Source organism: Nicotiana tabacum, chromosome 20 (assembly GCF_000715075.1).
Source record: "Nicotiana tabacum cultivar K326 chromosome 20, ASM71507v2, whole genome shotgun sequence".
NCBI classification, from domain to species: Eukaryota; Viridiplantae; Streptophyta; class Magnoliopsida; order Solanales; family Solanaceae; genus Nicotiana; species Nicotiana tabacum.
The window spans coordinates 143,725,075-143,786,022 of NC_134099.1; the positions used below are offsets into that span (position 1 = coordinate 143,725,075).

At 37.1% G+C, this 60,948-nt stretch overlaps 4 protein-coding genes, 1 non-coding gene and 1 pseudogene across 5 annotated transcripts; 5 read left to right on the top strand and 1 right to left on the bottom strand.

Annotated features, from left to right (window-relative positions):
- The first annotated feature begins 7,551 nt into the window (after window positions 1–7,551).
- On the top strand, window positions 7,552–8,387 carry LOC107783676 (uncharacterized). Its single transcript, XM_075240391.1, has 2 exons — window positions 7,552–7,649; window positions 7,733–8,387. The coding sequence occupies exons 1-2, from the start codon at window positions 7,552–7,554 to the stop codon at window positions 8,385–8,387; spliced, it is 753 nt and encodes a 250-aa protein (XP_075096492.1).
- A 6,918-nt stretch (window positions 8,388–15,305) lies between these two features.
- LOC142174572 (protein FAR1-RELATED SEQUENCE 5-like) lies at window positions 15,306–16,240 on the top strand. The gene is made up of 3 exons (XM_075240392.1): window positions 15,306–15,435; window positions 15,535–15,699; window positions 15,762–16,240. Exons 1-3 carry the CDS (start codon window positions 15,306–15,308, stop codon window positions 16,238–16,240), a joined length of 774 nt encoding a protein of 257 aa, XP_075096493.1.
- Window positions 16,241–16,438: 198 nt separating this feature from the next.
- Window positions 16,439–17,599, top strand: LOC142174573 (protein FAR1-RELATED SEQUENCE 5-like). The gene is made up of 2 exons (XM_075240393.1): window positions 16,439–16,517; window positions 16,776–17,599. The coding sequence occupies exons 1-2, from the start codon at window positions 16,439–16,441 to the stop codon at window positions 17,597–17,599; spliced, it is 903 nt and encodes a 300-aa protein (XP_075096494.1).
- A 730-nt stretch (window positions 17,600–18,329) lies between these two features.
- LOC142175027 (U6 spliceosomal RNA) lies at window positions 18,330–18,433 on the top strand. The gene has a single exon (XR_012704218.1). It is a non-coding gene; the product is annotated as a U6 spliceosomal RNA (small nuclear RNA).
- A 6,787-nt stretch (window positions 18,434–25,220) lies between these two features.
- On the top strand, window positions 25,221–26,988 carry LOC107768078 (glyoxylase I 4-like; annotated as a pseudogene).
- Window positions 26,989–37,128: 10,140 nt separating this feature from the next.
- LOC107768077 (MACPF domain-containing protein At4g24290) lies at window positions 37,129–47,062 on the bottom strand. The gene is made up of 8 exons (XM_016587188.2): window positions 46,783–47,062; window positions 45,870–46,324; window positions 45,116–45,354; window positions 43,877–44,054; window positions 42,410–42,478; window positions 40,255–40,441; window positions 39,573–39,739; window positions 37,129–38,005 (listed from the first exon to the last, which is right to left on the bottom strand). The coding sequence occupies exons 2-8, from the start codon at window positions 46,128–46,130 to the stop codon at window positions 37,322–37,324; spliced, it is 1,785 nt and encodes a 594-aa protein (XP_016442674.1). The 5' UTR covers window positions 46,131–46,324; window positions 46,783–47,062; the 3' UTR covers window positions 37,129–37,321.
- Between the last annotated feature and the right edge of the window lie 13,886 nt (window positions 47,063–60,948).

A 60,948-nucleotide genomic window follows, 5' to 3' on the forward strand; every position in this document is an offset into this window, starting at 1 on the left:
TCATCGATCCATCCTTCTTATTTATAAACAACACGGGCGCACCCCAAGGTGAGACACTAGGTCTAATAAAGCCCTTATCGAGCAAATCTTGCAGCTGCTCCTTCAAATCTTTCAACTCTAGCGGGGCCATGTGGTATGGCGGAATAAAAATGGGCTGAGTGCCCGAAACCAAATCAATACATAAGTGAATATCCCTATCGGGTGGCATTCCCAGCAGGTTTGCAGGAAATACCTCTGGAAACTCTCGAACAACTGGTACGGAATCCATGGAAGGAACCTCCGCACTAGAATCGCGAACATAAGCCAAATAAGCAAGACAACACTTCTCGATCATACGCCGAGCCTTCATATAAGAAATAACCCTGCTGGTAGAATGACCAGGAGTCCCTTTCTACTCTAATCGAGGCAACCCTAGCAAGGCTAAGGTCACCATCTTGGTGTGAAAGTCCAACATAGCATGATAAGGTGACAACCAATCCATCCACAAAATGACATCAAAATCAATCTTATCGAGAAGTAGGAAATCTACTCAAATCTTAAAACCCCCAATAATAATCACACATGAATGATAGACACAATCTACAACAATAGAATCCCCCACATGTGTGGAAACATACACGAGAGCACTCAAAGAATCACGAGGCACAACTAAATATGAAGCAAAATAGGATGACGCATACGAATAAGTAGAACCCGAATAAAATAATACTGAGGCATCCCTACTACAAAATAAAACCGTACCTGTGATAACCGCGTCAGATGACTCAACCTTAGGCCTGGCTGGAAAAGCATAACATTGACGCTGGGCCCCACCATTCTGAACTACATCTTGAGGACGGGCCCTGGCTGGCTGGCCTCCACCTCTAATGCCTCGACCTCCACCTCTAGTTGTCTGACCCCTACTTTTACCTAAGTAAGCGGGCGGTGAAACAGCCGGTGCCTGAACCATGGCACAAGAACCCTAATGTTGAGAACTTCTCGATGCTCGAGGGCAAAACCTAGCAATGTGCCTCGGATCGCCGCAAGTATAAGAAGATCTCGGCTGTTGTGGCTGATGACCCTAAAACTAACCTTGGCGGCCTGAGTAACCTCCCTGAAAAGTTTGGAGCGGAGGTGCACTGATAGAAGCTGGTGGTGCACTGTAGGCTAGCTTATCGGAATACTGCATATGAGGGCCACGACACCTGAAGCACCGTGAGAAGCTTGGAGTGCTGAATGAAATGGCCTAGGAGGTTGGACTCTACCAAAAGTACCCCTACCTCTAGACGAGGCACCACTGAATCCTCCAGAATGACGAGGTCTCTTATCAGATCCCTGACCACTCCCCTGAGCTAGAACCATCTCGACTCGCCTGGCAATATTGGTTGCCGCCTGAAAAGAAATCTCACTCCCAGTCTCCTCTACAATCTGATCGGCTGAGCAAGTCCCTCAATAAACCTCCTCACCCTCTCTCTCTTGGTAGGAAGCAGAAGAATAGCATGACGGGCTAGATCCACAAATCGAGTTTCGTACTGAGTGATATTCATAGAACCCTACTGCAGACACTCGAACTACCTCCGGTAGTCCTCTCTCTGAGTGATAGGAAGATATTTCTCAAGAAATAGCTGAGAGAATTGGTCCCAAGTAAGAGCTGGCGACCCAGCTGGCCTGGCCAACATATAATCCCTCCACCATTTCTTGGCTAAACCAGATAGATGAAATGCAACAAAGTTGACCCTATTGGTCTCCACTATCCCATTATTTCGTAATACCTCATGACAATTGTTCAAATAGTCCTGGGGATCCTCTGAAGATGTACCGCCATAGTGAACTGGGAAAATCTTGGTAAACCTATACAATCCCCACAAAGCCTCAGAAGACATAGCTGATCCGTCACCGGACTATGCTGCAACACCCAGCGAAACTACCCCAACTGGATGAGCTGCTGGAGTCTGAAACTAGGAGCCATTTGCTACGAAGTGTGGGTAGAGGGAGTCTGGACTCCTCCCTCAGCCTGAGAGACGGCTGGTGCCATAGGAAATGTGCCGGTCTGAGCAACACTCTCCATAAGGCCCACTAGACGAACTAAAGCATCCTAAAGCACTAGGATGGCTATGAACCCCTCCGGGACCTGAGCTGGTCTAACAGGATCAGTCTAGGCTGGAACCTCATCATCAAACTGCACCTAAGGCTCTGATATGAGTGCTGATGCTTAAGCTCTAGGCTGATCCCTGCCTCGGCCTACAGCACGACCTCGGCCTCAACCTCGGCCCCTCATAGGAGCTTCTACTAGGGGATCTGGCTGCTACTCAGCTGAAGATGCGGTGCACGTTCTTGCCATCTCCGAGAGAACAGAATAGAAAAGTTCAATTAGCAATGATAGAATAAAATTGCACGATAGAGAAGAATAGAAGTGAAACTGTTCCTAACTCCATAACCTTTGGAAGATAAGTACAAACATCTCCATACCTATCCTCCAAACTCTACTAAGTTTGCTCGTGAATTGTGAGACCTAGGCAATCTATTGCTCTGATACCAACTTGTCACGATCCGAAATTCCGACCTTCTGGATCGTGATGGCGCCTAACATTTTACTTGCTAGACAAGCCAACGTTAGAGAATTCACAAAATCAACTTCAGCCAATTTAACAACAGAACTTAATTAAGCTAAACAGAGTTTCTGGATTATTATAAAACCCAAGATAACTGAAATATTTAGGATCTGGAGTCACAACTCACGAGCTACTACGATTTACTACAAACAGAGTCTGAAAGATAATACATTGTGCTGAAAGGAAAGAAATAGTAAAATAACAAGTCTAGGAAAAGACTCCAAGGTTTGCGGACTCCAGCAAATCTACCTTGGTCTCCTGTCGATCAAGTCCAGCTGCTAAACTCGAGGTCAACTCAGGCTAGTACCAAAATCTGCATAGAAATGCAATGTAATATCAGTACAACCGACCCCATGTACTGATAAGTGACGAGCCTAACCTCAGCGAAGTAAAGACGAGGCTAGGACAAGACACATACATAATAACCCTGTGCAATAATTTAACAGAAAATGTAAAAGATAACTGCAAATAAGAGGTAGACAGGTAATATCGGGAGGGGACATGCTGAGGGGATTACAAGATAAAGAATCACAGCAGTAAAGAAACTTGAGCAGCTAATACACCTTGAACCAGTAAAAACAAGTAAGCACAGTAATGAAAAACGCACGGCATCACCCTTCGTGCTTTTACTCTCAACCTCACCATATAAATCAAGTAAGAATTGGAACAATATCACCATTCGTGCATTAACTCTCTTAAAACATGGCACAACATCACCCTTCGTGCATTAACTCTCTCAAAATATGGCACGGTATCACCCTTCGTGTATTAACACTCTCCCTCGCCAAAACAAGGAATAATGATAATAGGGAGATAGAAATGACAACAATTAGTCTTAGTTCAACATTTGGTTCTACAATATCCACCTCGACTTTGAGTTAGTACTCAATCAATACCAAAATTCGTACATATGATAAGAATGATCAACATAACAATAAACTAGTCTAAGCATGAAAAATATGATCACGGAAAGCTACAATTTTATGAATAAGACTCACTAGCATGCTATGACCCAACAACAACCCATAGGTACTCATCACCTCACCTATACGTTGTACTCAGCATTCAAACACGTAGCAAATAGGCAAACAATACCTGATTCCTCAAGCCAAGGTTAATAACGACGACTTACCTCGCCTCCGCGGGCCACTCAATGCTCAATTATCGTTTTTCCTCTAGTATCTACCTCTGAACCACTCGTATTAAGCCACAATTAACTCAATAACATCAATTATTGCTAAAGGAATCAACTATAATGCATAAATTTAGATTTCCCAAACTTTCTCCTAAAAAGTCAAAAATCGATCCCGGGCCCGCTTGGTCAAAACCGAGGTCCGGACCAAAATCCAGTTACCCATACACTGTCGAGACCGTATATATAATTAGTTTTGGAATCCGACCTCAAATCGAGGTCTAAATCCCCAATTTGCAAAAATTCCCAATTCTTCCTAAATCCCTACGTTTCTACCATGAAAGAACAAAGATTAGGGCTAGGAATTCAATGGGTGATGTTAGAAATGGAAGAAAATGAGTTAAAGAGTAAAAACCTATGATTTAGTGTTGAATATTCCCTTCAAAAATCGCTCCTAGGTCGAGTTCTAATGAAAAAGTTGTGAAAGTTTGAGAAAATCCCATCATTGTTCTATTTTAAATCACAGGCGTTAGATCTTCTTCGCGTTCACGAAGGGTCTGCCGCGATCACGAAAGGCAGGGGCCCAAAAGTCCTACGCGTTCGCGAGTCCTACCACGCGTTTGCAAAGGCTGCTCCTCATGGCCTTTGTGTTCGCGAGCTAATGCTCGCATTTGCGTAGAAGAACGGTTTTCCCCTCCCCCAGGTCCCTTACACTACGCGTTCGCGAGAGCCTGGTCGCGTTCGCGAAGGGTAATGCCCCAGCGCTCCGCGTTCGCAACCAAGCCTTCGCGTTTGCGAAGAGGAAAATACCCTGCCCTTTATTTCACCTTTCGCGTTTGTGAGAGTACCTCCGCGAACGCGATAAAGGACAACCAGATATCAGCTGAAGCCAAAAAAACTAGATTTTCTAAGTTCTAAACATCTTGTAGCCTATTCGAACCCGAACCCTTGGGGCTCCAAACCAAAAATGCACACAAGTCCTAAAATATTATACGAACTTGCTCGCGTGATCAAATCGCCAAAATAATACCTATAACTACGAATTTAGCACCAAATTGAATGAAATTTTCAAGAAAGTTTTAAAACCTCTATTTTCACAACTGGACATCCGAATCACGTCAAACCAACTTTGTTTCTCACCAAATTTCACAGACAAGTCTTAAATATCATAATGAATCTGTACCGGGCTCTGGAATCAAAATACGGACCCGATACCAACAAGATCAAACATTAACCAAATTCTTAGAACCATTAGATTTTAACTCTTTTAATTTTCAACAAAAATTCATATCTCGAGCTAGGGACCTAGGAATTCGATTTTGGGCATACGCCTAGGTCCCATATTTCGATACGAACTCACCAGGACTGTCAAAATATGAGTCTGACTCCGTTTACCAAAAAAATTGACCGAAGTCAACTCAAATGAGGTTTTAAAGAAAAATTCCTTATTTCAACTTTCAACATAAAAGCTTTCTGGAAACACGCCCGGACTATGCACGCAAATCGAGGAAGAATAAATGAGGTTTTAAAGGTCTCGAAATACCAAATCGAGTTCTAAAACATAAGATGACCTTCTGGGTCATCACACTAAAAGTGTGCACATGTAAAACTGAAGAAAACACTCATTTTTTTCTTTCTATAAGTATAGTTAACATGGAGTAGAAATTGCTTAATTGGTAGTAATAGTCTTATGCTTACAGGGATTTGACTATTGCAACTTGAGTATCGACTCTCATAGCATGTTTGGCCAGGCTTTTTTGGATCAAAAGTGCTTTTTTTATCAAAAGTGATTTGGTGAAAAATTGAGGTGTTTGGTCAAGCTTTTAGAAGGGAAAAAAAATACTTTTGAGGAGAAGCAGAAGCATTTTTTGAGAAGCGAAAAAAAATAGCTTCTCTCCAAAAGTACTCACTTTTCTCACAAACACTTTTTGAGAAAAATACACTTAGAAGTAGTTTTTAAAAGTTTGGCCAAACACTAATTACTGATCAAAAGTATTTTTCAAATTAATTAGCCAAACACAAACTATTTCTCATCAAAATCACTTTTTTGAAAAAGTACTTTTGCAAAAAGCATTTCTCAAAATAAATTGATTTTAGAATCTTGGTCAAACAGGCTATTAGACATTAATAGGGAATAGAAAATGCTTAGGTGACACAAAGAATATAGTACATGCATGAATAGAAGCTTTCTAATTAATTTAAAATTTCGGATCAACCTACCACCGCAATAACTATACGTACGCTTCATGCTCAGATATATGAATTTTCACTATACATATCAGACCATTTAAACATGTGTCAGTCCAAATTTTGGATCTACGGCCCAAAGTATAAAATTCTCATTAAGAGTAAAAAAAAAAGTGGAAAACAGGAAGAGTATTCCCAGTAATTCTGGGGATCTTCTGAGTTCCATCTGACTGCTAACAAGCATTACTAGTCTACGCTCAAAGTCGCATTGAAAAGCAAATAAATTGTACTTCTAGTTCTAGAAGCAAAACTATTAAAGTAATCCACAAAGATAATGCATATATGGATTAATCAATCTAACTTATCAGCATAATATAATAATGGAGGTTTTCTTTAAGTATACTTAACGTGTATAGATTAGAATTTCGTCATAGTTCATATGGAGCTGACAAATTCATAGCTAGAAAATGTTTGTTTCTGAAGCAAATATTAATAGATGTCTGCTGGACAGCTATCTAATAGATCTAGATCGATGACACCGTATTTTAAACCGCTCTTATTTCGAAAGAATTATTCTCTTTTTAAAAGAAAATAAATTCAATTCAATGAAAATGATCTAATGAGGTTTAATTCATGTTTCCCTCTTAAAGAACCTCTACGTTCCAAATTCTATCACTTTCAACATTTTCTTACTGAATGATATCAGATTTAACGTAGTGCAAAGTTGACAAATGTACAAACATATGATAGTTTTTATATTTTTTTGTTGTTGTTGAAAACATATTATAGTTAGCTAAATGTAAAACAAGACATAGTGAGTAGACAAAAATCTGACATCACGAGTGGTCAAATCTTTAGAGGAAAAACATTAATTGTGCCATATAACTGTCAATCTTGTCTTCTTTCTATAACGATTTTTCTACTCTTTGTTAATTTCAAATTTAATCATCTCTTAATCATATCTCATGCAAATTTATAACATCTGTACGAAAGCGTTTGTCGTGAAGCAGGACATACTGTGTTTCCCGACATATTATTTTTGTAATCGATCACTGGTAATATAATGGATTATCGAAGTAAATTGCAAGTTTAATTAATTTGTGACTTGCTCAGATGTTCAGTAGTGTAGGGTAGTTTAGTTTACGGTTTAATTATGAGGCGATATAATATAAAGATTATATTTTATATAGTGAATAATAATGTAAAAACTGTCATGAGATTAATAATATATGTGTGATTAGTTTTGTTAATTAGCATGGTTAACCATAGTTCATTTATAAAGTGTAATGCTAAACTATAGTTAGTGAGTTAGTTAATAGTTAGTTAAGAAAGTTAGTTTGAGTTTGTTATAAGTAGTGGTCGTTTGTACAGTTAGCCTTAAGCTTCTTTTTCAGAAACGAAGATAGCCTTTCTCTGATTTCCTCTCTTCTAGATTCTTCTTCTTCCTAGCTCAGATCTCTCTCCCATGGCAGCTAACATGGTATCAGAGCTACCGATTGAGACCTAAGCGAATTGCAAGCAAAATCAAGTCTTCTTCGTTACTTCAATTCTGCAATTGAGAGCTGAATTGAGCTAGAGTAATGTTTGGTTGAATCTAGGGTTTGCGAATTGCTTACTTCGAAGCTAATTTTTCTGTCAACAATGGCGACTGAAGATGAGCAAATTGGTGCAACGACTACTACTGACAATTTCACGGCTGGAACTGCCACTTTTCCTACTATCGATCACAATCACCCATTGTACCTGCAACCAACAAACACACCAGGTAGCTCTCTGATCTCTCTTCAACTAACTGGATAGACAATTATGCCTTATGGAGTAGTGCAATGAGAATAGGTCTGCTAGGTAAAAGTAAAGTAGGTTTTGTCGATGGGAGATTTCCTAAATCTAAATTTGAACCCGAGCGTCATAATCTGTGGGAAAAGGTCAATGCTATAGTTCTCTCGTGGATAATGAATGTTGTTAGACCAGGATTGTTGAGTAGTGAGTTGTATCCATCTAGTGATCATACAGTTTGGGAAGATTTGAAGGAGAGGTTTGATAAAGTAGATGGCTCGAGAATACTCTATTTGCATAGAGAAGTTCATACCCTGACTCAAGGAACTATGATTGTGACTGGCTATTTTTCAAGGCTTAGAGAGCTATGGGATGAGTTTGATACTCTCATGCCCTGTCCTGGTTGTCCTTGCTCTGAATCTAAACAGTATACCCAACATTTTGAGTATCAAAGACTTCTTCAATTCCTCATTGGGTTGAATGAATCCTATTCTCAGTCTAGGAGCCAAATTATGATGATGTCTCCCCTACGAAGTATAAACAAGTCCTACTCTTTGTTAGTAAATCAGAAAAGTCGAAGGAACCTCACAAGCATAACACAAGTTGCTCAGGTCACTGAAGCCTTGGAGAATGCTGTCATGTATAGCAGTAGGAATGTGAACAATGCTGGAAACTATAGGCCCAAAAGGAATCAAGTTTAGTGTGAAATTGATTGTGCCAAACAAAGGACAATTGTTACAAATTGATTGGGTATCCCACTGATTTCAAAGCCAAATGAAAAGGAGGTAGTACAGTACAACATGCCAATTGTGTAGGAAATGCAGAAACTTCAGGTGCGGAGAGATGTAATATGGCTACTAGCATGACTCCTTCGGCCACTGGATCATCTAGTTCAGGTGCTACACAGCAAATGAATCAACCTGTTACTTTTCAGCAGATGTCACATCCAGATCCTATTTTCACTTCTGAGCAATACCAACAAATTGTTCAGCTGTTTTCTAGAGGAAGTTCAGAAGGATCATACTTATCCAACAAAGTTGTTGCAGCATGTATTCTCAATCATGTGAATGCTTTTATGTCTCAACGTGTCAATAGTAAATGAATAGTTGACATTGGGGCTTCAAATCACATGACTTCAAGTTTAGAGATGATGCATACTCATAAACCTCTTCCAAATACAGAAGCAAACAAAGTACATTTGCCTATTGAAAATGTTGTATCAATGTCTCACACAGGTTGCACATCTATATTAAGTAATCAAGAGATTTCTAATATTCTGTACATTCCTGACTTTAAGTTCAACTTATTGTTAGTCTCAAAGCTCACAAGGAACTAAAGTGTATGGTTGGATTCTTTCCTGATTTTTGCATTTTTCAGGACCTCTTTAGTTGTCAGGTGAAGGGGATTGCTAGAGAAGAACATGGTCTATACATTTTACATGGAGGTATTCCAAAATAAGATCTATATTAGGCAACAAATAAGTGTACTAATATAATAAACTTTATGTCAGTTTCTTCTTGTACTTCTGTTTCTAGTATTTTGTGGCATAGAAGGTTAGGACATGCCCATTTAGATATAATAAAGAAAGTAGAAGAGTTCAGCAAACTCACAACAGTTGATCCTCATCACTGCATTGTGTGTCCAGTAGCAAAGCAAACCAAGCTGCACTTTCAGCTAAGTAGTACAACTACAAAACAGCATTTGAGCTAATTCATTGTGATCTATGGGGGTCATACAGAGTACCTATACATGATACTAAGAGATATTTTGTTACCCTAGTTGATGATTACACAAGGTATACTTGGATTTTTCTGTTACAATCTAAGTCATAAGCTATTTTAGTTCGAAGAAGCTTTCTTAGTCAAGTAAAAAATGTGTTCCTAGCTACTGTAAAGTTTCTAAGAACTGATAATGGAAGTGAGTTTTTTAGCACTGAATTTAAGACTCTACTGTCTAATCTTGGTATTTTCCATCAAAGTACATGTGTCTATACACCCCAACAAAATGGGATAGCAGAAAAAAGCACATAACCATCTTGGAAGTAGCTAGACCCCTCAGATTTCAGGTTGTTGTACCTTTTAGATTTTGGGGAGAATATGTTACTACTGCAGTATATTTACTCAGTAGACTTCCTTCTAAAGTTTTTGGATACAGATCATCATTTGAGATGTTATATTTGCACCCTCCTTTATTGTCTCATCTCAAAGTCTTTGGTTGTTTGTTCTATAAAACTTGTCCCGAAGTGCAGGATAAGTTCTCACCCGGAGCAGTACCTGTTGTATTTCTAGGATACTCTTCCACTTAGAAGGGTTATTTGCTATATACTCTGCACTCAAAAACAATCATTGTCAATAGGAATGTTGTGTTTCAAGAGGATATCTTTCCTTTTAAGCATGCCACAACTACTAGAATTCCTATATTTCCTATCCTAGACTTTCTCTCTCCTGCTTTGAGAAATATTCCTTCCTCTTATTCTGCACCATCAGCAACAGAGCTTTCTATTGGCTCTAGTTTAGATCAGATGCCTACAGATCTCTTTCAGAGAGTCCTTCATTCCACAACCAACTTAGAAGAAGCTAATTCTATGATTCCTTCTATTGTGGATCACTTGCCTAATGTCACTCAAACTGTACATGTACCTTCTCCACAAGTTGTTGAGCCTCCTACTGAACAAATAAGGTCCTCTAGACCAAGCAAGCCACCTTTTTGGCTGCAAGACTATGTCACTACTTCTAAAGGCTCTAACAGTGCTTACCCTATATCCTCCCATGCGGATTACTCTTCTATTGCTCCATCATACAAATAGGTCCTTGCAGCTTATTCAGCTCTCTCAGAACTAACTTCCTTCAAAGAAGCTGCATATGATCCCACTACAAAAAAAACTGAAATTAGCCACAAATATTGTCGCTAATCTGTCGCTAAAATGCTCGTAGCTAGCAGAATTTCTTGATAATCCGTTGCTAATTCGTCGCTAAATAAGATTAACTACAAATTTTTCTACTTAGCTACATAATTTGTCCATCAGTAAAAGCTGATTTTTTAGTAGTGTCCTTAGTGGATATCAGCAATGAAGTTGGAGATTGTAGCACTTGAAGACAACCACACTTGGAGTGTTGTTGATTTGCCACCAGGGAAGACTCTCATTAGGTACAAGTGGGTTTAAAGAATCAAATACAAAGCCTCTAGTGAAGTGGAAAGGTTAAAATCTAGGCTTGTGGCCAAAGGCTACAACCAGAAGGAAGGATTGGACTATGGAGAAACTTTCTCTCCTGTGGCCAAAATTGTAAACGTTAGATCTTTTATTGCTTTAGCTACTTCAAAACAGTGGGTGATCTTTCAAATGGATGTCCATAATGCCTTTCTAAATGGAGATCTCACTGAGGAAGTCTACATGGAATTGCCTGAGGGGTTTGCCAGACAGGGGGAGTCTAAGAAGAAGGTTTGCAAACTACATAAGTCTCTCTATGGACTTAACCAAGCACCTAGGCAGTGAAATATGAAGTTGACAGAAGCTCTACTCAACATGGGCTTTCAACAAAGTCATTATAATCATTCTTTGTTCACAAAGAAATATGGAGATGATATAGTTGTTATATTGGTCTATGTTGATGATCTCCTCATTATTGTGAACAATCAAAAAATATTATGCAGTACCAGATCAGATCTTATGAAGAAATTCAAAATGAAGGATCTAGGTGAGCTTAAATTCTTCTTAGGAATTGAGTTTGCAAGGTCCAAAAGAGGGATTTTTATGTGCCAAAGAAAATATGCATTAGAGTTAATTTCTGAGTTTGGTTTGAGTGGTGCAAAGCAAGCTGGAACACCACTAGAAGTGAATCAGAAGCTAGCCTCAGTAGAGTATGATAATAACTTCAAAAGTGACAGTGTCCAAATAGATGAAAATCTTGACAATCCTGGTGCTTATCAAAGACTCATTGGAAGGTTGTTTGTATCTTACCATGACAAGACCTGATATTGCTTTTGTGGTTCAAGTTCTCAGTCAGTATATGCATTGTCCTAAGAGGTCTCACATGGAAGCAGCACTGAGACTTGTAAGGTATATAAAAGAAGCTCCTGGCTTGGGCCTTTTCTTGCATGCAGACTCTTCAGATCAACTAAGTGCCTTTTGTGATTCAGACTGGGGGACATGTATACAAACTAGAAGGTCAGTTATAGGGTACTTGGTAAAGTTTGGAAGTGCACTGATATCTTGAAAATCTAAAAAGCAGAGCGCTATGTCTAGGAGCTCTACTGAAGCTGAATTTAGAAGCGTGGCTTCATGTGCAGCAAAAGTTACCTGGCTGGGAGGACTATTCAGTGAACTTGGTGTCAAGATGGAGCTTCCTATAACTTTGGCGTGTGACAGTAAAGCTGCAATCCAAATTGCAGCAAATCCAATCTTCCTTGAAAGGACAAAACATATTGATATTGCCACTTTGTTAGGGAAAAGCTAAGTCAAGGTTTGCTGAAGACTGAGTATGTTAACACTGAGTATCAACTAGCAAATATACTTACAAAAGGCTTGGGAAGAGCTCAACATGTGCATTTGCTAAACAAGCTGGGGTTGAAGAATTTGTATCAACCATCAGCTTGAGGGGTTAATCAGCATGGTTAACTATAGTTTATTTATAAAGTGTAATGCTAAACTATAGTTAGTGAGTTAGTTAATAGTTAGTTAAAAAAGTTAGTTTGAGTATGTTATAAGTAGTGGTCGTTTGTACAGTTAGCCTTAAGCTTCTTTTTCAGAAATGAAAATAGCCTCTTTCTCTGATTTCCTCTCTTCTAGATTCTTCTTCCTAGCTCGGATCTCTCTCCCATGGCAGCTAACAATTTTCCTTTGCTTCTTTTGCGATATCGAAATATAAATGTAAAAATTGAATCACGCCCTACTTAAGCTTCAGATTTAATTCATTTAACTTTCAGAGATGTCATCCAATACTAATTTTCTGAACAAAAAACAGCTAAAAGACAAAAGGGTTCTGTACCATTTTTGGTGCTGAAAACGAGAGAAGGAAAAAGACAACACAAAGTGTAAAGAATACATTGTATACTGTACGCGTGTAACAAAGGTGGCAAAGAGGTTCTGGAATCTTCAGCTGCTTTTGGCAACAGCAACAGCAGCGGCAGCATAGGACAAAGTTTTAAGGAAAAATTAGGCAGTGACAGGATAGCCCATTTGGGGCATATGACTATTTTTTCTTAACGTAAATAGCACGAGTTAGTTAGTTTTCAGATTGATAATTAAAAAGTAGTCTGAATTTATAAAATTATTAAAAAATAGTTATATTTTGCTGAAATACATAAAATTCCAGTATAATATGCAAGCGAGATTATGGAGTCTCTGCGTATAAACTTCCAGCATATTATGTTGAAACTCCATTGTATTATGAAATTTCAACACATTATGGTGGAAACTCATATGCAAAAAATTCGAACTCTAACATATTATGCTGGAATATTTTCGAATTTTTAAGGATATTTTGTTTAAATTTAATCTTTACATAAAAAATGACGAAATTTCAATTACTTTCGTGGTTATATTCAATTACTAGTTGAAAATCTGCATAGTTTTTATTTTTTCCCTTTTTTTCCCCACAACTACAACTCTATGTGAATCTTAGTTTGACACTACGTGCATGTGCAGTGACCGGTCCGAGTATATTTGTTCAAACATGATCAACAAGCGGATATGCATATATTCACTTCATGTTATTTGTCCGAAAAACTCTTTCCTTCTATTTATATGGTATTTCATTACTCTATAACATCATCTCTACATAATAATAATTTATTATAAAATCAAGTTCTTTATAAAATCGATCTTTTATATTATATTTTAATATATGTCCTCTATAACAGTATTTTATTATAACATCTAAAAAATATCGAAACAAACACGGTTATTATAGAAAGGTTTAGCTGTATTTGGACACAATTAAAAAAAATTAAAACTTATTAGGTGACATATTATACTCATTTTTTCCTAATTATGTGGACACTTTTCTTTTTAATCTGTCCTTAAAAATATTAGTATATTTTTATATTTAAAAATAATTTAATTATTAGAATTCTAAATTTGCCCTTAATGACATAATTTATAATCGCACATTTGTCTAAGGGTTATTTTAGACCATAAATTTCAAAAGTCATTATTTTTAGAAAATAATCATACCAAGCCAAATAATGTTACATAAATTAAGACGGATACAATAATGTTTACGTGACTATGAGAATATGTCATTAAGAATAAAACAAAAAAGAAAAATATTGCTCGTTCAGTATACTTCAAAAACTCCTTGGTAATGAGTGAATAATGGATTCTAAGTAATACGTGGCCAATCATATTTAATTTGAAAAACCTTTTTATAATTATTTAAGTATAACTTAAATAATATGATGTGTTATAATAAATAATTTTGTATAATATAATAATAATAACAGTATTAAAAATAAAATTATTATTATTTTCTTCAGATAAAGTTATGTCAATTTTTGTTAGGATATTTTTTTTATTTGCATTTTATACAAGATAATTATTGCATTTTCAATATTTTCTAAACTTTAATTTACTTTGTATTAAATAAGAATTAAAAATTCGTAGAGGCACTGTGATGGATACCTCTTGAAACTGCGGGGAATGAATATTTGTAATAGTACGAAACCTACTCTAATTCAAAACAGAAAAATCTATTTCTATATGAATTTAATGTAAATCCTATTTAGACATAAATTAATTAAATTATCAAATATCAAATTCTAATTAATTTATATTTTCTACTACAACTTTGAATTAGTATCTAACATTCTTCCATAATTTAAAGTTGTATATATCTGACTTTTATTGTTCTGGAGCACATTTCTCCAATTTTTCAATTGTTTTTATTGTTATGTTGAAGCACTCTCTCCAAAATCCTAGTTGTTGATACACTTCCTTTAATTGTTGGAACACTTTGTTTCTAATCTTCGAATTTGTTTTTTTTTTCCTCTTTAACTTTCAAAGAAATTTTTCTTTTTCTTGTGCCATACCTATTTGCTTGGTCACTTTAAATTTGTAGTCCTTTTGCTTAATCTCTCTAGATGCTTGTCATTATTATAAATTAGACTTCTCTTTTTTCTCCCGTTAATTATGCAAGGAAAAACAAGAACATAAAATATAGTCAAATCTCTTTATAACAACATTATTATATAACGATCATTCAATATAAAAGTCAAATTTTACCCGAAATCGATTTTCATGTATGTTATAATATATGTTTTTTATAATAATATATCAACCAAAAAATATCGAAACAAATAAGGTTATTATAAAGAGGTTTGATTGTATATATTTTAGTGGAATGTTACGGAATAATTTTCCACTAGTCTATTGACAGATCCGTATGAAGGAGAAATTTTATTTTGTGTCTCACATTCCACGTCATACTTATGTGAGGCCCTTAATTACTTGACAAGTGGATTCATGGGTCCCATTTACTTACTTTGAAGATAAAACTAAAAAAGACAACTTAAAAATCATTTAATATGTCTAATTAAAGATAAAAGTAAATAATAACTCAAAATGGTAAGAAAATATATGCATTTAAAAAGCTAATAATCTTTACTTCCGTTCAGCAGCACACATGACGGATGTACATGCTGTATTGAAGAAGAAAAGCAAAATAATTGATATGGAGGATGTACATGCTGCCGACAAAATTAACTTTACGCAATTAAGACTGACTTTCGTATCTCGAAATTCTATTCGATTATGTAATTTTTTTTAGTCTGCTCATCATGTTAGAGAATGATAAAATTGAATCTTATATATTTATTGTTACTTATATATTAATATTTCACTTTATTGTTTAGATCATAATGATGTTAATATTCAAGGTGGTTCTACATTGGTGCATAATGTGATTAACATCAACGACGACTTTGCTTTTAAGATTGGAAGAAAATTTTGTTCTGAAAATGAATCATATGAAGCTTACAATTCCTATGCTGTGGCAAAAGGTTTTGGTGTTCGAAAAGGTGCAAAAACTTATAATAGAAACAAAGAATTAACTAGATGTTTATTTCTTTGTTCTGCGAAGGGCAATCCCCGTTATGTTCCGATTATCAAGAAAAGAAACGTCAAAGGTTAGAATATAGATGTGGTTGCATGGCTCGCATAAAATTTAAGATTTCAAATGGGGTATGGGAAGTATTTGAATTTTTTGATGAGCATAACCACCTGATGGTAAAGGAAAATTTGAGGCATTTCATATCGTCTGGCCGACGGCTTACAGATGCTACTAAGGACATTCTCAGTTCTATGGTAGATGCTAGTATTCGCACTAAAAAAGCTGTCAGATACCTTCAAAATGAAGCAGGTGGTATTGAAAATGCTGGATTTATTGAACAAGATGCTCACAATTTTATACAAGCACGTAAGAGAAGTATGATTAATTGTGGAGATGCTCAAACTCTTTTGAATCATTTTATGCATTTGCAATCAGAGGATTCAAACTTTTTTTACTCTTTTCAAGTAGATGAAGATGGAAGCATGTGCAATTTTTTTCTAGAGAGATAGTATATCTAAGTTGCACTATGAGTGTTTTGGTGATGTGATGATTTTTGACACTACGTATCGTATAAATAGATATGGCATGATTTGTTCTCCATTTGTGGGTGTGAATAATCACTGGAATTTTTTTTTTTTTGATGTGCATTCTTAAGTGATGAAACAACTAGTTCTTTTATTTGGCTATTTCACACATTTTTTAAGGCAATGGGAGGAAAGGCATCCAAAACTATTTATACTGATCAAGCTCCTGCAATAGCGTCTGCCATTAAGGAAGTTTTTCCAAGTACTTGTCATCGTCTATGTGAATGGCATATTGACAGAAATGCTCAAAAAAATATACCTCGCCTTTATTGGAAACCAGGATTTAGAGAAAAATATTTTGATAAGCTCTTATAGAGGTGCAAATCAGAGTCGGAGTTTGAGTCAGTATGGAAAGAAATGACTGAAGAATGGGAATGTGGAAGCAATAGTTGACTTCAAAGATTATATGATTTGAGGGAAAAGTGGTGCCCCGCATTTAGTCGTTATATTTTCTCTGCAGATATTAAGTCAACTCAGAGGAGTGAGAGCACTAATAAGGTCTTTACTGAAATGGCTTGCAAGACGATGACTTTAACTGAATTTGTTAATCATTATGAGCAACGGGCAGCTGAAATGCGTGATATTGAGGCGACAGAGGATTTTAAATGTCGAGGAACACCTAAACTTGCTATAGAAGATTGTGGGATATTAAAGCATGCTGCGAGTATCTACACAAGAACCATATTTACAAGATTTCAACATGAATTCTTGCAAGAAACATCTAAGAAAGTGATTAAACTTGAAAGTAATGGCACTTGTCACACATATACAGTTCTTAAAGGGGAAGGAGGACAAACTGACACCGTCCAATTCAATTCATTTGACAATTTCATAAGTTGTAGTTGTCTTATGTTTGAATCCTTGGGTTGGTTGTGTTGTCATGCATTAAAAGTGTTATTCTTTGACTTAGATTTTTCTTATATCCATGTACAATATATTCTGAAAAGATGGACAAAGAATACTAAACAAGGGAATGGATTTGATGAGTACAACAATAAGAAGAAATTACCAACTTTATCTATGGCCATTCGCTTAAATGGTTTGATGAAAGAATCATTTGCTGTTATGACTTTAGCTGCAAACGATGCCGAGTCCGAAGAAATTGCTAGAAAGTTTTTGTATCAAGCAAGGGTTGAGATTACTAAATTCCAAAATGAGTTATATGCAGAAGGTACTCGTAAGAACTATTACAAATTTAGTACAACTACTAGTTTTTCAGGAACAAATGATCGTGTTTTCGATCCAATTAAGAAGAAGGGTAAGGAAATGGATATGGAAGATTGAAACCAAAACTTGAGCAAAAAAGAAGAGGGCACCTCAAAAGACTTCAAAAACTCGAGCAATGCAACAACATGACCAACCATCCTTGAACTCAAATCTTGAGGTTCAATCTTTAAACAATCAAATTTTCGTTTTCTTAGTTTGCTGGTAGTCTTTATATTTTAATTTATTTATTCGTATTGATTTTCTTTCTTTTCCTTTAAATTCATTGATGCAGTTATATGAAGGCTCAAATACTAGCTTTACACAACTGTTGACTTAGGCTTCTGCTAACCAGTTCGGAGGTTGCATTGAGAACCAAAGTTCATACATCACCGGAATAAATATTTATTTCAAAAGTTCAGAGAATTAGTTGCTTTGCTTTGAGCAATCTGAACACTCATAATACTTATCGAGACGGAATCATCTATGTACATTTTTTACCTTATGCAATACTTTGGATAGCGATTTTTTGGATTTGATAGCATGGTTTTGCATTGTTTTATGAACAGATCTTCCTTACTGAAGTTTTCAACACTTTGGTACAAGTTGTTCATACAACCAACAACTTTAGCCTTAATTTTAATGAGTCGTATTATTGTTCCCAGTGGTAAAGTGAGAAGCCTAACGAGTAAACAAATAATAATAACTTTTCCTACTTTTTTGACATATTACTTATAATTAAGCACAACAAGATAATTATTTTTTCAAGCTCTTTGTCAACTGATTTAGAGATTATTGTTAAACAAAGTTTGTTGCTTCAGAGACATCCGATAAAATTGGAACGATACAAAAAAAAATTAGCAAAGTCCTTGTGAAAGAATGACAAGCACAAATCGAGAAATGGTCAAAAAGTATTTTCAAAAAAAATTATTCAACGGAGTTCTGCTTTCATATCCAAAAAATATTATAAGTTAGCATATTTTTCCAACTCAAATATATGTTTTAGCTGACTCAAATATAAGTTAGTGTTATGAAATAAAAGCAATTTAGTAAAACATGAACAAGAAATAGAGATAGAGAGAATGAAGAGATTTTCTTCTTCAATTGTGTGTTTTCCTATCTATTACAAGGCCTTTATATAGGCATAAAAAGTGAAGAAAATATGTCATGGAATATGTCATTGAACATACAAATTATGTCATTGAATATGTCATTAAGCATTTTAGATGAAGATTATGGAAGAAGAGTAGACATCCACCATAATGTGATATTAATCATAACACTCCCCCTTGGATGTCCATAGATAATGTGCCTTGTTAAAACTCTCTAAAAAATATTGGGATGTACATAGTTATTTATGATATGCATTGCTTGCTGCCTCATTAAAAACCTTACCAGGAAAACCCAGTGGGACAAAACCTTGGTTAAGGAAAAGAGTGCAGCGTATAGTTACTCCCCCTGATGAAAAATCACTTAATGTCTCGAAGACGACGCATTCCAATCTTATATATCAGCTTTTCAAATATTGAGGTTGGTAATGCCTTAGTGAACAGATCAGCCAAATTATTACTTGAACGAACTTGTTGTACATCTATTTCACCATTCTTCTGAAGATCATGAGTGAAAAAGAATTTTGGTGAAATGTGTTTTATTCTATCTCCTTTGATATATACTCCTTTCAATTGAGCTATGCATGCAGCATTGTCTTCATACAATATTGTTGGAATATTCTCTTTCGAAGAAAAACCACATGTTTGCTGAATGTGTTGAGTTATAGATCTTAACCAAACGCATTCTCGACTTGCTTCGTGAATGGCTATTATCTCTGCATGATTTGAAGAAGTAGCAACCATAGTTTGTTTTGTCGAACGCCATGATATAGTTGTACCTCCACTTGTAAATAAATAGCCTGTCTGAGATCGACCTTTGTGTGGATCAGACAAATATCCTGCATCTGCATAACCAATCAATGATGGCTTGGATTCATTTGAATAAAATAAACCCATATCAATGGTCCCTTGGAGGTATCTGAATATATGTTTAATACCATTCCAGTGTCTTTGTGTTGGCGAAGTACTAAATCTTGCCAATAAGCTTACTGAGAAAGCTATATCTGGTCGGGAATTATTGGCAAGATACATTAATGCCCCAATTGCACTAAGATATGGTACTTCGGCACCAAGAAGCTCTTCATCATTTTCATGAGGTCGGAATGGATCTTTCTTTATATCAAGTGATCTCACAACCATCGGGGTACTCAATGGATGTGCTTTATCCATATAGAATCGCTTTAAAATCTTTTCGGTGTATGTTGATTGATGGACAAATATTCCATCTTTCATATACTCAATTTGTAGACCAAGACAAAATTTTGTCTTTCCAAGATCTTTCATTTCAAATTCTTTCTTCAAACAGTCTACTGTTTTTGGAAGCTCCCCAGGAGTTCCAATGATATTTAAATCATCAACATACACAGCGATTATAACAAATTCAGATCCAGACCTTTTTTATAAAGACACAAGGACAAATTGGATCATTCTTGTACCCTTCTTTCAACAGGTATTCACTCAGGCGATTGTACCACATACGACCTGATTGTTTCAATCCGTATAAAGATTTCTGAAGCTTTATTGAACAAGTTTCTCGAAAACTTTTATATGCTTCTGGCACTTTAAATCCCTCAGGTACTTTCATAAAAATTTCGTTGTCTAATGATCCATACAAATAGGCTGTAACAATATCCATTAGATGCATATCAAGTTGTTCTTGCACTGCCATATTTATGAGATATCTGAAGGTGATAGCATCCACTACATGAGAATATGTCTCCATATAATCAATTCCAGGCCTTTGGGAAAACCCTTGTGCCACAAGTCGTGCTTTATATCTAACGACTTCATTTTTATCATTTCGTTTCTGCACAAAAACCCATTTATACCCTACTGGCTTTATGCCTTCAGGTGTTCGAACTATGGGACCGAAGACTTCACGTTTTCCAAGTGAAGTTAACTCTGCCTGGATAGAGTCTTTCCATTTTGGCCAATCATTTCTCTGTCTACATTCATTGACAGATTTTGGTTCAAGATCCTCATCTTGTTGCATTATTTCAACAGCAACATTATAAGCAAAAATGTTATCGATAACAACATTATTTCAGTTCCATCTTTTCCCGGTTGAGACGTAACTTATTGATATCTCTTCATTTTCATTATTTTCAGGTACCTGGACCTCCCCTAAGGTCTTATCATTTGTTACGTCTTGGGGCTCTTCTTGAGCCACTACCTCCGTGTTATGTTCACTTTGATCATTTGCTCCTTTTCTTCTTCGAGGATTTTTATCTTTAGAACCGATTGGTCTACCACGTTTCAAGCATGGCTTAGACTCATTTGCTTTAATTAATTGTCCTGTCGGGATATCAACTCGAATTGGTGCATTAGCAGCTGGAATATGTGACTTGGTCACCCTTGGTAGGTCAGTGAATGCATCTGGCAATTGATTTGCAATATTTTGCAAATGAATAATCTTTTGAACCTCTTGTTCACATTGATTTGTTCGAGGATCTAAATGAGACAGTGATAATGCATTCCAATCTATATTCTTTTTCAGCTGCTTATTTTCTCCCCCTAATGTTGGATATACTGATTCATCAAAATGGCAATCAGAAAATCTTGTCGTAAATAAATCTCCAGTCATCGGCTCTAGATATTTTATAATTGAAGGAGATTCATATCCAACATATATCCCCAACCTTCTTTGAGGACCCATCTTTGTGCGTTGTGGTGGAGCAATTGGAACATATATCGCACAACCAAAGATCCTAAGATGGGAAATATTTGGCTCCTGACCAAAAGCCAATTGCAATGGGGAGACTTTATGATAACTTGTGGGCCTTATCCGCACAAGTGATGCTGCGTGCAAAATAGCATGACCCCATACTGAAATGGGAAGTTTTGTTCTCATAAGCATTGGTCTAGCAATTAATTGGAGGCGTTTGATCAATGATTCTGCTAGACCATTTTTTGTATGAACATGAGCAACTGGATGCTCAATTGTTATCCCAGTTGAAATACAATAATCATTAAAGGCTTGGGATGTAAACTCACCAGCATTATCAAGACGGATTGTCTTAATTGCATAATCTGGAAATTGTGCTCTTAGCTTTATTATTTGAGCCAATAATCTCGCAAATGCCATATTGCGAGTTGATAGTAAGCACACATGTAACCATCTTGTAGATGCATCTATCAAAACCATATAATATTTGAATGGTCCACATGGAGGGTGAATGGGCCCACATATATCACCTTGTATACGTTCCAGAAATGCAGGGGATTCCATCCTAACTTTAATAGTTGATGGTCTAATAATTAATTTTCCTTGAGAACATGCAGCACAAGAGAATTCCTTAAATTGAAGAATTTTCTGATTCTTCATTGCATGTCCATGTGAATTCTCAATTATTTTACGCATCATATTAGAACCAGGATGGCCCAACCGGTCATGCCAAATAATAAAATTATCTTGATTAGTAAACTTCTTGTTTACTACGGCATGTGTTTCAATCCTGCTAATACTTGTGTAGTATAAGCCGGAGGAAAAAGCGGGTAACATTTCAAGCACATATTTCTTACCGGACGTTATTGTAGTAATATAAAGATATTCAATCTTTTCATCATTTGTAGTCTCAATATGATAGCCATTTTGGCGAATATCTTTGAAACTTAATAAGTTTCTTTGAGATTTACTACAATATAGTGCTTCATCAATAGTCAAATTTGTTCCTCCTGGTAGTAATAAATTGGCTCTTCCAGAACCTTCAATTAATCTTGTACTACCGGATATTGTATTAACATTCGCTTCTTTCATTACCAAATAAGAGAAATATCTCTTATCTTTTAAAATAGTGTGTGTTGTAGCACTATCCAGAAGACATATATCATCTTTATTAATCTTGAGTCCAACTGAAGACTGTGGAATTTTCATATTCTTCATAAAAAAAAAAGATAAATAATACATCATAAGAAATATGAAAGACAAGCAAAAAAAATATTAAGAAATACATTAGAAATATAGAAACTAGCAACACATGATGCATTATGAAAATACACTCAAGAAAAAATGAACTAGTTGCAAACATAAACATAACAACTTTTATAACTCCATTCCCCAGTAAGATGATTCATTCTTCAGTCAATATCCTCAAAGAAGTCTCCAACTTCTAAATGAGTAATATTTGTTAGGCCTTCAAAATCATCATCTTTATATGCAGGATGTGCCTTAGAATCATATTTATTTGAGGGACCTGCTTCATCATTATTATTTTGAAAGGTCAAGTGTGCCTCCACATTATTTTCTTTTTTCTTGAGTGAGGCTTGATAAAGTTTGACAAAATGTTCTGGCGTACGACAAATGCGTGCCCAATGACCTCTCATACCACATCGGTGACACATACTAGCTTTACCTTTTGAATGATTAATTTGAGAACCCTTATTGTTCTCCAATTTATTTCCACCATAATGACGATAATTGTTTCGCCCCTGCCACGTCCACGTTTACGACCATGTCCACGACCACGGTAATTATTTTGTTTTCTTTCAAACTTATCATATGTTGCTACAGCATTCACTTCCGGAAATGGAGCTGACCCAGTGGGACGGGCTTCATGATTTTTCATTAATAGAGTATTATTCTGCTCAGCCACAAGTAGGCATGTGATTAACTCAGAATATTTCTTAAAACCTTTTTCACGGTATTGTTGTTGTAGCACCACATTTGAAGCGTGAAAAGTAGAAAATGTTTTTTCCAATAAGTCCTCATCTGTGATAGTGTCTCCACATAATTTTAATAGAGAACTTACTTTAAAGATAGCAGAATTATACTCACTTACAGTTTTAAAGTCTTGCAACCTTAAATGTATCCACTCATACCGAGCTTTCGGTAATACCGTAAGTTTTAGGTGGTCATATCGATCCTTCAAATTAATCCATAATTCAAGTGGATCTTTTACTGTTAAATATTCAGTTTTTAACCCTTCATGTAAATGATGGCGAAGGAAAATTATGGCTTTCGCTTTATCCTGATTTGATGCTTCATTTCCTTGTATAATCGTATTTCCAAGACCTTTAGCGTCAAGGTGAATTTCAGCATCAAGGACCCATGATAAATAGTTCTTCCCGGTGATGTCAAGTGCCACAAATTCAAGTTTTGATAAATTTGACATAGTGAAAACTATCATAAAAGATGAATAAGTTAGAGAAATAATTATAATAATAAACAATTAATGAAACAAATCGATTAAGGTAAAAGAAATGAAAATAAAGCTATATCATGTTAGCAATCTACTATTTCATTTTATTCATGCCATAAAATAGAAACTATATATTGTTTCATTTCACTTTATATTATTGATATATATATATATATATATGTTAATAGAATTTAACGTTTTATTAGTTGCAGTGACTAGATAATGTATACACTACATACATATGCATACATTTTTTTTAATGGTATTGTGTCAGGTGTGAAAAACAACATGATAAACAAAAATATGAAAAAGGGAACAACATGAATGATGTAAATTATCAAAAATTGCAAAGAAAAATTTAGGTTGTAAGAATTAAGCATATGATATATGTATTGTCTGCCATAAATAAAATGATTATAATGATACATACCTCAATAAAATATGGCTCAACTTAGTTGGAGTTAAGAATAAAATTAGAGCTTCGCGCTGATAACGTGTTATGAAATAAAAGCAATTTAGTAAAACATGAACAAGAAATAGAGATAGAGAGAATGAAGAGATTTTCTTCTTCAATTGTGTGTTTTCCTATCTATTACAAGGCCTTTATATAGGCATAAAAAGTGAAGAAAATATGTCATGGAATATGTCATTGAACATACAAATTATGTCATTGAATATGTCATTAAGCATTTTAGATGAAGATCATGAAAGAAGAGTAGACATCCACCATAATGTGATATTCATCATAACAGTTAGCATGTTTTTCCAAGTTTTGTCTCAACTTGGTGTTCCATCTCGAATTGGCGTTCATATTTGTCCAACTCAAATATATCTTTTAGCTTAGGAAGGAAAAGCAGCAAAAGGTTATTTTGCTTTTCTTCTTTAACACAAGTAAAGGAAAATTCATGTGTGCTGCCAAACCGAAGTAAAGGTTATTAGCTTTTTAAATTCACATATTTTCTTACCATTTTGAGTTATTACTTACTTTTATCTTTAGTTAGACATATTAAATGATTTTTAAATTGTTTTTTTTAGTTTTATCTTCAAAGTAAACAAATGGGACCCATGAATCTACTTGTCAAGTAATTAATGGTCTCACATAAATATGATATGGAATGTAAGACACAAAATAAAATTTCTCCGTACGAAAGGGGAAAGTATGACGGAGAAGAATTCAACAACATATATATAGCTTAGACAAAGCTTATTTTTGAGATCCAACAGTTAATATCTTACAGCAGTGGTCCAACTCAGCAACCACCGTGCGATCTACGTGTCATTTATTATTTTATCCGACACGTGGCTAAGAAATTCCAAGTTGGCAAACATGAACATATACCTACTCATCGCCTCTATATATTTGCTACTAAACCTCTCTTACTTTTGGCTGGCTTCTAAATTTTAGTGAATTCTCTCGTTCTCGTTCTCTCTTATTTTCACAGAACATTCAAATACATCCATACCCCTCAATTTCTCAATATCTCTCCCTCTCTTTCCTTATATCTTTTCCCTCTTAAAATTGTTCTAAATTTGTTCCTTTTAAATCCAATTCTTTAATTTTAGTCTCTTCAATATCCTATATTTATTGGGAAAAAAGAAAAAGATGAAGGGGAATACTGGAAATCCACTAGCTTTGACATCCTTGAATCACATATCCCTTGTTTGCAGATCAGTTGAAGAATCCATTGATTTTTACAGAAATTTTCTTGGTTTTGTCCCCGTTAGAAGGCCTGGATCATTCAATTTTAATGGTGCTTGGTAAATATACGCCACATTCCTTTTTTTTAAATATATATATTAACATTAATTAATTTAGGGACTGGAAGCTTGAAACAAGTAAAAATGTAGATTGATATGATATAATATGATATGACATGACCCATTTCAATTATAAATAATAAATTAACCACAGAATTTTTGTCAAAATTTTGATAGGTTGTTTGGTCATGGGATAGGAATTCATCTCCTTCAGTCGGAAGATCCAGAAAAATTGCCTAAGAAAACTTAAATTAATCCCAAGGACAATCATATATCTTTCCAGGTTTTTTCTTTTTCTTTTCTTCTTTTAATATTTCTTCTATATATATCTAATAGCTTGATAATGTTGATGCATGATCATGTTATTTGTATAATGTTTAAGTTTCAACCACTCTGTCGATAATGACATGTGCTGTTACAAGACTTTTGATTTTTTCTAACACAAATTGTACATCTACTTGTTGTACACGCCTCTGACTCTCTTAATTGGAAAAAGAAAATTATAGATTGAATTCTCATCTCCATTCATAATAAAATTGAAATGATAAAGAGGATAGAACAGAGAAAAGAGAAAATGTATGATGAATACGTATTGGATTTAGATATTATAGTACTGTTATCTCGCTAGGGATGTCAGATGGGTCGGGTAAGACTTGAAGTTGAATTGATTAATATTAGCTGAATCAATAAATGACCAAGTCATTAATCCGCCAAAAGACTACTTGGACTAAGACAGATTGGGTTAATATGAGCTAAATAACGGATCATAGCTAACTAGACATACAATAACAAAAAGTAGCTTCTTATAGCAAGTTTGATAAATAGATGTCCACTTTTACTTGTCCAGTTTAGAAAAGCAATAGATAATTTACTTTTTTTAAAAAGTACTTACTTAATTCTAATTAATTTTTCAACATATATATATATATATATATATATATATATATATATATATATATATATATATATAACTCAAACTCATGTTTTAATTAAAGTTTGGTTGATTGATGAGCGCGCAGTGTGAGAGCATAGATGCAGTGGAGAAGAAGCTAACAGAAATGGGGATAGAGTACGTTAGACAGCTAGTGGAAGAAGGTGGAATATACGTAGATCAGCTATTTTTCCACGACCCAGATGGTTTTATGGTTGAAATTTGCAACTGTGACAAATTGCCTGTGATTCCATTGGTTGGGGAAATGGCTAGATCTTGCTCCAGAGTTAATCTTCATCAACCTTAGCCAACACAGCAACAACCCATAGTACATGTCCAAGTCCAACCTTTAATTAAACTAGATTAATGTTCCTAGCTTAAGGATTAGTTGGTTACTTAGAATGTTTGTTACAACAGCTTTTTCTTTTACAGAATGTTGTTGCTTTCTTTGTTTAGCGTCATTAATTGGTATTTGTAATAAAGTCTACTTGGCAATTGTACCCAAATGATAATGTATGATAGCTTTGGTAGCCCTATTGATTTGAAATGTGTGTTCTGGATTTAGGTACAAGTGTACAACCTTTCGATTAATTAGACATATACCTGAACTAACTTTGTCAATCACACGAAAACTACAAAACCTAGATGAAAACAGAAATGAGAAAGAAAAAAAGCATGTAAAAAGATTAAGTTAACAAGGAAAAAAGGGAAAAACAGAGATACATGAGTCACTTCAATACGTTTCAAGCTTTTCGGAGAGAAAAGAAAATAACAAAATATAAAATTGGCTCGCGGCCGAATTAATAACATTTGCTAGCCAAAAAATATACGTATAAAATAATGATACGTTTATGTGTGTGTGTATATATATATATATATATATATATATATATATATATATATATATAAGAAAAAGTGTAAATTGTTTTTTTTCCATCTTCTATAGTGTTTGACCAAAAAATATAGATCTTGGTTTAACTAATTAAATTTATATAAATGAGGGTTAATCTTAGTTAACAATAATATCTCAAAGATGAAGTTCTCAGAAGTGCAATAAATACTACGTAGATATATTTCAATAGCTACGGCAGCAACCAATATTAAAGAAGTCAAAAGAAATATTGTAGCAGTAAATATTGTTGAATAGTAATAAATGACATTTAAGTAAATAGAATGAATGAGTCACCCAAGAAAGGATGGAATCACTGAATGTTCTTTCTGACAATGATGAGTGATGGACAATCCTTTAAATATCTGAGTTATTCTCGGATTTAGTAGAAAAGTGTAGACATGAATCTTGGCCAAAAGGTTATGTTTTTCTCCTTGCAATAATTTGATTCTCCTCTTTAAAGTCAAAGCGTATTTTACAAATAAATATCACATGTCCCATATCATTGTGTCTCTTTCTTTTTTATAAGGAACATATTCCTAGAAACCTAATAATACAAGTGCAGAGAATATCTACTACAATATTCTCCTTTAGGTCCTATCTTAAAGCTAGTCGTTATAACTTTGTCAGACGCCCACGACCTCGGCAACGGTTATTGACGACTCCTCGACTTAGATCTTTGCTGACTCTTCGACCACAACCTTCATTGTTTATTAGATCACTTCGACCCATGGCAACATGAAGATGCTTTACCAATATCATTTTGACTTATATTCTAGAGATAGATTTCGACCAATATAGTTAGTCCATCCGCTTATTGAGGCCGATTTTGCGGGCAGGTTCGCTGAGCGGATCATGTTATCGGTGGTCGAGCGTACCGCACGAGTCATGGTTATTATGACGAACAGGTGGCATGGCCCTCTGTGAGACACACATTTCAAAATGCTTCGCATTTCTTGGGCTATTCGTTGGAGTTATATCGTCCACATGCCAAGATGATGCATTGTTTTGTTTTTCGTGTGACTTTTGATTAGACCTTCCCATTCGGTTCCGATGCTAATGATGAACAATTTTCGATTTCGGTGCCATGACCTTTATAAATAGAGATCTTTGAATCCGATTTTGGAGTTTAAACTTTCTAGCATTTTTAAGACACCTTATTTCTTTCCTGCTTTCTTCTTCTCTAAATTTCTTCTGTTTCCAGTGACCTATATTCTTCTTCATTCCTTCTTGTTTGTTACTTCACTGCATCGAATCATGTCTGAAGTGCCTTCTAACGCTAGTGAGGGGAGTTGTGTTATTCCCCTGGCAGTGGTATTCCCTTCTCGTGAGGAGAGCCGTTGAGGATGAAACTTTCTCATCGGTGGAGGAAATAGTCTCACGCAACCCTGATTCCAGATCCGATTTACCAAAGCTCCTGAGGCAGTACCTGGAGATTTTCTATCAGTAATGACGGTAAAGGAGTTAGCGGAGTTCAAGGCCAAATCTTTCGTTCCTGATCATATCGAGTTGATCCCTGCTAAAGGGGATGCGGTATAGGTCCACTATCCCGGGTATTGTGCCCTCCATGCTTATCTTTCCAAGTTGGCTATTCTTTTTCTCTCCTTTCGCTGGTCGAGAAGTTCTGTCATTACTACGGCGTTTTCCCAGCTCAACTTGCACCGTACGTCAATAAAATTATAAAGATGCTTACCAAGTTTGTCGAGCAAGCCGGGGTCGAATTGACACTTCGGCACTTAATACACCTATTTGCCCCTAGCTTTTATAATGAAATGATGTTGAATCTTCACCGGCAAGGGGGAAAATGCTTGGTGGTGAAGACGGATGACAAGGACAACCGTTAATTCTGGTTCAAATTCTTTTTTGTCAGAACCGAGGATGTGGTGGCCAATGTCGATGGTTTTCCTGAGGCTTAGAACTATACTTGTAAGTGCCTGGTTTTTGGAGTTTGCAGCCGATATAGGTCTTTTTGCTATGGTCGTTGAGGTCCAATTGAATGAGGTCGAGGTCTTCTATGGTCGAATCTGCAGCCTCGACCATTTCGGGATCCATGATGACGTCCACTCTCTTTCCTTGCGTCGACCTCGACACTGTTGATTGCTATGCCACTTTTTCCTTGTCTATTCTTTGTTGAGTTGTCGTGTTGCCTAAGGCAATACGGTAGCATTCTCATGACATGCACTGTTCCCTGCGTATGCTGAATATTCTCCATGGTGTTGGCAATTTAATTATTTGATATAAGCTGGAGGGGATGGCTCTCATGGGATGTATCCATGATTGTCCTACTATGATGTTGTATGCGGTGGCCTGATCCATGATGTGGAATATCGTCTCCAGTGTTACGCTGCCAGCCAAGACATGGAGTGTAATTTCCCGTGACGTCTGCTCAACTACATTATTAAAATCGGTTAGCGTGATGTAGCACGGCACTATCTTATCCTCGAGTCTCATTTGCATAAGGAATCGGGGATGGATAATGCATTTGCCACTTCCATCGTCCACCATGATACATTTAACATCGGTATCTAAAATGTATAAAGTAATAACGAGGGCATCATTATGAGGAAAAGTCAAACTGTCAGCATCCGACTCCTCGATAGATTATACTTTCTTCGAGTCCGTCGTACCATTCGTGGGGTGATAGACAGCTTGATCTTGTAAGTGGTGGTGAACTTCACGTCGTTGATAGAGGCATTATCGCCACTGCCAATGATCATGTTGATAGTACAAGCTGGTGATGGAGGCTTCGGCGGGCCTTGGTGTTCGCGTCCTCTTGCGAAATTGCTTCTACCCTTGTCGCTTAGCAGCTTCGTAAGGTGTCCCTATCGCAACATGTTTACGACTTCTTGTCTGAGGGCAATGCAATCTTCTGTTTTGTGCCCACATTCCTGGTGGAACTCATAAAGGGCGTCGGATTTTTTGGTGTTTGGGTCTGATCTCATCTTCGGCGGCCACTTTACCTTTGTTCCAAGTTTCTTAAGAGCGTAGACTATTTCTATATGTGGCACACAAAAATTGTGAGCATATAATAAAGGGTGGATACCTCTTTCGTTCTGGTGAGTCCCTGTTCTCGGCCTAGATGGTCCTTCTTCATAGCGGGGGGAATGTGCATTGGACGCCCTGACATATGGCTGGTGTCATTCCCTATTGGGTCGAGAAACCGGGTGATCCTTCATGATGTTGTCTCTTTGCTCTTTTCTGGATTCGGTTTGTAGCGAGATTAGTCGGTGAGTTGGTCTGTTGAGGCCGTCTTCGTCTGCTCAGACCTCAGCGTAATAGGCATTATGGATTTCGTCCCAAGTGGTTGGAGGATATTTCATCAATCAGCTCAACAGTTTTCTTGTCGCTCTCGAACCATCTCTACTCAACCCGTTCTGGAAGGTCGTGACTGCCATCCCTTCAAATATGTTCGTCGGAGTCATCCTTACTCTGTTAAATTGGGTGAGGAAGTCCCTTAGTCCCTCTCTTAAGGACTGTTTGATAGCGAATATGTCGTTTACTTTTGCTTCGGCCTTTTTGGCTCCAGCTTGGGCAGTTACGAACTTATCGGCCATTTCGTCGAAAGTTTCCATGGAGCGGGCTGGTAACTGTGAGTACCATGTCAATGCTCCTCTCGTAAGGATTTCGCTAAACTTCTTCTGAAAAATATAGGACACTTGTTCCTTGACGAGGTCGTTGCCTTTTACGGCGGTGAGATAATAGATCCCATGATCCTTCGTCCCATCGTATATCCTGAGGTAGGGTGGCATTTTGAAGGTCTTTGGTATGGCGTGCGGGGTTGCGTTATCGGTGTACGAATTCTCTACGAACCTATCGGTGTCCCTTTTTTGGCAACAGCTTAGGAGCGCCCGGTATATTATCGACTCATTCTTGGTGTTGTTTCATCTGATCTCGGAGTGCTTTGTTTTCATTCTCTATTTCTTCCATCCTCTTTAGAACGATAGCGAGGGTGCTATCACCTGCACTATTAATAATATTATGAGTTATACTTGTTTGTTAGTAATATTGTGAGTTATACTTGTCGTCGAAGGGCTTGGTCGATCGCACTGCTCGTCCGTTTGTTGTATCATGCAAGCTCTTGCGATTTCTGTAGTCGTTCTTAGAAAGGGTCTGTTGAGGATCCTCACCAGCATATCGGTCAGCCATGCTTCGAGGAGTTCTTTTCACAGTTGGGGGCGTCCCTTCTTCTGCGAACGTGGATACCCCTTTTCCACTGGGTTTGTTATGCTACAGTGGGGGGAGACGACCTCTCACGCCTAGGGGAAGCGTTGGGCGTCATGTCCTTACCTACTGTTTCGCAGCTCTCGTTGATAGCATTCATGAGGTTGTTGGGGAGATCACTTGTTATTCTCGTCCTCTCTCCTTGGTTACCTGCCATGTTGGTTTCCGTACGTACAAAGAGAAAAGAAGATCTTTGGGGTTTGTGAAGTTAGTGACTTGTGTTAGTTACAGATCTGAAGGAAACTATAAAATTAACAAAGAAATCCCCACAGACGGCGCCTAATTATTTAACCAAAAAATATAGATCTTGGTTTAACTAATTAAATGTATATAAATGAGGGTCAATATTAGTTGACAATAATATTCCAAAGATGAAGTTCTCAGAAGTGCAATAAATACTATGTGATATATTTCAATGGCGGCAGCAAACACCAATATTTAAGAAGTCAAAAGAAATAATGTAGCATCAAATATTGTTGAATAGCAATAAACGATATTTAAGTAAATAGAATGAATCAATTACCCAAAAAAGGATGGAATCGGTGAATGTTTTTTCTGACAATGATGAGTGATGGACAATCCTTTGAATATCTGAGTTATTTCGGATCTGGTGGATAGACAAGAATCTTGGCAAAAAGGTTATGATTGTCTCCTTACAACAAGATCTGATTCTCCTCTTTAAAGTCAAAGAGTATTTTACAAATGAATATCACATGTCTCATATCATTATGTCTCTTTCTTTTTATAGGAAACATTAGGGGTGTCAATTGTTCGGTTCAGCTGGTTATTATGTATAATCAAAATTAGAGTTTTCAAAACCGTCCCAATCATGTTGGTTTCTCTTTGGTATCGGTATGGTTCGGTAAATTTTCGGTAATTTTTTTATTGTCATGCAAAAGTCACTAGTAGAAGTAGAATGCAAAAGCTTACGTACTTTTATAGGACTTAGCAAAACTATATAGACATTTTTACGGTTTAAAAGGTGATGAATTAAGAAAATATGAAAGATGGTTAGAGTATAGATCCATCAACTATTCTACATCAACGTAAAAAAAACTAAGCAAATACAAAAAAAATATAAATCATACGAGTGAAAAAATATTAACCAAGTTAGGGTTCAAGAATAAAGTCTATAGAAGATTAAATATTCAAAAAGATAAATCAAAATCATATGAAAATGAAACATATTCAATATAACATAGTTTGCTGCTCATAATAATACCTTGTGTCTTGCTAATGAACATGCTAAAAATAATTTAGTTTCAATAGGAGTAGCACAATAGGTTTGTGAATTAGGATTTTGAGTTAAATTACTTGTTGGCTTGTAACTGTTTCATAATTCCAAGGCCGAAGAAAAAATTTAACGCTTTATTATTTTTAAACTTAATATATAATGATATTTTTCACATCGTAAATTTATTCGGTAGGGTTCAGTATTTTTTCGATTTATTTTCATAAAATAAATAATCTACCCTAATTATCGGTACAGCTATAGATTTATATAAAAACATACGGTTTTATTAAAAGAAACCTAAAAATCGGTTCGGTACGCTACGGTTCAGTCAGTTTGGTCGGTTTTTAAATATCTATTGACACCCCTAGGGAACATGTTCCTAGAAACCCTAATAGCACAAGTACAGAGAAATATCCACTAGAATATTCTCATTTAGGTCCTATCTTAAAGCTAGCCGTTATAACTCTGTCAGAGGCCACGGCCTCGGCAACGGTCATCGACTCCTTGACTTCGATCTTTGCTAACTCTACGACGATGGACTTCACTGTTGATTAGATCATTTCGACCCATGGCATGCTGAAGTTGATTTACCGATATCATTTTGACTTATATTCTAGAGATAGATTTCGACCCATACAGCAAAGAACTCGAAGGATAAAGTGGAAAGGACTCGTGACACCTCATGTTTTTCTTTTCATTTTAATTTTAATATGTAAAATTTACTGGCCAAATTAATTCGAGTCCTCATTTTTCAGTAATAATATTTGAAATTTAATGTCCAACTAATTCGAACCTGCATCAATGTGCTACCTCATGTTAGGTTACGTGAGAATTTCCAAATTTCATGAAAATAACTTATAGTCTTATAATATTCCAAAAAAATGGAAAACGACAAATGACAAGAAGTTATAGCTCTTCCATATGCTCCATACCTATTTGAAATTTAAAAGAGATTTATTTTACGTAACAATACATGAAATGAACCTAAGATATGGGTGACAATTAGAAGGATTGGAAATTGGGGAATTTTTAGAAAACACTATTGTTTCGTGCCTATTAATTTTATATAGCTACCATATATATAATTATTTTCTATAGCTAGTATTCATTTGTTTCGGTAGTGTATTTGTTGTATTCACGTTGTTGTATTCATGAATACAGCAGCAAAAAGCGTCTAATATCATGGGCAGTCCAGCTATTCGCGCATGTATTCACTTGTATTCGCGCTGCTGTATTCATGAATACAACAGCAAAAAGCGCCTAAAATCAGGGCAGTCCAGCTGTACGTGCATGTATTCACATGTTTCCCGCTGTTGTATTCATTAATACAGCAGGAAAAAGTGTCTAAATCAGGGCAGTCTAGCTGTACGCGCATGTGTTCACATGTATTCACGCCATGTATTCATGAATACAGTAACGACAATCACTTTAAAAATAGGTATGTCCAGCTGTCTAATAACGGGAATAATATCAATTAGCGTGATACACTCCTAATATAACTCAACAAAATCAATTCTAACATGCCTCGTTATCAACCCAATTAATTAGAATGATTTTTCAATTGTATATAACCTAATAAAAATGTATTCACTGTTTATATTATATTCTATTTTAATTTTTGTATTCAGTGTATTTCAATGTTTATATTTTGTACTCATGTATGAATACAGATGTATTCAGCTATATTAAATAAATACAAACCTTCGAAATACATAAATATTAGCAAAAAATAATATATTTACACAAAAATATAATGTATTTTGAGTGAATTTGTACATAATACAATGTGTTTGTATCATTATATGTGAATAAATAGCAAAAAAAGGAAGAAAAATTCACCAAAGATGGTATTTTCCGGCGTAAAAAATATTGCAGTATCCGTGTAGAGGAATCCATTGCAATACCCGGCATAGAAGAAAGCCACAGTCTCTTTCTTTCTAATATTGCAATACAAATCCATTGCAAACATTCGGTGCAGAAGCTAAGCAGTACAAATCCATTGCAATATCCGGCATAAAAACTAAGCATGTATTTTTCTCGAAGAGAGAGATAAGGAAGAGAGATAGAAAGAATAAAATTTTTGTTGGGATTTTGAGAGAGAATCATGTATTAATTGAAAGAAAGAGAGAGAAAACATAAATAGCATATTTCACGCCTCAATTGTAGTATATACCATAAATATCTATTTTGCTATAAAATATAAAAGGTAGTTATAGAAAATAATATTTTAAAATAATTTTGGTTTATAATAAATAGGGTATATACCTTTGCTATATGAGGTAAAATTTCCTTGCAAATTTGAACAGGCTAAATAAGTTCAGTTAATAAACGAATTAGTCATTAACCCTTCCAAAGTTGACTCGGGTTTAAGTGGACTTATCAAGATGGGCTAAACAATGGATCATAACTCAATATGTCCAACTCTTACAAGGTTTAGTTTTGGTTTCTTATAATTTGTCTAATTACCAAACAAAATTAATAATTTTTTTCTTTATTATGGCCATGTAAAAAATATCAAACAAAAGAAATTTTTTTCGTTTTTTAATATTTTGACAGGTTTTCTGATAGGTCAATTTGAGGGAAGAAATTCAAAAATAGCCAGATTTATAAGTGGTCATTCAAAAATAGCCACAGTTTCAAAAGTAATCGAAATTTAGCCACTTTTTATATAAAGATAAATCTGAACGAAAACACTGTTTAAAATCCAGAAAAATACTCCAGCATAATATACTGGAGTTCCAGTATAATATACCGGTCCAGCATAATATACTGGAGTTTGGAGCACCGGTGCTCCAGTCTCCAGTATATTATACTGGAGCCAACAAAGTATACTGGTCCAGCATAATATGGTGGAAGTTCATACACAGGTGCACCGAACTCTAGTATATTATGCTAGACCGGTCTCTGTTGCAGTAAATAGTGGCTATTATGACTTGGCAAATGTTGGCTATTTTTGAATGATCAGTCCGAAAACTGGCTAGATCGTGCTATTTTAACCAATTTGAGTTACATATTTAGCCCAAATTTACTTAACTTTTGATGGACTTAATTGGACAGATCAAAATAGGCTGAATACATACTGGTGTTGGAGCACTGAAGCAAAGTTTTTAGTTTAATTTCTGTAATTTCCTCTAATTCCTTGTAACAGTTGGTTTACTGAAAAGCAGTGGAAACATTTCCTAATTGAGTCGAACTCATTTGTTATTTAGATATTTACAGATTTAGTGGTGGAACTTCATTAATAGTCTCTTCGTAGTGCAAAACCGACTATGTAAAAATCATGACTCATTTCTCAACAGGGACATTAGATTTTTTAAAAAAACTATTAAATTATGCACAAATTATTAATTTAGAACCCGATAGCTTAAATGAATTAAAATACTAAACCTATAAATTTCAAATCATGGCTCTGCCTCTGAATTCTCAACTAATAAATTTAAGATGTAGTAGTTTGCTTTGCTAAATTCCTGTAAGGCGTAAGCTGATATATTATCCTGCCTGGTCGCTTTAAGGAACAAGGCTGTTTCTTCTATCTAATTTGTACAACATACATCAAACAGGCAAAGACCATATGTTAAAGAACTCAAGAATATGGGAAGGGCAAAGGGCAACTCTATTGTTAGTATTTTTAAAGCTTGAAAACTCACAAATGAATATCGTGATTTGTTGAAATTTTTGACAAATTAATGATTGAGGTTCATTGGGGATGTTATGTTAAAGTTGTGATTAAAAGTTGAAGCTGTTTGGTGAAGATTTAAGCTATCTGGTGATGTTTTTTTAATCCATTTTGGATTGAATTTCATGAGTTGAAGTTCGTAAAGGACGGAACCCATTTTTTGTATAATTTTATATAACGATATATAATTTTGTCAGATAAAAAGTTTGCTTTTATACACTAGTTATGCTTTTATACAATGTTGATATATTATTTATAATAAGTATGTAATATTGTATAAACTGTAAAGATATATATACATTGTTCCAAAATATATATTAGCTGTGGAGATGAAAATTGAAAAAATATGGATACATAAAATGCAAATGCGTTGGACTGTATTTTTGTGCAAATCTCGGCTAAACGAATCACTGATGACGAAGTGCCCTATACCCGCACTAAGGAGATACGCGACTATTCTTATATGCATGATTTAGGATCTTAAAACAAGTAATCTCGAAGTAATCATTCGACCCTTGAATTGAATCCAATAAAATGTACTCGTCAAGTCAAGAAACTACAAGTCCATAATAAACAATTATAATCATACAAAATAGAGGAGACACACTATTTAACTGCAATGGACAGAAGTTTCCGTTCTTTTCTTTTTGCAACTTTCAAAAAAAAAAAAAAATTATATTACAATCACAAGAACATCATTTTTACAGATTGTACATTATCGATAGCCATTCATACATGAGAAATTTATGCCTAACAAATTCCTACTATTTCACATTGCAGTAACAAAATAACAAATACGCTAAGTAATCTCCAGCCAATTTTTTCCCCCTTTCTACACCCTTATATATTAGCCTTGCAATGGCTCCTCTTCATCTGGCAAGACAACAGCTAATAAAGAAAACTTAACACGAAGAGAAATCTTACCATTGTCGACTACAAGCCTAGCCCCGGACACCATCCAGTAGCCAGGTTGATCCTGGGGTCCTCTCATCATCTCTGTCGTGTCAACGAACTTTAAGAGTCTACGGGTTTGTGCTGGCATTGGAGGTCCATCCGGATAAAGTGCAGAGTTTATGTGAATTTCAGATGGTCGTGGCAATGGCTTTTGAGCGGAGGAAAAATGGGAACTTATTATAGATGAGATGATTCCTGATTTTTCAGTCTGAGCAGGGGAACCATCCCACTCAGGTCTCTTTATGACTGTGGCACCTAATACTTTGGAAAACTTAAGGCGTAAAAGAAGAACATTTCTCATACCAGATTCTCCAACTTCAAATTGGGCCCCTGTGACGATCGAGGAATCATCATCGGATTCTACGGGGGCAGTGCATACATGTGAAAAACTCTTCCATTGGACTTTCTCATAATACCTCCGGTCAGAAGAGCTGCTGGCATCTCCATATGATTCATTCTGAAATTGAAGACTTTTTGGCAAGGAAGAAAGGTGATGCAAATGGATTGCTAAGCAATTGCTTCTTTTGCCTTCCAAATACAATCGAAGGCCGACGACTGGCTTATTACCCACATCCACCTATGAAAATTCATCAAGAAAATATACACGCAAGGAAAATATCAATATACAAAGCATTGATTGGTTGAACAATAGGCTGCTATAAACTTGTAACTGCTTACCACTTCTTCCAATTTCATTATTATCATTTCTTCCTTATAAATACATAAATTCTAAGATAGAAGGCCAGGCAAGTAATTTGACCAGTACGATATTGGTTAAATCATCTCAGTAGTAGAAACACCCTTTAGAATGGGACACAAGTCTATGGGATCTCCGAATATTGAAAATGAAGGCAGTGAAACAGCAGTGCTCCACTAAAGTTGACTTTTAGTGCATAGAGCTGAATAGCGAGCTATCATAACAGCTAACAATCTAAGGATTGAAAAAACCACATGAGAGCTGGTGCGATGTGTGCTAATTAACAGGAAGGATCCTTATTCTTTTTTCTTAAATGAAAAAATGTATCATGGAAGGATACATTTCATCTTCTCATAGGTCGCCGATTTGTGGCAAAATTGGGGAGCTTGATGCAAAAACAAATTCATATCTGCTAAATGAAGATTCTATTAGAGAAGAATTACTAGGGAGATGGAATCAAAGAAGGGGTAGATCAGGAAGAAATCAAACAGTGATAACGATTACATGGAGTAAGGAACACAGAGCTTTTGAGAGTGAAAGAGGCCAATATTTCACATCCAAGCGATCATACTTCTTTACTGTTACACTTTTCATGCATTATACGTGGCACTCCTTTCTATATATGCAAAGTTCAAAAATCGCACCTTCATTTAAATACACCAACCTCTAATGATAGTACCAACATGCAATGATGATTGGACCGATTTTGTAGAAATGGAACTTCATTAGAAATGCAACTTCATTATTTTGGTTTCCTTTTCTTGTACTCTTGACATCTTACAGTTTGTTTATAAAATTTATTAGCTCGTCCAATAATAAAATATACAACAAGACCATGAATAACAAAAGAACTGGCTCTTCCATGCCTGTTCAAGTAGGTGTCTATATTTATCATTATTATTTGTAGTTCCATAATCTAATCCATTCTATAGAGCAAAGATTTCCTCTGTTGTCCATTTACTATGTTTAACTTCTTCCACTTTAGGTTAGGCTTCTCATCAACCTTTATGAACATAGTTTAGCATTGCAAAATATAGCCCCATATCAAAATAAATAAACACATGATTCACTAAAACCTTTTTTGAGAGCAGGAATAGCTAGCCAGTTGTCTTCACATAACAATAACAACGACCGAGTGAAATCTCACGAGTGGGGTCTAGGGAGGGTAGTGAGTACGCATACCTTACCTCTACCACGAGGGGGTAGAAAAGTTGTCTTAGCATACATTCTAGCATTTTTAAGAACCAGTCTCATGAGAGACGAATCGTTCAAAAATATCTGGTAGTATGTGAAACATCGTTTTTCTTCAATTAGTTAACATTTAACAAAAAGATCATACATTGGATTTGATGTAAAACACTTTCAAACTGTAAGTTCCTCCAAATAATTCTTCAAGTTAACATAGCCGCACAACTAATAGGTGTGTAAAAGCTGAAGAAATTGTTACCGGATTTGTATTAACATATAACTTGGGGCCCATTAAACTGAACTTCAGGGTTTTACCACTTTGCTGCTTCCTCTCGGGACCAAGAGGAAGTTCACCAAACACAGGTCCCCATTGCCTTGGAAGCTGAAACTCCAAAAACTGATAAAGCTCTTCAATTGGTGGTTTATCTGCATGACAGATGCAACGATAAGCTTCCTTCAGAAATTACATGGATTGTCTGAAAGTTACTTTTGAGTTTTGCACAAATAGCTACCTAAAAATAGTGCCTGTGCAAAATCCACAAATCATGATATTCCTAGTAAGCAAATTAAGTGATGAGATTAAATGTATTAACTTAAAACATCTACAGCCATAAATTCACAATAGTCATCTTATTTCTCGTAATATCAGGAGTTGTGGATTACAGAATTTATGAATGGAGTGGATATTGGATTTCAGTATCCTCCATAAAATTCTAACTAACGAACGTGAATCCAAATATTAACCACACTTCTTAGCCGATGCAGGATTTTGCTGCAAGCTTTATTTTACAATATTTTTATTTCTTTAGACAGGTCTTTCTATAATTTAAAGCCAAACAAAGAGGTAGCTACACTCCTAAGAGGCAAGCAGGATATTCTTTTGTTAAGATGAATCAGGAAACACCACCCGATATTATGTAAAAGGATATATTAAGACTTACAACGTATGTACAAGTTAATTGCATGGCTCAAAAAACCACTTCCATCAATCCCGCTCAATAATGATGATATTGGAATGAATGACATTGAAATCACATCAGGTTCAATTGGAACAGTTTGATACCACCTTTTATGTGGCAGATTTCTGATACTGCTTCCACCTCTCCTCTTCCAGAGGAATGTAATATCCTGATGTCAAAGTTGGAATGGAAAAGGAACATGAAGGTTATAGATAACCAAATAATGAACACAACATAAATGTTTGAAGGAAAGGAAAAAACGTGAATATCAAACTGAAAGTGGAAGAAAGAAATGAAGCATCCATCCAACCAGGGTTTGAAAAGGCAGTTTCGGGTTTCACTGGGCACTGAGCAATCAAAATACTTAATAAGAGCTAAAACGTAATTTTCAGCAAAAGCAGCCAAACAAAACCAGTAAGTTCATTTTTACGTGTACTAAAGAATAGTAGTTCACATTAGAAGTTATTCATATACAAAAGAAAAAGTAGATAAAAATTTTAAAAATAAAAATAAAAATCAAATAAAATGCATATGCAATGATGAAGCATCATTAGAATATGTCAATAAACAAATGCAATACAAATAAAGAAGATAAAACCTTAACTCCCAAAAGTAAAGCTACAATCTAAAAAAATCTCACACCATCATGACAAAAATAAATCAGCTGATTGCGTTGCAAACTTGCAACAGCATTTTGACCCTTATATCATTATCACATTCATTCTACTTTTACACATACTGAACCTTTTCTCCTTTAGTTTTTGTTAGATAAAAGATATGGAATAAATTTCTTGTGGGTTTTATGACTTGGGGTTTATTCACATCCCATGGGAGGAAAAACCTCAATTCAAACTTCTACCTTCTAAATAGCTGTTTGGAACATACGCGCAGCAGCAAAACTTCCACATCACAAAATTCCATACCAATGCCAACTTTCACATGCTCACCTCCCTATTAATCTCTAAAAGAGAAGAAGAGCCACTACCCCGACTCTTTACCACACAGTATTTAATAGAAGGTACAAGGATTAGCCGTCAACTGCCATTCCCATCTCCGAACACACAGTTTCCAACTCCACTGTCATGGTGTCCATTTTACTCCATTTTAACCACCATCTCCAATACATACCACCAAATACCAAGGCGTATCCCACCACTTACTACCCACAACCAAGTCAAAAACTACACATTTCAAGAACATGGCTACGAGCTGCCATTTTAAAATTACACCTAAGACCTCAAGCTTGCAGTCACCACTCTTTCCCTTAAAACCCATCATCTGAATGTAATATTATTTACATATCATGATGCTTTAGCCAATATTTCATCAATGTTCATGACTATATGGCTCCATTTAAGCTTTTAAATTGGAATTATTTGTTTGTGCTGAATTTTGTAAAAGGGCAGCCCGGTGCGCGAAGCATCCCGCATTCACGTAGGGTCCGGGGAAGGGCCGCACCCCAAGGGATGCGTTGTAGACAACCTATCCTAATGCAAGCATTAGTGGCTGCTTCTTTGTGCTGATTTTGTATTCAATGGAAAAGGAGAAATACATCAAGCTTAGAATTGCCAGTCCTGATACCTAATAGTGCGATTTTCATGTAATGTTTTACCCAGATATTGCTCACTACAAAAAAATAACATAGTACACGTGAGAGCTTCTTTTGTAAGCACAATGTTCAAAACTTCATTTATCTATTGTTCCAGCCATACTCACTACTCACGAACTGTACTGGCCTCACCTTATGGATAGGACTATACTAACGAAAAAATCGAAGAGATTTTTAGTCATTTTGATACAAACGCAATTTATTCTGTCTGTCCTAGATCATTTATTTCAACCACAGTTCCAAATGACGTATGCTTATTCCACTTTCATTTGATTCCCCTCCCATCTAGAGCATTCCAAAATCTAATCTCTCAACATCTTTTCGAACTTCTAAGTTCTAGTGGCGTTTTACAAGATTAACCTGGGATTATATCCAAACAGGTCAAGTCAAGTTTAATTTTTGTGAAATCGAAAAAGACCTTGACTGTGTCAAGTTTATTCTAAAACATCTTCAATCTGAAACTGCAAAGAAATAAAAACTTCAAGGATAAGGAAAATTCTGTTTACTACTATTCACAAGACCTGTTACCTCTTTGTGAAAATGAAGAGTTGACGTAGTGGAATCCACAAAGGGCAGCCCTTGGTCACTATTAGCAAGCTGAAAGAGATGAAACTAAGATGTTAATATTAAAATTGTGCAACATGCTTTCAGTTTTATCAATTGCTAGGCTAAGACATTTTTGTAAGAGTAGCTCAGGAATCCTTTTTTTGACGAGTACCAGCAACTTAAAACTAATGGTCCATCTGATAGAACTCTAAGAACCTAAAAGCATGGATAAAAAGAGACAACATTTTAAGTTAGAAAATTAATATAAAGAAAAGAAATCAGAACAGTATAGAAGTTAAGGCACTTCTGCACAGTCAGGTTTCTTGAAGGAATTTTAAGTTCATTAATTACTTGTAATGCTATAACATTGAAGTGCGAAATAGTGCTCGTCCAAGTTTTGAAAAGAACTGTACTTACAGTCCTTTCGTTTATAAGAATTGGCAGCATCAGGGATATCCACTCCAAGTTCAAAATCGCCATTCAAATGCATAATTAAATCATATAGAAATGATATTTGTAAGCAAGTATATCAGGTGACAAAGGAATAATTTGGGATAATGTTTGCACAAGAATTCAGTAGGAGCATCAAATTTTTCAGCAGGAGGAAAAATCGGAGGCAAAAATTATAGGTCGCTGGGATTATATTCATGAAGCAGTCTAACAAGCAAGTAAGGGTTTTATTACTATTAGGATGCTGATCTTTTGTGTTAATCAACCATGGGCGACCTCTAGAGGACCATTTACAATTTTTTCTTCCCTCAGAGCATCATTTACATTTTCTTTTTGGCAAGTATCTAGAGGAATATTTACATGACTCTCTATTATTCATTAAAAACACTATTTGCTTGTTTTTTTGTCTGTAATGCCAGATGAACCATTATGGAAGTAGATACAATTTCTGGGAACTTCTAACAAATCCTATGATTCATTCTTCTGGATTGTTAATCTAAGGTGTTGTTCTTGGAACAAACAATATGGATTGATTTTCTTTCAATAGTGAACTGGATTGAGAGTTGAATACGAAGAATGGCACATGCTTATGTGCTTATTGTCTCTGAGATCTCTAAAAACAATATATAAGCCAGCAGTGCATGTACAGAAGTAGAATGAAATCAGAACAAATAATTCATGTATGAGCACCTCTACATAGACACCATTTTAAAGAATACTAAATGTTAAATTTGCCTGTTTCAGCTAATTAACAAAATAGAAAGAAAAAAGGGGGCAGCGCCCCATGCTGCCCTGCCCCGCTTGCCATTTCTAGAGAAGACAGACTAAAGATATGACATAAGATTTATCTTATCAAGGAAAAAAAAATTGACATAAAATACTAAGGCTGGAGTTCAAAGTATTTCAAGGAAATGAGATCCAAAACATTGGACCTCTGTGTGTGTGTGTTTGGCTGTGAAAGTTGACATCACAAAATCATTTCGCCCTATTTGTGCTTACCAGTATAGTGCTGGATTGTTCATTTGCATCACTAAATCCTTGGTCTGCCACTTCTTTCAACATTTTCCGTACATCTGCAGGCTGAAGTGTTGATGAATGTTGCTGCTTTACATATACAACATCCTTTCCCCCCATCTTCACACCAACAACAACATGGGTACCATATTTCTCAATAAACCTGGAAGTTACAATCGAGTCCAGCTTTTGATGTAAGACTAAGAATTAATGTCGAGTATGTCTCCAAGTAACATTATTTATGATCAATTTGCAGGATAGAGTATCATAGATAAGGCTCATCAATGGTAAAAACTTGGCGCACTCCAATTCCATGGCCCTTTGGCATCTCATCAGTTTTGACAACATAATTACTGGGGCAGAAACATTCTTTGCAGGTAGGTAGACAATAAAATGTTGCATGCAAGATAGCGACAATCAAATCACCTTCATCAACTATGGGTCATTTCAAAACTAGTTTGCTCAGTTATACAAATTTTCTATATTATGCGACACAAGAGCAACTTTTTTTTCATACTTGCAAAATCTAAAATGCAACAAATCAATAGTTACAACTTACAACCTATATGCAAAGCAACTTTGACTTGTTGACTTTGATTTACCGACTCTTCGTCTGGAGGCCCTCTGAGCTAGCTGTTAAAGACATCACCCTACCCAGCTCATCTTCCATTCTTATACAGAAAACTTTTCTATGATGCATTTATTATTTAGAAGATTTCCTATGCATAAGTACGTGCGTGTGTGTGTGTGTGTCTGTATATACACGTGCGTAAAACCAAGAAATTTATGTTTCCAACTTCGAAACTCGGTGAATAATAGGTCCATCCCTTTACCCTTCTCCACTTAAATACCAAACTTGGTCCACCAGCAGGATTCGAACTATCGGCGTGTGCCTACTGCGTACCACACATCAGGTAGAGAACCCAACAAAAACTTCCATAAATACCTTGGGTTATTATCAACTTGCCATATTCAAAACCCTATCAAAAACCTCCAGAACGATGTTATATAAGATTGGAGGTAGTTAAAAAGTTGAGTATCACAAAATTCAGAAATAATCAATTCCAACATAACTTTTTCAAGCATGCTCTAGCTTGTTCTTTCATCAGTGCATTCCAGTTTCCCAACCAGAAAAAATAAAGGAAGCAAAAAGGCTTACAAACACTAAAAAAGCTAAGTAGAAAAAACTTGAGCAGTACTTGGACAAGAGAACTGCTTTCTCACCTTGCCAACGCTGCTGGATCCCAAGATGAAGGAACAGCTTGTTTAACATGATCATTGAGTGCAACTTGAGCCTTCTCTAATGCAATATTGTAGAGGGTGATGAAGACCCCGTCAAAAGCAAGAGCTTTTGTGTAGGCGGCGTCTTTTTGCCAACAAGTGGTATATTCAAAAGCAGCATTGAAGTGGCCACTTGGAATTTTACCAGAAAGAGACATTTCCTGGTTAAATTGTTCGGACATCTAGAAGGATAAAGATAATATGTCATACGATATTTCAAGTCGAACTGAAAATTGAAAAGTGTTAATCATAATTATATTAGCTTTTCCGTAGAACATGGAAAAGGAGTAATAACAACATGAAGGGAAAGGAACCAAGGGAATGCATGGCCGGGTACCCAGAATAATTGACAACTATATGCATAGCAAAAAACTAAAAATGATTATACAAACCTTACAATGAATTGATTACAAGGAACATAAAACCTTCACACAAAACTAAGGCTGCTAAGCATAACTCTTTTATCTCATGCATTAAATTGTTGTTTTATTGCATATGGTAATCAACTGTCATAAAACTGCACCTGATACCATTTAAAACAAGTGAGAAGACTAATGCCTCTAGTGCCATGAGAACTTACAAATTTTATCATTAAACTGACACAAGACACTCACTATTGGATGTAAATCAGAGTTGATGAGAATATGTACAAGTGAGTAGTTCACCAAAAAGAAATAAGAGTTGTATGTAAAATCACCTGCTGGAAAGAGAGAAGATCAGAAGTAAATCTGATGCGGTCGCCTTTATCGCAATGGATGGACTTGGGAACATTCTGAACCAAAATTCCCCCAGGAATAGCTATGTCTCGCACCTGATCATCCTCAATGGCGATCAACCTACACTCCTCCTTGCAATACTTCAACCTCAAGTCATCCACTATATCATACCCTAACCCTATTGCTTTCACTGCCGCTTCCGCCGCTGCTCTTAGTTTCAACGCCCTCTCTTTGTTCGCCATCAATATAATCCTTCCACCCCTCACAAGCTAATAGTAGTTCATGATTCTGAATTTTGTCTTTTGACTGAAGAAGACGAAGAACAAGTCTTTGGAATTTTCATTTTGATTAGGTGGAGTTAGTTGGGACAATGACTGACCGGTCAAATATAGTGTCCGTGGCAGCTGTTTGTTTGCATTTCCACCCATTTTCAGCCCTATATCAAAATTACTACTTGTATCACAAGGTGCAATTTTATTCATTTTATGAAAACGACATAATTCATTTGCAAAATTTAGGTCAAAGCAACTCTCCAATAAAAGGAAATTAGAAACAGTAACCCCAACCTTTACACCCAACCCAGGGTAACAAATTAACCTTTGACATACAAAGAAAATATAAACTAACTAAGCAAAGGAGAATAAAGAAACAGAGAGGGAAAATTCAGAAATAAGGGGAAATAGAGGAATAGAAACAGTAAGGTAGACGAATGAGGAAGACAAAGCGAGATTTAGAAAGAAGAATTTTGCATCTCATTCAGCGTAGCATTTACACTTGGACACATAGCAACACAATGCAATAATTTGTGAAAGACATGAAAAGTGGAAAAAGAAGAAATAGTTACTCATAACTATGTTCCCACTATTAAGCATTTGCTCATTCTATGGACTCAACTCTTTGAAGAAGCAGCTGTTGCCTGAATTTCCTTATGAAAGCCTCTGCGTTGTCGTTAATGTCTTCAGATCTGGGCTTGCTTTTCACCTTCTTTGGTGGCACTACTGTCTCTGCCGCATTCCTGAAAGTTACAGAGGAAGATTCGTGCCTCTTATTGTCATGAAAAGCCATGGTCATTCCTGATGTTTCATCTTCTTCTTCAACCTTGGGAAGGTGGAAGAGAGGCTTGACGGAGCTATTCATTTTTTAACTTTCTTTTGTGTTGTGACTAAGTAGCTGTTTCTTCTGAGCTTATGGTTCGGATCTATATTTATAGATAGATAGTAGCACAGAACGCGAGAGAAATAAGACTATTGAGTTGGAACTTTGTGCATACGATTCCCAATTATAGTCGGACGCCTCTGCAACAACAATAACACTTCGCCGTAAAAGCCAATTTTTTCCGAAAAAAATTTATACATAATAGCACTTTTATAATATTCAAGAATATTCGGATGAAGCTGTTGTAGAAGGTTTGACCGTACAGTTAGACCTCTCTATAACTGTTTGATCAAAAAGTGTTAAACCAATTAATGATGAAATAAAGGATGAATCTTAGTTAAATTTAATAAACTCTATATAGAATATAGTAGGATAGTTGCAAGATGAACAGGAAGTATTAAATAGCATATTTAACATTCAATGATTAGTAATGAATATGGTAATGTGAACATGCAATAAATATAGATAATGGCAATAAATGTAATAAGAAAGGATCTACCAATTTTTTCCGAAAAAAATTCTACATAGCAGCACTTCGCTATAACATTCAAAAATATTTAGAACAAATGAGGCTGTTATAGAAGGTTTGACCGTACAGTTAGACCTCTCTATAACTGTTTGACCAAAAAGTGTTAAATATTTTTTTAAACCAATTAATGATGAAATAAAGGATGAATCTTAGTTAAATTTAATAAACTCTAGATGGAATATAGTAGGATATTTGCAAGATGAACAGTGTCTGGGAGTATTAAATAGCATATTTAATATTCAATGATTAGTAATGAATATGGTAATGTGAACATCCAATAAATATAGATAATGACAATAAATGTAATAAGAAAGGATCTACCACCCAATTATTGTATGATTGGGATGTTCCTTTCTCTTGTGAGTGACGTGGAAGGGTGAGAAGTGAGGATGGATATGGAATCTTTGGATCTTGTGAACAAAGGTTGAACAACGTGTGCTTGAATAATGTAATCAGTGAACAAGACAACTTTTGTATATTCTCTCTTTCAGTCAACCTTTACAATGTTCTCTTATCAAAAAGTAAATATCTCATTTATGTTCACTATCTCTTCTTATTTATAAGGGATATCCCCAAGAAACCCTAAAAGTACAATGTAAGGAATATCCAAGGTGAATATTCTCGTTGTCCTTTTCTAAGCCTATCCTAACGTTACAATTACAACTCCAGTTGCTCGTCCTCGACAACGATCCTTCTAAGGACGACCCCTCGTCATAATGCAGTGGTCGACCCCATCCTTGACATTGCTTAGCTGCAATTACCGAGTTGTCAAATTTTGACTAATACAGTTAGTCCCTCCGCTTGTTGAGGTCATGATCTTGCACGCCATCGAGAAACGGACCTGATCTGCTTCCGTTTAGGAGAAATTTGGTCGTATTGATTAGGTCGAAGTAACCGAGGTCAAAAGGAGAAGGCGTGGCCAGCAAGGCTGTGATTAGTGTGGCTGGCATGGGGTGACGTCACAGCCACGCGCGTCATCATTGCGCGTCTTCCCGAGGCAGTACCTGTGCTTATGTCATTTTGATTTTGGTGCCATTGTCAGTTTGCTGCTTCGATTTTGGTGTCAGCCAGCCTTATAAATAGGTGGAGGCTTCATTTTTCGGAAGTTTTCACCATCCTTCACTTTGCATGTGCATTGTTCTTCTTCGATCTTCTTCCCCAATTTCTGAACTAAAATTTTGCTTCTCCGATTCCATTCCCCTCTTTCTTACCCCAATTGTTATCTTCTTCTTTGGGCTTGGTAGAATACATTTCACTGTTAAAATATGTCACAACCCTCTTACATTCATGACAAAGTTTCTGATGCCACACCGTTATCGATGGCCCCTCCTCCTAGCGGTGAGGAATTCATGGCTGAAGAGGATGATAGCTTCCCTACCGCAGGGGAGATAGTTCCCAAAAATCCTTTGGCTAGAAATGATTTTCCAAAGGAGCCTGCTCCTGCTCCTTCTCCCACTCAGGTGCTCTCCGAGACCGGATCATCTCATATAGCCGACCTTCGGTCCAAGAATCGCATCCCTCCCCATGTCGAGATAATTCCGGCTGGTGGAGACATCGTGGAGGTCCATCAACCCCGGTATTGTGCCTTCTATGTCTACCCGTTCTTGATCAGTTATACTCTTCCTCTCCTTCCACTAGCGGAGGAATTTTGCTGGTTTTACAACGTCTGCCCGGTGCAACTCTCTCCTTACTTGTATAAAGCTTTCTTGATGCTGACAAAGTACGCGGAATTGGCTGGTTGTGAGGTTAATGTTCGCCATCTGTTGTACTTATTTTCGCCTAGTTTTTATAGAGGTACTATGATACACCTACGACATTGCGGGACCAGAGGGCTGGTAGTCGGAATGGATGACAGAACAAATCGAAAGTTCTGGCATAAGTACCTCTTCATCAAGACCGAGCACTTGGTAGGGGACCCGACTGGGTTGCCCGAGCAGTGGAACCATAATCGTAAGTGTGTCGTACACTTGTTGTCTTCTTTCATCCTTTCGTTTTCAGCTCACTTGTGGTTTGTTTTTTAGCTGAAAGGCATACACCCTCCCTGTCTTCGACATTGAAGATTGGGTGGCTCGCGTTTTGCCTCATATGGCGGGGATTCATGATTGGGCGGCTTTCCACAAGCATTTTGGACCCAAGGTCCCGTCTGGTAAGTGTTACTTTTGCTTTGGCTCTGTTGTTTACCATTTCTCGTTGATGCGACCTCCTTTTGATGTCAGGTCGACGAATTTCCAAGAAAAAGGCTCTAGTGCCGGCATTTCGCCAAGCTATTGCATCGGCTGGGATGCAATTTGCTTTGGCCGAGTCCGTTCGTAGAGGTTGTACTCAAACTCCGTCAATGAGGGATTCCACCCCTCAGACTATTGTTGTGTGAGATGATATCTCTTCCCGACCTATCTATCATCTTGCAGATGAGTTGTCTAATGCAAGGAGTCGCCATTGAGAAAAAGGTGAAGGATGGAGCTCGGTAAGGCCATAGTCACTGATATAGAGCCGGAGAAACTCATTGCTCCGGAAGCGGCATCTGTACTTGCACCAGACGTAGAGGCTGTTTTTACGGCGGATGTAGTTATGGAGAGGAAGCCTTCTAGGGCCGAGAGGGTGCATGATGGCGGGGAGCTTGTAAGGACCGCAAAAGGTGACGCGCCATCGGTAGCTGGGGGAGCCGGTACCTGGGGGGACGACGGTTCTAGTTCGGATATCGATCCTGAGGCGGTACGGGCCTTCTTGGAGAAAAATACTCGCGTGGAGGTAAGGACGGAGGGTCCTAACTGGTACGTAATCATTCCTGTAGGTTATGACCTCTTGGCCAACTCGGAACGGGCAGTGTCGTCTTTTTCCCCCTTGTGTGCGGCTTCCAAGAACACGCCGCTTCAGGCGATGAGCGATGCAAAGTTGTCGCTAAGTATATCTGGCATGGCTCTACGAGTAAGTGCTTTTTAATGTTAGAATTTGTTTCGCATGTATAATCTGCTCATATTGACTTCTTTCATTTGTATGTCATATTCTTATCATGGGGGTCGAGCGTGACTGGCGGGAGGAGTGAAGGACAACCATCTTTAAGAAGGCGACCTCTAAGTACAGGGAGTACTACACTAAGCATCGAACATTGGCCGACGTCTTTAACTAGGATAGCGAATTTCAGTAGTTTCATGACGGGCTCAAACGAAAAGACGAGGAGTAGGCGAAGAAAGATGAGGAGCTAAAGGAGAGGTATAATGAGCTAATGAGAGCCATCAGTCGGTGCAACGAACTTGAGACAGCTCTAAAGGCCAAGGAGGATGAGCTCGAAGTGAGCAAGGGGTTGATGGCTGAGAATGCCGACCTCCAAGGGTGTGTGGCATCTTTAACTGCTAAACTTGGGCAGAGGGAGGCGAAGGCTATTGATTTGCGGGGCGAGTTGAGCGCCAAGGTCGAAGAATTGACTCGCGATGAGGAAGGCAGAGTGGCTGTCATGGTTAAAGCAACGGCCTTAGAAGATGCTCTCCGCATTTGTAGGTCTGATCGGGAGAATGAAGCGGGGACATCAGCGCTTATGGTAGCGAGGTTAGAAGAGCGGATCCAGGGTCTGGATGCGGAGTTATCTGGAATGAATGAGCAGGTCGTTACTTTGAAGGCCGAAGAGGTGCGACGGCAGTCGTAACCATCCACGTCTCGTACCTTTACCGATCCCGGCGTGCCGTGAGAGTTGTACGAGATGTGGGTTCACGTCGAGGCTCAGCTCGACGTGTATAAGTCTTTGAAAGTCGTTGGGAAAATTTCCGAAGTAGAACTTAAAGGCGTCCGCGTCAAGGCACGCACTGCCCCGTGAAGCTTGTGGTTTTGACCCTGGTATGTCGGGTGGAGATGAGTATGATGATACCACGGATAGGCTTGCCTCTAATCCTTGGTACGATGATAAATACGCCGATGGGGATGATGTGGCGTGAGACTGTTGTACTTAGTTTTTGTTTTGTTTTGTTATTTTGGTGAGGGCGTTCTCGTATCCCTTTCTAATATGTAATTTGAACAGTTGAAATGGAATGATTGTCTTTTTGCTATGTATTTTCGGATTCTCATTATCTTTTTGTTTGTTATGCGGTGAAGTCCCTGACTTTTAAAGTCGATTGCGTGTAGTGTTCTGGCGTAGTCGACCGTAGATCGTAAAGTAATTCACGAGGTCGAATGTAAAGTAATTCGAGTGAGGTCGAATGTAAATTAATTCGAGCGAGGTCGAATGTAAAGTAATTCGAGCAAGGTCGAATGTAAAGTGTGAAAAGACGGTGGAGAGAAAATGATGCTTTATTTCATTCATTGGAGAATATTTACATGTGTTCGTTCACTTCATACATATGTTGGAGTTTTCATGTATATTGGAAAAGTTTCCATGTATCCAGTCCCTTCATCGTTCGGCCTGGAGAAGTAGTCGGTAGGCGGGGCGATGAATTATACTTGAACTTCGAGACATCCCCCTCGTCGCCTCATTAAAAATCTCCCCGAGAAAACCCAATTGGGACAAAACCCGGGTTAGGAAAAAAGAGTACGACTTGAGGGGCGTCTGTTTTCAGAAGTTGAAGTATTTGAGGTGGACGACGTTCTAATTTTTTTGTAGTAGTGTTCCCTCCATTGTTTCTAGTTGGAATGATCCTTTGTTTGTTGTTGTCGTGATTTTGTATGGCCCGTCCCAATTGGTTTCTAGTTTGCCTTCTCTTGAATCTTTGCTTGCCCGTGTTTTGGCCTTGAGTACAATATCTCCGACTTTGAGTGGTCGTACTTTGGCTTTTTTGTTGTAGTACTGTTCTGCTTATTGTTTTTGGGCTACCATTCTTATGTAAGCCATGTCTCTTTGCTCCTCTGCTTCATCAAGGTCTTGTTTCTTGTTTTCGTCATTACTTGGTCCGCTTTTATTGGAGTATCTCAAATTAGGTTCTCCGACCTTGACTGGTATCATGGCGTCAGTCCCGTCGACTAATGAATATGGCATTTCCGGTGCTTTTTTTGGCGTGTGCAGTATGCCTACAGTACTTTTGGTAGTAACTCCGGCCATAATCCCTTGGCATCTTAAATCTTTTTCTTCAAGATATTCAGTATTGTTTTGTTGGAGGATTCGACCTGGCTATTTCCGAAAGGGTAATATGGCATGGAGAGTATTCGCTTGATATGGCATTTTTCGAAGAATTCGACAGTATTTTTTCCGGTGAATTGTGGTCCGTTATTGCAGTTGATTTCTTTGGGGATGCCGAAGCGGAATATGATGTTTCTCCATATGAATGTGATAACTTCCTGCTCTCATATTTGGGTGAATGCACCTGCTTCCACCCACTTGGAAAAATAGTCAGTTAAAACAAAAAGAAATTGTATGTTACCTCGCCCTACTGGGAGGGGTCCGACAATGTCCATTCCCCATTTGATAAATGGCCATGGCGATGTAACCGAGTGGAGGAGCCCGCCTGCTTGGTGTATCATAGGGGCATATTTCTGACACTTCTTGACGTAGTCAACGACTTTCTTCTTCATTGTGGGCCAATATTAACCTGCCCGAATGAGGCATCTGACGAGGTCTCGGTTGCTGGTATGGGCACCGCAGTGGCCCTCATGTACTTCCTCGAGGACGCGCCTCGTTTGGTTTGGCCCTAGACATTTCGCCAAGGGGCCTCCAAATGTTCTTTTGTATAGGTCGTGGTTGATGATGTTGTATCTAGCCGCTTACATTCAAAGCTTTTTGGCTTCCTTTTTGTCTGATGGGAGTACTCCCTCCTGCAGGTATGTTATAATGCGGTTGCGCCAGTCCCAAGTCAAATTTACAGAGTGTACCTCAAGTTGGTCTATTGACGAGTGGATGAGGATGACCACGTTTTTTTTGTAATATTTTTGGTGGCTACTGCTAACTTGGCGAGGTTATCTGCCTTGATGTTTTGTGCTTGAGGTATCTGGTCGAGTCGACATTCGTCGAATTCTGGTAGCAGTTTATGAATTTTTGCCTGGTATTTTTGTAGCCTCTATTTGATTTGGAAAGTCCTTGTGACTTGGTTGACAACGAGTTGTGAGTCGTATCTAAGGATGACTCGTCATGCTCCGTATTGGAGAGCTAGCTTGTCCTACAATTACAGCCTCATACTCAGCCTTATTGTTAGTCATATCGGGGCACCGTATGGATTGGCGGATAACTTCTCCTGTCGGGAACTCGAGTACGAGTCCCAGTCTAGATGCTGGCGCATTGGATGCGCCATCGGTGTATAGGACCATAGGTCGGATAGCCCAAGAGGTGTACGAGAAGTTTCCTGTTCGACCTCGGGCATTATTTTGGCACTATAATTGGCGACGAAGTCGGCGAGTACCTGCGATTTTATCGTTATTCGCGGCTGATATGTTATATCGTGCTCGCTCAATTCTATGGCTCATTTGGCCAGTCTTCCCGACAATTCGGGTTTATGTAGGATGCTCCGTAGGGGGAAGGTCGTCACCACCGATATGAGGTGGCATTGAAAATAGGGTCTAAGCTTTCGTGAAGTTATAACCAATGCAAAGGCCAATTTTTCAAGGTACGGTTACCTCGTTTCAGTGTCTGTCACACCTCCTTTTTACATGCGCCCGCAGGGGCATAAGGGAGTTTTTCCAATTAAAGGACAGTCGAAACGAGATTTTATTTAAAGATTCAGAGTCGCCACTTAGGAGATTTATGGTGTCCCAAGTCACCGGTTGAATCCCGAATCGAGGAAAAGATTGACTATGTATTACAGTCTGCGAACCAGAAATCCGAGTAGGGAATTCTGTTAACCCGGGAGAAGGTGTTAGGCATTCCCGAGTTCCGTGGTTCTAGCACGGTCGCTCAACTGTCATATTCAGCTTATTTATCTGATTTTAATACATGTTGAACCTATGGACAAATTTTAACTTTTTACCGCTTTTATTATTATTATTTTTAACGAGAATTGCAACGTCGTGAAAGTACATCTCGAACCACGTCACATCAATGCACCCGTGGTTATTGACACATTTCAACTATGTTGAGATTTGGATTTGGGTCACATAAATGTGCACCCGAGTTTAAGAAAGTAAATTATTAAAAGCGCGTCTAGAATGACTAGCGCATTATTATCTTTGGGGAGGGCCGTGAAATTCACTAAATGGCCCATCCTGAATTCTAAATGTTTTATTTTAACCATTTATTGAGGGCCCCGCAATTTATGCGTCTATTTGGCGAGGCTCATCTCATCTATTATTTATTTTAAAGGCAAAATCCTAAGGTAACTATGATTTCTATTTTTGTTGATCTCTAATAAATAAACAAGTGCAGGTCCTAATCGATTTGTTTCGGGGTTGGAGCAGACTAATTGGTGATGATGTACCAAATCCAAACATCGGGCTTCGAAACTGGCCATCCGTATATCTCAGCCCAAGTCCAAGCGCATACGGTCATAAAATGGGACCTGGACTGCACGTTTATCAATCGGGAGATTACACCTCTTGGGGGAAAAGGAATGGTTAAGCCCACGTGATTAAGCCAAATATCATAGTTCAAATTGAGCAAATGACCAGTTAACAATTGTTCTGATGCATTATTCAGATGTTGCTGATCAGATTAACATCTTAATAACTAAGTGAAACTCATCAGGTTTAATGGATAAATCCAATAGACGCGCACATTCTGATGTTTACTAACATTCTTGTACTAATTTGAAAATACTACTTCAAGCTAATATATCAGTTGGTGCTCAAGGTAATTAATCATATGAGGTAATAATTAACTAAGTGGCTGATTGATATAACTACTACAAGCTTTGGCTTTAGGTGAAGGTGCATCAACCTGTATTCATATTAACAACCAGATTACCTATGACCAATTCAAATAGTTCACTCAATTGGTGCAGCCCAGTACAACTACCTTAACTACAACAATCCCTATTTCAGTCCTCAAAATGCAACTAACATCTACTGCACAATAAACGGATCACAGAAAAACTTTCAAAATAACAACTATCGAACATGCAAATCCCCAGTTAATAAGGAACACAAGTTCTCATACTACCTAACAGTCTTTACCAAATGATAGTTAACACAATCCAATTGCAGTTCAAATTATACAACAGCCCTGTTCGAATCTGGTTCATATGATTACAAAACTAATTTTTGTTCCACACAATTGAACTAGAGTCCAAGTTCAAATCACAGGCAACGAATCAATTTTTTTTAAAAAACAACAGAAGACATTTGGTCAATCTTCATTGATTTTATGTTTCAATCATGTGAAGCTACAACCATAGAGTCTCGAGTCGTGTACCTGGAAGTTGAAGTATAAACCAAAAATGAGGGGGTCAGTCAAACAGCAACAGCAACAGCAAATGACCAATCCAGCAGGGTTCAACAATGACAATAGGAGAATTTTCAGAAAACAAATGACACCAGAGAATCCAAGAATCATCCCAGCAATCAATAAACCCAAGCAAATAACCAATCAACTCAGTCGAACAAACCAGATTCAACTTGAAATCATATTCTTGTACCTTTCAAGCTTCAGTTACTCAACAATACCGAGAAAACTTAAGCTATTTTAATCCTAGATGAACTAGAATAAAAAAACTTCCTCAATGGAACGATAATATTTTTTCTTGTCTGTTTCTCTTCCTTTATCTTTTTACTCTCTCTTTTCAGATTGCTCCTCTCTTCTCTTGTCCCCCCAACAGAAAAACCAAGACCCTTTCAATGTCCTAAGTCCCTCCCTCTTATACCCAAATACTGACTCTGCCAGCCTGTAAGAACACTAGGCAGAATTAAGAAACTAATTCTGCCCATGATACCTTTAGCACTCCACTAGAGTATGTTTTGTTCCCCATTAACCCTTTTCTTTATTAAAGTTCAAGCAGGTATGGGCAACATATTTTAATCAATCCCTTTTAAGCCTTCCATACCATTATGTTTTGTTCCCCATTAACACTAAACAAATGCATTAGTTTAATGTTAATTAAGTGTTTTACTGACAGAACATTCAACTTACACATTTCTTTAAGTTTTCAATCCCCAAATTACCCCTGAAACTACTGTGATTTACTGTCCTAGTCCAATCCATTGTACCTCACCAGCTATAACCAATTCCCTTAATCAAAATCAGTCAGTAATTCAAGATAGAAACTCATATCAAATCAAATGGCATCAAAAATGAAGACTAAGGGTTCAGGGCAGCACATATTGAACTAACTATATTGGGGAACCAATCATATTTAGCTCAGAAACAAATGAACTGAAATCAACTAGACGAGCATACGCTTAATTAAATTGGAACACAAAAGAAGAAACAGCCAAAAGAGCTTTAAGGGGATTGACAGATTCAGGATAACAAATGACCAAGGAATTCAGTTCAATGTGATGAACTGAATATACCAACAGGCTCAGTTCTAAGTTCAAATATACCGACAGGCTCATTTCAACACAAAATTTAGAACAGAAACGAAGCAGGAGGGGAAACAGACTGGAATGAACTATGAAATCAAGACCAAAATTAAACTACTATCATGTTAAACTAACACTCAAACCTACCGGACTAATCGACGAAACTTATTCAATTGATCAAACAATTTATAACATATAATCAACAACAGAAAATTTGGACCAAGAAAAAGGTCTGATAGAGAAGGGAGAAAATAACGGACAAAAGACGAATTACAACAAACCTAATTTAGGCAAACGAATAATCGATTGAACTACACCAGAATCAGAAAAAGAAGCGGAGTATTTACTGGGTTAAGAATTATCTTAAACTGAAAACCCAAAGAAACGACTGATTACAACCTAGCACAGACAAATCAACATATAGAAAAAGGAAAAGAAGAAGCTAAGAAGAACTTACTGTTCTTTTCTCGGATCCCACCAACATGCCTTTTCGAACTTGAGTTCCAGTTAGTATTATATGTCTATTTCGTCAGAAATAGGCTTATAATACTAACTAGAACCCATTCGACCCTGACAGCTTTGATACAGTCCCGAACCGTTTGAACCTTAGATCCGTCATTTGACGAGTTTTACTCAGATTCGAGCCAATTTGGTTAGGGATTAGCGATGAGGAGGTCAAGGGGATTATTGGGTGTGATTTTGGGGTTAAGTGGACAGGCTAGGGTTTGCGACGGGGATCTTTGATCGAAGATTCGAGAAGTTGTAGTATGATTCGAGGTTAATGGAGTGTGGAATCGGAGAGGGGGGAGCAGGGTAGTTTAGGGGTGTTATTTTCACGGCCATCGGAGCCGGCGCCATCGGGTTTTCAGGCGAAAGGAACGAGGGCGGCTAGGGTTTGGGGGGGTCGTCTCTAAAGGGTCTGAGAGAGACGATGGGGCGAGGGGGGGTTTGGTTTTAGGGGTGTATGGTTTGAAATATATATATATGAAAGGGTGGGATGAATCCAGGCCGTTCGATCTGATGAGATCAATGGCTTGGATCTATTCATAAACGGAAACGACGTCGCTTCGTTTACCCTTGAGACCGGATCGGTCTTGGATGGGAATGGGTCGGGTGATGGAGAAGTTGATCTGGACCGTTGATCAGCTGAGATCAACAGCCCAGATTGAGCGTTACTAAACGACGTCATTTGGTTTGTCTCTGAGACGGACTGGATTGGGGCGGTATTGGGCTGATTTTTGGTATGGGCCTGGTCCGAATTTCCCATCTTTCTTATTTGTTTCTTCTTTTTCTTCTTATTTCCTATCTAAAATTTAGATTAAGTTACCAACCAAAATTAAAAAATACTAATTATCTTCTAATAACAATTATCATGCACAGTCAAATACCAACCAAAATAAAATCACACAATTGGAGATTAAATTAAAAATGCAAAGTACATATTTTTTGTGATTTTCATTCTGATAAATTCAAATATTGTTTAATTAATTCCTACTTGTAAAGTTAAATCCTAAATGCACATATATTTGTTTATTTTTTGTATTTTTTTTCTTAGTTAAAGTAAAATTAATCACGCATAGACAAATACAAATAAATCACAAACAACACAAAACTATCTTATTTTGAATTTTCTGGGAGTAGTTCTCGTAGGGCAAAAATCACGTGCTCACAGCTGCCCCTCTTTGTCCGGAAACACAAAGGGTTTTTGTGCAAAGATAAAGTGAGCAGATACGAGTGATTTTTGCCCGTTCGACTACTCCGTGTGAAGCATTTTTGAAAGATTTGACCGAACCTCTGCTTCAAACATTTCCTACATATCCCTGGCTAAAAGGGAATCAGGTCAATGTAGTTCGGGAAGTTTTGGTAGCGGGGACTACCATGGAGCTGTGGATTTACTGGTACTGTTGTTGCTGCTGCTGCCGCTACTTACTGACTTCCTTATTACACCATGCTAAAAGAGAACAAGAAGTTAAACTAAACTATAGTCTATGAATTACAAAGATTTATTCTCAAACTTGGTCATGTGACTGTTGTTGCCTTGTTGCCTCACTGTCTTGTTGCCTTGTGTTTCCTCCGATGTTTTTGTACTTCTGACTTGACTTGTATTCTCTCTTGATTGCCGAACTTGAACTGCTTATTTCCTTTTTGTGAGCTTCGCATTATTTTTCCTTCGAAGCTTAAACTGCCTTCTTTTGACTAGTGTTGCCTTCCTTCCGACTTCTGGACTTTAATTTATGCTGGAAATTTTTGTTGTAACCCTCCATTCTCCGGGCGGGCTCCTAACTTTTACTACGACTTAAAAAGATAATACCTTCATTCTCCAGGCGGGCTCCTAACTTCGTCTACAACTTGAAATGATAACAACCTCCATTCTCCATGCGGGCTCCTGACTTCAACGACGACTTAAAAATATAACACCTCCATTCTCCAGGCGGGCTCCTGACTTAAACAACTTAAAATATAACACCTCCGTTCTCCAGGCGAGCTCCTGACTTCTACTACGACTTAAAAATATAACACCTCCATTCTCCAGGCGGGCTCCTGACTTCAACTACTTCTTAAAAATATAATACCTCCATTCTCCAGGCGGGCTCCTGACTTCAATTATGACTTAAAAAGATAATACCTCCATTCTCCAGGCGGGCTCCTGACTTCGTCTACAACTTGAAATGATAACAACCTCCATTCTCCAGGCGGGCTCCTGACTTCCAACACAACTTAAAAATATAACACTTCCATTCTCCAAGCGGGCTCCTGACTTCAACGACGACTTAAAAATATAACACCTCCATTCTCCAGGCGGGCTCCTAACTTCAACTACTTCTTAAAAATATAATACCTCCATTCTCCAGGCGGGCTCCTGACTTCAATTATGACTTAAAAAGATAATACCTCCATTCTCCAGGCGGTCTCCTGACTTCGTCTACAACTTGAAATGATAACAACCTCTATTCTCCAGGCGGGCTCCTGACTTCCAACACAACTTAAAAATATAACACCTCCATTCTCCAGGCGGGCTCCTGACTTCCAACATAACTTAAAAATATAACACCTCCATTCTCCAGGCGGGCTCCTGACTTCAACACAACTTAAAAATATAACACCTCCATTCTCCAAGCGGGCTCCTGACTTCAACAACTTCTTAAAATGTAACACCTCCGTTCTCCAGGCGGGCTCCTGACTTCTACTACGACTTAAAAAGATAATACCTCCATTCTCCAGGCGGGCTCCTGACTTCCAACACAACTTAAAATATAACACCCTCATTCTCCAGGCGGGCTCCTGACTTCATCAACGACTTAAAAATGCGTTCTATCGCTGTTGTTCCTTCTTGCCTCTTGAACCATTTTCCTTCTAACTTGAATTATCTTCTTTCAGAACTGCTTCCCTCAAAACTGGTGTTTCATTCCTCTGAGAACTGCTGGGATAATGCCGGTGTTTCAAAAAATATGTTATTTTCCTCCTTCAAAGACTACTTCCCTTAATGCTGGTGTTTTCCTTCCGAAATTGCTTTCTTTAAAACTTGTTTTGCCTTCTTCCGTAAACTACTGGGGATACCACTTTCTCCAAACTTGTGTTATCTTCCTTCTTCCCCAGGGTACCTGACTTTTAGAAAATTTTCAAAAATGAAAGAAAATTTTCTGCCCTAGTTTGACAATCTTTCTTGCGGCATGTCTTTCTGTCATCAATAACATTTTCTGTCCCTACTTAAAATCAAAGAGAATTTGTTAGTTTAAAATGTGGGGATGCTCTTGCTAGGGACGGTTTTCCCTTTCGCTCTTTTCCATGCTCTGCGTTGTTCGACCATCTTGAAACTTGGCCGATAACTTCCGACCTTCTTGATGATTCTGTATTCCCCAACTTCTCGACCGTTGTTTTCCACCTTTGCTCCATACTGTCCCGAAAACTTAGACCAATTCATCATTTGGTCTTACTGCGATGTCTTTCTCATCTCATCACATTATCCTTACATGTCTTATCCCCATTTACCTTGCACCATGTTGGCAACTGGT

Excerpts from the sequence above, each read along its gene's own strand:
- LOC142174573 (XM_075240393.1), top strand. The coding sequence starts at position 16,439 with ATGGGAGGAAAGGCATCCAAAACTATTTATACTGATCAAGCTCCTGCA. Across the intron at positions 16,518-16,775 it reads CATTAAGGAAGTTTTTCCAA|ATATTAAGTCAACTCAGAGG; the intron begins GTACTTGTCATC and ends TTTTCTCTGCAG.
- LOC107768077 (XM_016587188.2), bottom strand. The coding sequence starts at position 46,130 with ATGGCGAACAAAGAGAGGGCGTTGAAACTAAGAGCAGCGGCGGAAGCG. Across the intron at positions 45,355-45,869 it reads ATCTTCTCTCTTTCCAGCAG|ATGTCCGAACAATTTAACCA; the intron begins GTGATTTTACAT and ends TTATCCTTCTAG. Across the intron at positions 42,479-43,876 it reads AACAATCCAGCACTATACTG|CTTGCTAATAGTGACCAAGG; the intron begins GTAAGCACAAAT and ends CATCTCTTTCAG.
- LOC142174572 (XM_075240392.1), top strand. The coding sequence starts at position 15,306 with ATGACGGATGTACATGCTGTATTGAAGAAGAAAAGCAAAATAATTGAT. Across the intron at positions 15,436-15,534 it reads TCGAAATTCTATTCGATTAT|ATCATAATGATGTTAATATT; the intron begins GTAATTTTTTTT and ends TTTATTGTTTAG. Across the intron at positions 15,700-15,761 it reads AGGTTTTGGTGTTCGAAAAG|GGCAATCCCCGTTATGTTCC; the intron begins GTGCAAAAACTT and ends TGTTCTGCGAAG.
- LOC107783676 (XM_075240391.1), top strand. The coding sequence starts at position 7,552 with ATGGCGACTGAAGATGAGCAAATTGGTGCAACGACTACTACTGACAAT. Across the intron at positions 7,650-7,732 it reads ATCGATCACAATCACCCATT|TGCAATGAGAATAGGTCTGC; the intron begins GTACCTGCAACC and ends CTTATGGAGTAG.